This window comes from Erpetoichthys calabaricus, chromosome 15 (genome assembly GCF_900747795.2).
Source record: "Erpetoichthys calabaricus chromosome 15, fErpCal1.3, whole genome shotgun sequence".
NCBI classification, from domain to species: Eukaryota; Metazoa; Chordata; class Cladistia; order Polypteriformes; family Polypteridae; genus Erpetoichthys; species Erpetoichthys calabaricus.
Window position 1 is genome coordinate 46,141,288 of NC_041408.2, and position 72,089 is coordinate 46,213,376.

General features: G+C 39.0%; 1 long non-coding RNA gene across 1 annotated transcript; it reads left to right on the top strand.

Moving 5' to 3' along the window:
• The first annotated feature begins 12,441 nt into the window (after positions 1-12,441).
• On the top strand, positions 12,442-17,886 carry LOC127525984 (uncharacterized). The gene is made up of 2 exons (XR_007933606.1): positions 12,442-12,606; positions 17,686-17,886. It is a non-coding gene; the product is annotated as an uncharacterized LOC127525984 (long non-coding RNA).
• Positions 17,887-72,089: the final 54,203 nt, after the last annotated feature.

Consider the following 72,089-nt stretch of genomic DNA (forward strand, 5'->3'; position numbering starts at 1 on the left):
CCTGTGGCAAACAGGAAGCCACTGAAGAGAAGCTAAGACTGGGGTGATGTGAGTATGTTTTTGTGTGCCTGTTAGAAGCCTGGAAGCAGCATTCTGAATGAGCTGAAAACAAGCAAGGGATGAGTGGTTAACTCTAATGTATAATTAGTTACAATAGTCAAAGATGGAACCATCCATCCATCCATCCATCCTCTTCCGCTTATCCGAGGTCGGGTCGCGGGGGCAGCAGCTTGAGCAGAGATGCCCAGAATTCCCTCTCCCCGGCCACTTCTTCTAGCTCTTCTGGGAGAATCAAAAGGTGTTCCCAGGCCAGCCGAGAGACATAGTCCCTCCAGCGTGTCCTGGGTCTTCCCCGGGGCCTCCTCCCGGTTAGACGTGCCCGGAACACCTCACCAGGGAGGCGTCCAGGAGGCATCCTGATCAGATGCCTGAGCCACCTCATCTGACTCCTCTCAATGCGGAGGAGCAGCGGCTCTACTCTGAGCCCCTCCCGGATGACTGAGCTTCTCACCCTATCTTTAAGGGAGAGCCCAGACACCCTGCGGAGGAAACTCATTTCAACCGCTTGTATTCGCGATCTCGTTCTTTCGGTCACTACCCATAGCTCATGACCATAGGTGAGGGTAGGAACATAGATTGACTGGTAAATTGAGAGCTTCGCCTTGCGGCTCAGCTCCTTTTTCACCAAGACAGAACGATGCAGAGCCCGCATTACTGCAGATGCCGCACCGATCCGCCTGTCGATCTCATGCTCCATTCTTCCCTCACTCGTGAACAAGACCCCGAGATATTTGAACTCCTCCACTTGGGGCAGGATCTCGCTCCCATCCCTGAGAGGGCACTCCACCCTTTTCCGGCTGAGGACCATGGTCTCGGATTTGGAGGTGCTGATTCCCATCCCAGCCTCTTCACACTCAGCTGCGAACCGATTCAGAGAGAGCTGAAGATCACGGCCTGATGAAGCAAACAGGACAACATCATCTGCAAAAAGCAGTGACCCAATCCTGAGTCCACCAAACCGGACCCCCTCAACGCCCTGGCTGCACCTAGAAATTCTGTCCATAAAAGTTATGAACAGAATCGGTGACAAAGGGCAGCCCTGGCGGAGTCCAACTCTCACTGGAAACGATTTCGACTTACTGCTGGCAATGCGGACCAAGCTCTGGCACCAATCGTACAGGGACCGAACAGCCCTTATCAGGGGGTCCGGTACCCCATACTCTCGGAGTATCCCCCACAGGATTCCCCCGAGGGACACGGTCGAATGCCTTTTCCAAGTCCACAAAACACATGTAGACTGGTTGGGCAAACTCCCATGCACCCTCCAGGACCCTGCTAAGGGTGTAGAGCTGGTCCACTGTTTCCCGACCAGGACGAAAACCACACTGTTCCTCCTGAATCCGAGGCTCGACTATCCGACGGACCCTCCTCTCCAGGACCCCTGAATAGACTTTTCCAGGGAGGCTGAGAAGTGTGATCCCTCTGTAGTTGGAGCACACCCTCCGGTCCCCTTTCTTAAAGAGGGGGACCACCACCCGGTCTGCCAATCCAGAGGCACTGTCCCTGATGTCCATGCGATGTTGCAGAGGCATGTCAACCAAAACAGTCCTACAACATCCAGAGCCTTGAGGAACTCCGGGCGTATCTCATCCACCCCCGGGGCCCTGCCACCAAGGAGTTTTTTGACCACCTCGGTGACCTCAGTCCCAGAGATGGGGGAGCCCACCTCTGAGTCCCCAGGCTCTGCTTCCTCATTGGAAGGCATGTTAGTGGGATTGAGGAGGTCTTCGAAGTACTCCCCCCACCGACCCACAACGTCCCGAGTCGAGGTCAGCAGCGCACCATCCCCACCACATACAGTGTTGACACTGCACTGCTTCCCCCTCCTGAGATGCCGGATGGTGGACCAGAATCTCCTCGAAGCTGTCCGAAAGTCGTTCTCCATGGCCTCCCCAAACTCCTCCCACGCCCAAGTTTTTGCTTCAGCAACCACCAAAGCCGCATTCCGCTTGGCCTGCCGGTACCTATCAGCTGCCTCCAGAGTCCCACAGGACAAAAAGGTCCTGTAGGACTCCTTCTTCAGCTTGACGGCATCCCTCACCGCCGGTGTCTACCAACGGGTTCAGGGATTGCTGCCACGACAGGCACCGACCACCTTACGGCCACAGCTCTGGTCAGCTGCCTCAACAATAGAGGCACGGAACATGGCCCATTCGGACTCAATGTCCCCCACCTCCCTCGGGATGTGGTCGAAGTTCTGCCGGAGGTGGGAGTGGAAGCTACTTCTGACAGGGGGCTCTGCCAGACTTTCCCAGCAGACCCTCACAGCACGTTTGGGCCTACCAGGCCTGACCGGCATCCTCCCCCACCATCGAAGCCAACTCACCACCAGGTGGTGATCAGTTGACAGCTCCGCCCCTCTCTTCACCCGAGTGTCCAAGATATGTGGCCGCAAGTCCGATGACACGACCACAAAGTCGATCATCGAACTGAGGCCTAGGGTGTCCTGGTGCCAAGTGCACATATGAACACCCCTATGCTTGAACATGGTGTTCGTTATGGACAATCTGTGATGAGTACAGAAGTCCAATAACAAAACACCACTCGGGTTCAGATCGGGGGGGCCATTCCTCCCAATCACGCCCTTCCAGGTTTCACTGTCAATTGCCCATGTGAGCATTGAAGTCTCCCAGCAGTACGAGGGAGTCCCCAGAAGGTATGCCCTCTAGCACCCCCTCCAGGGACTCCAAAAAGGGTGGGTACTCCGAACTGCTGTTCAGTGCATACGCACAAACAACAGTTAGGACCCATCCCCCCACCCGAAGGCGGAGGGAGGCTACCCTCTCGTCTACCGGGGTAAACCCCAATGAACAGGCTCCAAGTCGGGTGGCAATAAGTATACCCACACCCGCTCAGCATCTCTCACCGGGGGAAACTCCAGAGTGGTAGAGAGTCCAGCCCCTCTCAAGGAGATTGGTTCCAGAGTCCAAGCTGTGCGTTAAGGTGAGTCCGACTATATCTAGCCGGAACCTCTCAACCTCGCGCACTAGCTCATGCTCCTTCCCCTTCAGAGAGGTGACATTCCATGTCCCAAGAGCCAGCTTCTGTAGCCGAGGATCGGACTGCCAAGGTCCCCGCCTTCGGCCACCACCCAACTCACACTGCACCCGACCTCCTTGGCCCCTCTCATAGGTGATGAGCCCATGGGAAGGGGGACCCACGTTGCCTCTTCGGGCTGTGCCCGGCCGAGCCTCATGGGTGCAGGCCCGGCCACCAGGCGCTCACCATCGATCCCCAACTCCAGGCCTGGCTCCAGAAGGGGGCCCCGGTGACCCGCATCCAGGCAAGGAAAAACGCTGTCCAAAGTTTTCATTCATCATAGGAGGTTTGAACCGCTCTTTGTCTCATCCCTCACCTAGGACCAGTTTGCCTTGGGTGACCCTACCAGGGGCATAAAGCCCCGGACAATAGAGCTCCTAGGATCATTGGGACATGGAAACCCCTCCACCACGATAAGGTGGTGGTTAAAGGAGGGAAAATGGAACCATTGTTAAGTATTTGTAATAATTTGTTGCAATCATCATTGCTGGGCAATGTTCTAATCCACTGCAGAGAGCCAACTAACCCAGGAAAGTTGAAATATGGTACTAGAATCCAGGTAGGCTGGATCAGTTATCCAGCAGCACTAATCACAAACCACTGTACTGCTTTGTCATCTGTGTATATTTAAAGGAGTTTTATAAGAGGAAGTGAAGTGCACTTTTTCAAATCCAGAATAAGCTTTTTTTTCCACTGTCTAATCAATCTATAAAATCTTCATAGTTTTAAAAATAAAGCAGCCTTGCTTTCCGAAACTGACAGACATCTCACTTAGTGATTCTTATGTTTTAAAATGCAAGAATTATGTATATATATATATATATATATATATATATATATATATATATACTGTATATATATATATATAGTGGAACCTCGGTTTGCAAGTAACTTGGTTTATGAGTGTTTTGGAAGACGAGCAAAAATTTTTAATAAATTTTGACTTGATAAACGAGCGAGGTCTTGCAGCACGAGTAGTATGTATACTCTTTGTCTGCTGAGCATCATGTGATCACAACTGAGCTGATGGTTCTTCTCTCTCTCGCTGCGGGATTGTGGGCAATCGTCTCCTATTCTCTGTCTGAGTCGGCGTGCCTCACTCATAGTAAACATCCGTACAAGCGTATACTGTTTACTACAGCATTATAGCATTGTGACTGTGTGTGCGCGCTTGCTTGTGTGTGTGTGTGTGCTCGCTCGCGCGTGTGAATGTGTGTGTGCTCGCTCGCGTGCACGTGTGTGTGTGTGTGTGTGTGTGTATGTGTGTGTGCTCGCACGCGCGTGTGTGCTGTGACATGCGAGTCCCCGTCTTGCACACTAAAACACAAAGCTGAGTCTCAGTACTTTAGCAACATCAGCTTTATTCAGCTTGAAACAGACACAGCAGTCAGGCAGGGCCCTGCACATTTATAATGTTCCTTGTTCCTTGTAGCACCCATCGACGGCAGGTGCTTATAGCATGTCCGCGATCTTTTCGGATTCACTTTTACGGCGAACTGCAACAGCGCTAGGAGACTGCGATTGCTTTGGGACGCTCTTCCGCGTGTCATCCCGTTGGGTGGAATCCCACAAGAGTTTAGAAACTCACTCACACCAGCCATGATTCTTTTCAAAGGTAAAGTGCAGGTTAATTTGTTTTATGTATTTCTACTTTATATTTTGTATTAATCATTTTTATATGAATAGTTTTGGGTTGTGGAAGAAATCATCTGAGTTTCCATTATTTCTTATTGGGAAATTCACTTTGATATACGAGTGCTTTGGACTACGAGCACGTTTCCGGAATGAATTATGCTTGCAAACCGAGGTTCCACTGTATATATATATATATATATATATATATATATATATATATATATATATATATATATAATTAATCAAAAATGCATCAAAAGTAATCATAGTTAGCTTTATCTTATCTTAGGTAAATAACATGACATATCCAATAAAATTAACAAGTACAGAGAAAAACAGTTTAGGATAAACAAAGTCATAGTTATTTGAGTTTAATCAAAGCTTTAGAACAGAATGCAAAAAAGATTTTCTATACATGATGCTTTATTAGTTAAATGGTGGCCAGTCTTCAGTATACAAGTTGTATAAGGCTGCAAAATGCACGATTCTCTGAAGCAATCTGTTTTATGTCTTTTACAGCTGTTTGTTTTACTCCTGACATCTTTTGTAAGACGTGAGGTTAGATCCATTTGCTCTGACATCTTTGTAACATCTGGCTCAGCAAGCAGAATGTATATATTTTTTCTTAAGCCAATCATATCAACAAAACAACAATGAACAATTTCACTGATTAAGCTTTCCTTTGCAGAGCACAAATGCCTGAAATTGTAGCATTTACAATTTTGGACCTATTATTCCATAAGGGCTGCACAACATTTAGATGGCCGCAATATTTATACTTGAAAGAATACATAGAATTTGTTTGCCTGCTAGAAACATTTTCTTTCTTCTTTTTGAATTTTCAAGAGATGTCAACTGATCCATTGTAAGTGAACATGACTTGCTCACAGATGCTGCATATTTACTGCAGCTAGCTTTATCACCTCAATGCACAGTCCTGTTGTGAAAGATTCTTTTGAAATAAGCTACATTACAATTTGTTAATTATGAATTGCAGTGAATAAACAGTTTTTCAACAGTTTCTAAAATGTTTTGAACAGTTTACATTTTATCACTTAAACACCTGAAAATATATTAAAGTTATATTTCTACCATTAACATTAAACATTACATATGTTTCCTGTGAGAATCATACATTTCAAAATAAATGCTTCAACATTTCTGAATTTGCATTTTAGCCTGGTCTGGTTTGAAACTAGTTTTTTTTTTATAATCCTTTCTGATTGTTAATAAGAAAAACCCGTATCTTATTGAATAGGCAAACTATGTGATAGTCATCCACTCTTCAGTTGCTTTCTATTAGAGCTGGTTGATGGGCTTATAAGTTTTTAGTCTTTTAATTTCAGTTAAAAAAATATTTTTTCCAGTCATTACTGTTCCATCAGCCAATCAACCAATCAACATTTTCTTAGTTTGTTCTTAAGTCATGGCTTTCTTGTGTATGCATTTGGCTCTTAATAAAAAAAATAAGCCAATCGTTAAGTTACTACTGAACATAAGGAAATTCCATTTACTAGAATTAATCTGCCCCTTTAACGTTTAACAAACTGTAACAAGACAAGAGTATTATAGTACTGTTTTACTGACCCTCAAAACTGTGTTTCAATCCCAGGCCATTCTGTGTGGATTCTGCATCTTCACTTGTCTACTTTATTTATTCTCCACTCTGGTACCCTCTCACACTCCAGGGCTGTGTGCATGCTAGATTAATTTGTGACACTGTATTGGCAGAGTGTCGGAAAGTGTGTGTACATGAATGTAAAGTGTATTGTTAGGGACTGATGTCACATATACTGTTGGTTCTTGTCTAACATCTTTTTGCTGCTAGAACAGGTTCTGGCCCCTGCAACACTGAATTAGATTAGGTTTGGAAATGGATGAAAGGATGTAGTATTATAACAACATGTCACAAACATCTTTGAACTTGCTTCTTTAAAATGAATGTTCTGCTTCCCATTTCCTCTTACTATGCACTGTGTTTTAAGTGTTCATAAAGGTTATGTCATATATGGTCCCTACTTGGCTTGCTTACTTGTGTACTATTGAAACACTTTTCTGCATATATTTTTATTTCACTTGGGTGGTTTGTTTCTGTGGGGATTTCACTTCCGACATTAGTTGTTTTGTTTTGTTTTTGTTTTAGAGGGTTCATTTCCACTGCAGTCTTGTTTTATTTATTTGATGCCATGTTGAACACACATTATCACATTCTTAGTCCTGTTGTTGCGGCGTACCCGTACATGACTAGATAGATAGATAGATAGATAGATAGATAGATAGATAGATAGATAGATAGATAGATAGATAGATAGATAGATAGATAGATAGATAGATAGATAGATAGATAGATAGATAGATAGATAGACTTTATTTGTCCCCAAGGGGAAGAGTATAGCATCAAGTCAATGAAACTTCTGGGATAATGAGCTGGTCAGTTAAGTAGCAGAGGGGGTTGTTAATCAGTTTCAGCTGTTTTGGTGTCAATGAAATTAACAACAGTTGCACTAGAGGGGCAACAATGAGATGATCTCAAAAACAGGAATGGTTTAACAGGTGGAGGCCATTGACATTTTTCCCTCCTCATCTTTTCGGACTGTTTTTTCACTAGATTTGCATTTGGCTACGGTCAGTGTCACTACTGGTAGCGTGAGGCAATACCTGGACCCAACAGAGGTTGCACAGGTAGTCCAACTTCTCCAGGATGGGACATCAATACATGCCATTGCCAGAAGGTGTGCTGTGTCTCCCAGCACAAGGGCATGTAGGTGATTCCAGGAGATAGGCAGTTACTCTAGGAGAGCTGGACAGGGCTGTAGAAGGTCCTTAACCTATCAGCAGGACCGGTATCTGCTCCTTTGGGCAAGGAAGAACAGGATGAGCACTGCCAGAGCCCTACAAAATGAACTCCAGCAGGCCACTGGTGTGAATGTCTCTGACCAAAAAATCAGAAACAGACTTCATGAGGGTGGCCTGAGGGCCCGACGTCCTCTAGTGGGCCCTGTGCTCACTGCCCGGCAACGTGAAGCTCGATTTGCATTTGCCACAGAATACCAGAATTGACAGGTCCACCACTGGTGCCCTGTGCTTTTCACAGATGAGAGCAGGTTCACCATGAGCACATCTGACAGACGTGAAAGGGTCTGGAGAAGCCGTGGAGAACGTTATGCTGCCTGTAACATCGTTCAGCATGACTGGTTTGGTGTTGGGTCAGTGATGGTCATGGAGGGATGCACAGACCTCTACAGGCTAGAGAATGGCACATTGACTGCCATTAGGTATTGGGATGAAATCTTTGGACCCATTGTCAGACCCTATGCTGGTGCAGTGGGTCCTGGGTTCCTCATGGTGCACGACAATGCCCAGCCTCATGTGGCGAGAGTATGCAGGCAGTTCCTAGAGGATGAAGGAATTGATACCATTGACTGGCCCCCACGCTCGCCTGACCTACATCAAATAGAATACCTTTGGGACATGTTTCGGTCCATCCAATGTCGGCAGGTTGCACTTCAGACTCTCCAGGAGCTCAGTGATACCCTGGTCCAGGTCTGAGAGGAGATCCCACAGAACACCATCCGTCGTCTCATTAGGAGCATGCCCTGATGTTGTCAGGCATGTATATAAGCATGTGGGGGCTTTGCAAACTACTGAGTACAATTTTGAGTTGTTGCAATGAAATTTTGAAAAAATGGACTAGCCTGCCTCATCATTTTTTTACTTTGATTTTTGGGGTGTCTTTGAATTCATCCCTCTGTAGATTTATAATTTTCATTTCCATCAAACAATGTGGTATCCTTTCGTTCCTAACACATTACCCAGTCCATATCAGTATAGATATCCAGCATGATGTTTTTCCCATTGAGATCTGATGTGTTTTCAAAGCGTTCCTTTAATTTTTTTGTGCAGTTTATATATATATATACAAGGCTGCAGACAAGAAAAAGGTTTGGGGATGGCCACCCCGTATACTGGAAAACTCATCCAAATAAAAGAAGCATGACTTTACAGATCGGAGTTACCAGTTGAACTGAACTAACAGGGTGAGTCTGTTTTATAAGTATGGTGGATAGGAGGAAGAGGCGGAGTCAGGATGGTTGAAACAGGAAACGATGTGGCAGGAAGGTGAATTCTGGGTACCGGAAGAGATGTCATCAAGGTTGGCCAGAAGTGATATTAGTGGGTGGACTAGTGGTGATGTCACTGAGAGGCAGGGCTGAATTGCTGAGGAACAAGAGGAGAGAGGATAAGGTCAGAGCGTCTGACTGATAAATAGAACTATTTGAGCATGTAAACTGTCCCCCATGAACACATGTGTGACAATATACGAGGGCCAGTCAAATTGTTCCTGGAACTGTGATATAGCGGGAGAGTGAGAGATCAGATTATGCACACATTGTTGTGGAGGGGAGCGCAGCATGTCTGTAAACCAGTTACAACAGGTCTGGATTGATTTTGGCATTTAGTATTGTTTTAATTACTGTTTGAGTTAGACATGTGCATAGTCATTTGACGCAATGTCGCAGTTCGAAGAACGTACTAATATCAAGTTCATGTGCACATTGGGGAAATCAGCTTCTGATATGCTAGCGGCATTGCAGTGCTAGAGTATGGGTCCCCAATTTGCACATAACTCTTTTCCTTTTGTTTGGAATTCTAGTGAATTAATTATTGCTTCATTTTGACCACATTTTGGCTAGTGTTATATTTTATTTCCCAGGTTCTTTACTTGCTGTCCTGTTAACTGATTTTAATTATTGTCACCTGTATTAAGCCTTGATTTTTTAGTTTCTTGACTTACTGGTTGCAATTTTGACTTGTCATGGTGACTATAACACATTTCCTAATTCTATTTTTCAATTTTGCTGCTTCATCCCCTGTGCAGTCAGTGCACCAAATTTCAACAAATTTGATTTCAACAAACCCTTAGTTAATACACTGCCTAGTTATCATTTTATAATAGGATTCAATATGTTGTTATCATTAGTGGGAACCAGGCATCAGAGCAGCACAGTGGAGCATGGACAAGATATACATCTAGTGGATGTTTGTTTTCCTTTTTCTTTCTCCTGTATTGCCCAGTTGTCACCACATAACACATAATAAAAGAGAAAAATATAAAATGGGTTCAGAAAAATTAAACCAAGCTATGAATATATGATATGAAATATCAGTTACCAACATCAATTCAGAATGAAAAAAATGTACATTGGATATACATTTTTCAGGCGGCACATATCCCAGAAAAAGTAGGCTATTTTATCTCACAGCCTAACGCGAGTCAAGAAAAAAATGGCACTCATATACAGTATTTGAAAACAGGCGTGTGAGGGGAAGATACCCAAAAGTTAGACAAAATTAGGGTTAGGTTTACCTTTAAAGCTGGTTTAATTTTTTAAAATAAACAACTTTGAAAGCAACAAAGCACATCAACATCATAAAACACGAGATTCTAATATGACAGGTACAAGGGCAGGCTGACACAAGGGCAGGTTTCTTGTTACAAAATTGTAAACTTTTTTTTTGGTCTAAATACATTTTTTTTACGGAGCAATTAAAGTTTTTTTGAAGATTGAACATCATATATGATAGTTTAATGGTTATTTCCATAAATAATTATCTCTGGAACAATTTTAAATTTTACTCAACTTACTATGTTGCCTTTTTGTTTTCCATGGGGTTGCATTTTGTGTTATTGTTTCCATAATGCAGCAGATTGCTGATGAAAGAGCTCTGTGTGTCTTTATAACCCAGGACTGTGTGCTATGTGGGGTCCAAAGTTGTGCCTTCTGTACTATATACTCCGTGTGTCATTATAGCTTTTTTGGGTGCTGACTTCTTGCACTATTCCTTTAGAAACCATTTTTTCCTGATTTCATTCATGACTGAGTATTATATTTTTATTATTCATCTCCTAGTTCTTTTTTAGCCTGTTAGAACTGGTAAGCTTTGTCTCACTGGTGGTACACTTAACTGTTTCAGCAAAGTGATTCAGTTTTGAAAAAAGGTTCAAAGTGTTAGGATTGGTATTTTTTCATTTATTTTTTATGAGATTATCTGAAGTACTGCATACAAAATATGCATCCATTTTGGGGTTTTATTACCTGAAGAATTAAATTCTGTCCAAATCTTTTATCTAGAACAGCACCTGAAAAAGTTAAGTAACTTTACAGATATGCCACAGTGCCATTTTATTAAATTACAGGAGCTGTCATTTTGAGAGGTTAGTGTCATCAGTTGCTTTGGCAATCTTCCCAGAATGCTCTAGAAATGTGCGAAAAGTGACATAATCAGAGCAACAGTATAAAGGTCAGTGTGTGCATTCCTGTGGTATCTGAGACTAGAATAGGAACAGTGTCACTGAGTGATTCTTGCAACAACAAACTTTTTGTTGGTAACAAACTCACTTTTAGTAGTAAGGTCTTTAATTTCTTTGATTAATGACTAATCGGTTTGACTTTTGGTAACGATATTGACTTAAATTTTCAGCTAAGTTTCATTTACTGATTCTATCCATTAAAATTTTCAATGTCTCTTTCTGAGTCAGTGCAGTGTGCAAAGGCTGGAACAGCCTAAGACTTCCAACAGCAACTCAGACAGTACCCTCCTAAGCTTTATGTTTATGTGTAACACAAATGCAGTAGGAAAGGCATATTGAGTGTCCATTGCTGTAATGATTTAGCACACACCCTTTTTGAAACAGTCACCAATGCCCAGCTTGATGTTGCAATTGGGACAGTAGAGGCAAATTTCTTTGCAAACTTTTCTTATAATATTTTATGTTGCTCAAGCATGAGAGGGTAGACAGTGCCAGATCCGTACGATCGAAGCGCCCCTTGCGTTCTTGTAGGCTACCATAGCACAAGGCTTAGTGACTTCCACATTTCCCCTGATATGAAATACCATTGTTGCATTGTGAACAGTGCTTAGGGGGCTTTTGCAATGAAGCTTCAAGCTACTGTATTCATTAGGCATATCACAATGGTTCAATCATATAACTCTGTATGCGTCGATTTCACTATCCATGTCAACGTCTGATGACCAATTCACATTGTCATCACTACTGCTTGATTCAACTAATGGTTCAGTTTCAGTTTGTTTTAGAACTGGTATTATAACTTGTTTGTACGCCATTGTCTTTTGGTTGAAGGCTCTGTCCCACTCATGAATATTGATGAGTCAACTTAGTGTGGCAAAACACATAGAAATATTTATATTTTTTTACAGAACAATATTATTTTATGCACTAGATGGCAGCATAATACTTTGCCAAGATTTATTTGGGCTTTACACTATAAAGAGGATCAATAAATGTCACCTGAGTCTGACTCAAGCTTAACTGTACTTACATAGAATTTCGAGGCCAAGTCACACTTAGGGCTAATGCCAAGGAAGTTAAATCACTCTGAGAGTAGTAACCCAGCAATCTCTCTTATTATTTAATTTAAAACATGTTTACTGTTCATAAAATCTATCTAACAGATGATATGAGTCCATTTATAGCACATTATGTCTTTATTTCTTTCCCCAACTCTGTAACCAGAAGTATTCTTAAAGTATTCTTAAAGACTGAAGAACAGTCGTAGACTACTAAGTACTGTTGTAAGTCGCTCTGGATAAGAGCGTCTGCTAAATGATGTAAATGTAAATGTAAATGTATTCTGGCTGTTGGGCCTGGCTTTCAATTGCAGACTCTTTTCAAGATTTAAAATATTGTGACGTGTCTTGCCATTGCATGGGCTGTAAGGAGTGGAAGCAGTATTGGGGTGGAGTCTTGGGGGAACACTTTTTGTAAGGGCTTGGGGCACCTCCCTAGAGAGAGAGAGAGTTGAGTGACAGGGATCCAGGTTAATTAACGGTGTGTGAAGAAAATGGGAGGTGGTGTCCAGAAGTGCTGCAGAAGACAGCACCAAGTGGTGATGGGAACGAACAGTTAAAGCGGTAGATAGGATGAAGGTGAATTATCTTTGTTATTTTGGAAGTATCCCCGTGACCCAGACAATGGGCGGCGGTAGGGCACCGTTTATATCGCAGCATATTCAATAATAAGCCAATCGGCATTTGGAAGACTCCCCCGGCAAGCGGCTCCTGAGTGTGTTTCTTCGACGGGATGTCACATTGGTGTCAGAAGTGGAATCTGGTTATTAGACAAATGTAGTCGCGACAGTGTGGAGATGAAATGAAGCAGAAGTCAAAGTACGGGTGAGAGTGTATTTAAAGAAGTATTCACGCCGCATATAAGTTCGCCTAGGCAGTTAGCATTCATGGAGGAGGGCAGGTTTTCAGCCCGCATAAAACATTTGCATTTATGAGGCCCAATGTTATGGAAGATGCTCAATTTAATGCGAGGCTGGACAGAGCGATAGGAATTTAAACAGCACTTCCTTTATTTAGCAAATACGTACGGATGGATGGAGGATTATGGAGCAGGGCAGTTGTTGACACACATAGATGGAGAGGCAATAAACGTGTTGGCTGAAGGATTGCGCGAAGGGCGCCGTGGCTACACAGAACTGTTATGCTGCTTGGAGAACACGTGGCTGAGGGTGGATAGGAAGGCGGTGCATGTGAGTGCTGGAATAAAGACACAACAGATGGGTGTGACTGTGTTAAAGATTGGCAGATTTGATGGAACTGGGTCTTGGGAAGCATACAACACCCATTTTCGCATGATTGCCAGGGCAAATGGCTGGAGTTTGGAGGACCAAGCTGTGCAGCTGGTTGCAGCATTGGATGTTGATGCATTGGTGACACTGATGGATGTGCCAGAAGATGAGCTGTTAAATGCCCATGCTTTGGAAATTGCATTGGAGCGACAATTTGGCCATGTAGAAGCTGTGACTGCAATAAGATAACAGCTGGAGCAGAAGGTTTGCAGGACAACTGAGGCCCTGGGGGCATTTGCAGCAGATGTACAGTCTCTAGTGTGACAGGGTTATCCCCATTTCGACAGAACAGTGCAGGCAGAGTTGACTAAGGAGGCATTTCTGCGGGGTTTGAGCCCACCATATCTCAGACAGCAAGTCCATTTCGCTAAGCCTGAGACCTTGGAACAAGCTTTGTCTGCAGCCCAGGAGGCAGAACAAATACTTAGAGAGGGTATCCAGCAAACTAAGGTCATAGATGTAGAACAAGACTATGAGGTGGTGGCTCCAGTGAATACCATACAGAAATTCAGGAATCCTTCAAGCCTAATGTGCCCACCCCGCTGCTTGTACTGTAGACAACATGGACACTTGCAGCATGACTGCCCCAGTAGGGCTAAACAAGAGGATTCCCAAGTAAGCACTGTACCAGAAAACAACAAGGGACAGGTGTAGGAGGGATGACGCTGACCCCAAGAACAGTCCCTGTTGGTCAGTTGGGTGAAGGAGATTACTGTCACCTTTCAGTTTTGATTGACAGCCATGTATGCAAGGCACTGGTGGATACAGGGTCAACTGCATCTATTATCCATCCTAACATGCTGGATGTGGCGGTCCTATGTACAGCCATTTCTACTATGTTGATGATGGCTACAGGTGAGATGACCCCCATGTTAGGCAGAGCACAAGTAGACATTTGTATTGCTGAGAAGCGGTGGGTGCACAATGTCTGGGTGGCTAATATTAACAACTCCTGTATCTTGGGACTTGATTTCTTACAAGCAGCTGGAGTGTGAACAGATCTTCAAATGGGGACTCTGTATCTTCAAGGCATTGGGACACTCCCCTTGTTAGGGCACCAGCAAGGCAGAAGGGAACCATCAGTGGAAGCTCCCCAAGAAGAACATGTGCCTATTCCCACTAACATCACTCAACCAGTACCAGCAATGAAGGTTGTCCGCACTGCTTGGAATGCCAACAAGAAAGGGTTAACACACAAGCAACAGCGCCAGCTCTGGCGGTTGTTACATGACTTTAGGGACCGTTTTGCTACCTCCGCAGATGATGTTGGCCAGACTCATCTTGTGCAGCATGACATCAATACTGGGAGTGCTTCCCCTATTAAACAGCACCCCCACCGTATACCACTGGCTAGGCAAACAGCAGCTGAGAACATTCTGCAGGAGATGAGACAGGCTGGGATTATCTAACCCTCTGAGTCTCCCTGGGTCTCTCCTGTGGTCCTTGTCCCCAAGAAGGATGGCAAGTGGCGTTTTAGTGTTGATTACCGGCGGGTAAATGCTGCAACCATCAAGGACTCCTATCTGTTGCCTCACATTGAAGAGCCAAGAGGATTTGGTGGCAGGATCAGCCTGGTTTTCATCACTAGACCTGCGCAGTGACTGCTGGCAGGTGCCACTAACACCTGAATCTCTACCTAAGACTGCATTCTCCACAGGAAAGGGACTCTGGAAGTTTCGAGTTATGCCTTATGGTCTTTGCAATGCTCCAGCTACATCTGAATGGTTAATGGATAAGGTATTGGCAGGTATGTCTGGTACTCAATGCCTTGTCTACTTGGATGATTTACTGGTTCATGGCATTCCAGGAGGCTCTGGAGTCCTTGAGGAAGGTTCTGCAGAAGGTTTGTGTGGCCAACCTTAAACTTCATCCTGATAAGTGCCATCTTCTCCGGAGAGAAGTGTCATTTCTGGGTCACCATGTGAGTCAAAGAGGTGTCACCACAGAGAAAGATAAGGTATCTATTGTGCAAGAGTGGCCAGAGCCACAGGATCGAAGGCAGATTCGAGAATTTCTTGGACTGGCCTCTTACTATATGCGATTTGTACCTGAATTTGCCACTATTGCTGCACCCTTGCACCATTTATTGAGCCCAGATGAAGCATTCCAGTGGGGGCGACCAACAAGCCGCCTTCTGTAAATTGAAAGGAGCCCTTTGCGGTGCACCGATCTTGACTCCACCCAATATTGACCTGCCGTTCCTCCTTGACACCGATGCCAGTGATGTGGGCTTAGGGGCTGTGCTGTCACAGCAGCACCCAGAGGGAGAGCGTGTGGTGGCTTACTATAGCCGTGCTCTCAGAAGAGCTGAGAGGAATTATTGCGTGACTCGGAGGGAGCTCCTTGCCCTGGTGGAATCTGTTTGTCACGTCAAGCACTACCTGTGTGGCCTCTGTTTTGTGGTCTGGTGGAATCTGTTTGTCACTTCAATCACTACCTGTGTGACCTCTGTTTTATAGTCCGCAGTGATCATGCAGCTCTCCTGTGGTTACTGTCTTTTCGAGAACCTGAGGGTCAGATTGCTCGCTGGTTGAAGGAGCTTCAGACTTACCACTTTCGAATAGAGCATCGACCTGGAGAGCAACACAAAAATGCATATGCTCTGTCTCGATGACCCTGCACAGATCAGGGGTGTGCCTATTGTAAGTGAAGGGAGCATCAAGATCAAAGCTGTGAGGATCCTGATAAGGTTCAGTGCCAAGCTCTTTCAGTGCCAGGTTGTGCCCAAGAGTGGCGAGTCAGTCAGGAATGTGACCCCGAGGTCAAGAAGGTCCTCCACTGGAAAGAGGAAAAGCATCGTCCCTGCTGGGAGGAAGTGGCATTTGAGTCACTTGCAATTAAGTGTCTTTGGTCCCAGTGGGACAGCTTGGTTGTGGAAGAGGGGGTATTGAAGTGACAGTGGAGGGACCCTGTGACTGGAGAAGGGAAGTGGCAGGTTGTTGTACCACAACAGCTGAGTGAAGAGATCCTGAGGAACATGCATGGAGCGCTCGGAGTTGGTCATTGTGGAGTCACCAAGACCTTAAGGCCCGTGAGGCAGGCGTTTTATTGGGGACAGTGCAGGCGCAGTGTTGAGGACTACTGCCGCAGGTGTGATTTATGCGCATCCAGGAAAGGGCCCCAAGGAAGGTCTACTGCCCCACTACAACAGTATCAGGTAGGGGCTCCAATGGAACAGGTGGCAATTGACATTCTTGGGCCATTTCCCTGCTCAGAGATGGGGAATCGGTTTGTTTTAGTCGTGATGGACTATTTTACCAAGTGCCCCCAGGCCTATGCACTGCCTAATCAAGAAGCTGAGACTGTTGCTGAAGCTCTAATTTCAGGATTCTTTAGCCGGTTTGGGATTCCTGTCAAACTGCATTCAGACCAAGGGAGAAACTTTGAAAGCCAGGTCTTTCAAAAAGTATGTGAGAGGCTTGGCATCCAGAAAACCCAAACCACCCCTCTGCACACCCAAAGTGATAGGCTAGCCGAGCGGTTTATCCAGACTCTGACCACACAGCTGGCTCTTACTACCTCTAAAGATCAAAAGGACTAGGACCAGCAGCTGGCTCTGGTTCTAATAGCCTGCCGATCAGCTGTGCAGGAATCCTGTGGATGCACCCCTGCCTTATTAATGCTGGGATGAGAGCTGCGTGTTTCCCTTGACACCCCAGCTGAACCTCCAGGCCCTGACTATGCTCACAAGTTGCAGGATCGATTGGAGGTGGCACATAACTTTGCAAGGGGCCGGATAAGAGTAGCAGCAGAGAAACAGAAGTGCCACTATGACATTCGGGTTCGGGGGCAGCCTTTTCAAGCTGTTGATCAAGTTTGGGTGTATGGGCCAAAAAGACAGAAGGTACGCTCTCCAAAGCTGGACAGTCCTTGGGTGAGACCCTGTCAGGTGTTGGAACAGGTGGGAGATGTTCTTTACTAGGTCCAGTTACCACCTCCGAGCAGGAGAGTGTTTTTGCATCAGGACCGTCTGGCCAGCTACAGAGGTTGTGCTCCTTCACAACCTGCACCCATGACTGCCACAACACCTTCCACAAATCCTGACTCAGATGTTACATGACTTGCCCTGCATGACTCCACTAACAGACGCCCATGCTAGTAAAGACTGCTGCATGATTATGTGCTTCCTTGGGGACGAGGAGCTGAGGAGGGGGCAGTGTGACGTGTCTTGCCATTGCATGGGCTGTAGGGAGTGGAAGCAGTGTTGGGGTGGAGTCTTGGGGGAACACTTTTTGTAACAGCTTGGGGCACTTCCCTAGAGAGAGAGAGTTGAGTGACAGGAATCCGGGAGGTGGTGGCCAGAAGTGGTAGTTGTTGCTGGAGCAAAAGGAAGACAGCACCAAATGGTGAAGGGAACGAACAGTTAAAGAGGTAGATAGGACGAAGGTGAATTATCTTTGTTATTTTGGAGGTGTCCCCGTGACCCAGACAACAGGCGGCGGTAGGGCACCGTTTATATCGTGGCATATTCTATAAAAAGCCGGTCAGCATTTGGAAGACTCCCCCGAACAAGTGGCTCCTGAGTGTGTTTATTTGACGGGACTGTAATAAAATCACATATATGTTAGTATAACTTATAAATATAAAAGCATCAATCATAGTGATGATCAAATTATATTTGTTGTACACGGCACTGAATATTTACACTTTTTTGTGTTTTGATTTATTCAAAGCAAAGCTTGGGGCAGACCACAACTGTACTCATTTTTTTATTTTTGGTTTAATAAATTTCTGAACTTACATATTGATTTTCTGCATGTTTCTACAACAAAAAAGCATTATTGTGTACTTTGAAGTAATCATAAATTAAAAATGTTTTTCTGAGGCTTTTTTTTTCATTAAGGTTGTAATCACATTTCTACAATTCTGATTATAACAACATCCAGTTCTGATGACTCATGATGAAACATACCACATTCAATAAAATCATTTTATGTATGTATGTATGTATATATGTATGTATGTATGTATTTATTTATTTTAATTGGTCTTAAAAGGAGTCCAAACTAAGTCTCTTGATGTAACTAAATCATTTTCCTTTATAGGAGGAGGTAGAAGTTTAAGAGGCTGATTGAATAAGTGTGTTGCTGGCTAATTTTAGAGCTTAAGGTAAACTTTCTTATCCTTTTTGCCAGACACACAGCAATCTGGAGAACAGATTTTGAAACAGATTTTCATCCCTTGTTTTCCCCTGACAGAGATAAACACCTTGTCATCTTGCTGCCACATTGAATCACTGCCTTCCCAGTTGGCCTTCGCCCTCACTAACAATGCTATACTGCTTACTTAGTTCAACTTTCTACATCCAAAGCTTACACACAGTATTATTGCCTTATTGAAAACGCTGTGTTTGCAAATGTATTTGCTTGATTTAACATGAAGAATCCTTTACTGTATATGAAATAAGTTACTTAGTGTAAGTACTTTTTTTGAGAATATTAATTGGCATGATGTTTTAATATCATTGTCAATGTGGCAGCAAATAAAATGTCCAAAAACAATTACTGAAAACTACTTTGTCTTTGAATGGGTTTTGACTTCAAAAGGTGATAAAAGTGCAGTTTTCTATTTTCTTCAATTTTCTACATAACTATATGATTAAAGCATGAAAAAAGGATGATTTTACTGCAGTACTGAGATTAAAGTGTTTGCTATGCACTTTTAAATAATTATCAGACTTACACTGCATCAGAAAATTTTGAAAGGAGACATACTGTATCAAATGAATTTCAATCCACATCAAAATGTTCTGTGGAAGCTAAAATAGAAAATGGATTAAGAAGAGAGAAACACATTGTAGAAAGCAATGTATTGGAAGGACATAGTGATGAAAGTTCAGCCAAATCATAGACTTGCTAATATTAGAATGATTAATGACAATACCATACAAAAAAAGCTAAATGAGGGTCTTATTTTACTTTCCTGATGCTAAGGGACATGGGAAATGCATCATAAAACAATTTATACAAACTGGAGATGTGACACAGCCTTTCTGCGTTCTCCCATAACTGCAACACTGCTGACACAGTCTAAAACAGTGCAAAAACAAAGAAAAAGAACTAACTTTTGCGAGGGAGGGGACTCCTATTTCCCCTTCTTCTCAGAAATTCTCACATTTCTTGAATCTTCTTGAGGCTTGTCAAAGTTATGGACTCTGTTCCCTTGTCATGTCAGCATCTACTGTTAACTGAAAAGCTTAGTTTAGCCACCAACCCACCCTGCCTATGAAGAGCTGTCTGTCATGTACCACATTTTATAAAGATTACAAGACAACCTAAGGTCAAATTTATAACTGCTTTTTGGTATGTTTCAAGGATGGAGAATTTGTTTACGATAATACTAAAACTAAATGCTTTTTTTAAAGTGGGCATAGTTTGATTAAATCCATTAAGTGATTTGTCTTTGTTTATTGACAGTGAATACCTCAGCATGAACAATTTAAATACAGATTTTTAAACTTTGTAGAATACTGTGCCTTGTTTGTAATTACTGTATATGATTGTTGACATGCCTGTGCCGATCATCAAAAGGATTCTATTTGCATGATGTTCATTTTGTTTAGAAAAAAAAATCTTCTTAATATAAAATATGGCAGCAATATAAAATGGGAATGCCTTGCGTGTTGCTTCCTCTGTCTTGTTAGTTTATCTTTTGTTTTGTATTTTAGACTCATCTCCTTATCTCACTGAAACTTCTCAACTGCTTTTCCTGGAAAGGGTCACAGTGGCAGTAGGCCAAGCAGGTCAGTCCAGACATTCCTGTCTCCAGCTATAGATTCCTGGAGAATTCTCAGGGATTCCTAACTCAGCCAGGAGATAAACACTCCAGCATATCCTTGGTCTGCCACAGGGTCTCCGCCCAATGAGATGTGCCCAGAGTAGCTCTGCTTGGCATCCTTACAACATGCCCAAACAACCTCAAATATCTCCTCTCAATCCAGAGGAGCAGAGACTACTCTGGTTCTCCTGTTTAGTTGCTGCCGCTCTCATTCACATGTCCAATTCACAATCACTTTTTCATTCATTCAAAAACAAGATCCAGAGATACAGTAATCCCTCGCTACTTCACGGTTCACTTTTCGCAGATTCATGACTTCGCGGATTTTATATGTAAGCATATCTAAATATATAACGCGGATTTTTCACTGCTTCGCGGGTTTCTGCGGACAATAGGTCTTTTTACTTCTGGTATTTGCTTCCTCAGTTGGTTTGCCCAGTTGATTTCATACAAGAGATGCTATTGGCGGATGGCTGAGAAGCTACCCAATTAGAGCACACAGTTAAGTTCCTGTGTGCTGCTGATTGGCTCAGCGACGGAGTGCTGCATTAACCAGGAAGTCTCATCTCACTCATTCAGCATTAACGTGCTCTTGCTACTGCATTCAGGGGATTATCACCTTCATCATCATCATTTTTACTGCGCAGCATATTCATCACCATCATCACGTCATATATAGCTACGTGTACTTCACTATACAGTAAGTGTAAACTTATCTACCGATTTCATATTGCTTAGCAGTTGTCCCTGTTATTAATAGAGTAAAGGGTGGGTTGTAAACAATACAGGGAGGGTTTAAAAACGTCCAAATACACGTTAAATAATTAAATAAATATGGTGTCCTTACTTCGCGGAAATTCAGTTATCACGGTTGGCCTTGGAACCTATCTCCCGCGATAAGTGAGGGATTACTGTACTTAAAGCCTTCTGCTAAAGGACATTGTTACTCTCTTACATGAAGGGAACAATCCACTCTTTTCCAAGAGAGAAACCATGACCTTAGACTTGGAGGGGCTGATTCCCATCGATGTTGCTACACTTTTGGCATATGAATCACTTGAGTGTATGCCAAAGGTCACAGTCAGATGAGGTAAAGAGGACCACATTATCTTCTGTGAGAGATTGTTGGCAGTTTATCCTGGCCAATACCCCCAAGCTGCCAGATGGAGCCCTCCCTGCAACATGGAGGTGCCCCGAATTCCTGCAGGGCATCATGGATATTGGAGTTTTCCCTTGCAGCCCTGCTGGATACCATGGGGGCCGCCAGCGGATGCTGCAGGGAGGCACAAGGGTTTATATTTTCATTATAGCCTGGAAGTACTACCTCGTTACGAGGATGGAAGAAATGAAGTACTTCCGGGCTGAAGAAAAAGAAGAGTTTTGATCTGACCCGGAAGTGCTAGGAAGTCACGTGGACTGAGGGACAGACGCACTTCCGGGTCAAGGACTTTAAAAGGACTGGGGGAGATCCCATCAGTGAGCCGATTTGGGAGGAATGTTGACTGAGCTGCTGGGAGTGGAGGATTGTGTATTGTATTATTGATTAGTGTTTGTGATTATTGAGTATTGTGGAGTGTAGGTTCTTTGTGCACATTACTATTATAATAAATAATAATATTTGGACTGTGGGAGTCCAAATATTATTATTTATTATAATAGTAATGTGCACAAAGCACCTACACTCCACAATACAATAGGTGGATTGGCGATTCTAAATTGGCCCTAGTGTGTGCTTGGTGTGTGGGTGTGTGTGTCCTGCGGTGGGTTGTCACCCTGCCCAGGATTGGTTCCTGCCTTGTGCCCTGTGTTGGCTGGGATTGGCTCCAGCAGACCCCCGTGACCCTGTGTTCGGATTCAGCGGGTTGGAAAATGGATGGATGGATGGATGGATAATATTTGAACTTTTACCTGGTATCAGAACGTATTGTCTGAGGGTTCAAGGGGCCGACAGCGCCCCTATCTGTCACACTGCATAAAGCAACCATGCTATCCCTGGCCTCCAAAACAAGACACCCTTACATCCTTGGCTGTACCTTCATATCCTTTCCATGAAAACCAAACACAGGACTGGTGACAAGATGGAGTCCAACTAAATCCTACTAAACGTCAAGTATCTGTACACTGCTCTGTTCATATAGGGAATGAATAGCACACAAGAGCAGCACTTCAGCCCCATATTCTTGAAGCACCTTCCGGATTGCCAGACAGAGAAGTGTGATTCATCACTCCAGATGGCATGTCTCTACTGCTGTAGAGTCCAGTGGCAGTGTGCTTTACGCCACTGCATCCGACACTTTGCATTGCACTTTGTGATGTAAGGCTTGGATGCAGCTACTTGACCATGGAAACCCATTCCATGAAGCTCTCTATGCACTGTTCTTGAGCTAATTTGGAGGCCACATGACGTTTGGAGGTCTGTAGCTATTGACTCTGTGGAAAGCTGGTGGCTTCTGCACATTGTGCGCCTTATGCTCTGTTCCCGCTCTGTGATTTTACACAGCCTACCACTTCATGGCTGAGTTGCTGTTGTTCCCAATTGCTTCCACTTTGTTATAATACCATTTACAGTTGACCGTTGAATATTTATTAGTGAGGAAATTTCATGAATGGACTTATTGCACAGGTGGCATCCTATCACGGTACTATGCTTGAATTCACTGAGCTCCTGAAAGCAACCCATTCTTTCACAAATGTTGGCAGAAGCAGCTGCCTAAATGGCTTGATTTTATACACCTATGGCCATGGAAGTGATTGGAACACAAGAATTCAATAATTTGGAGGGGAGTCCCAATAGTTTTGGCAATATAGTGTATATTTTAGACCCATTTTCAATTGCTAAAACATAGGCACAGTTTAGCAGTCAATAACTATAACATCCCTGACTTAAGCTTAAGATTGTGGAGAAAGCCTTGATCCAACTGATCATGCCTCCTTGCTCAGTTTAGCTGGAACCTTCTTGAAATACCTAGCTTGCTATGAGAATAGGATGACTGAGATGTACTATAATCAGATCTTATTAAAATTGTCTGTTTCTTTAGAGTCCTCATAGTTGCACATTGGGTGTTCAATGGATGCATCTAAATGGATCAAAAATGATTCACCTCAAAAGCCAAGTTGCTGTTCCTTCTTGTTGTAACTTGGGAAGGAGGGTGACACTGGACACACCTCCATCCTTACTGTAAATCACCTCTGCTGCAGCGTGTGTGTCTGACTCTGCCTCACTCTGTTGCTCTTCAGATCACATGCCTTTGGCAGCTGTCTTCAAAACTGGTTTTAGTTTCTCCAAAACCTTTAAATATGTGCAGAGATGCATTTAGAATCTGGTTAGAAAAACTGTCATATTTCAGCATGTTCTCCACACCAAGGTCTTACCTGGCAGTAACATTCTGTGTTGAAAGTCTGTGGAATAACCTAAATATTTTATTGGATTCTGCATGTGATCACTTATGGTGGTGTACTGTTGTTATTAAATTTTTTTATGTAAAGTTTGAGGGCATGTACAAGTTTTGGATGTCTTAGTTACATAACAGAAAATAAAGCAACTAACTTAATACGGGAACAGATTATGAGGTTCATATTAATGTTATTATTTAATTTTTATATTAGGAATTGCTACTTTAAAATGTGTGCTTTACATAGTTTATAGCACAAAACTGTCTAATGTAAATACTTTTTGGTGTGTTGCAAATTTACAACACTAATATAAAAAATAATTCAGATTTTTAGTGTCCATAGTAGTCTGTATTAGTTTCAGTTTGACAGTTTTGGCCATTTTTAGTTTAATTAATTTTACTTTTATTTAACAATTTTCCTAGACAACAGGCATAGAAAAGCATAAAACAGTTAAAAAATCAGAAAGTGTTTGACATTTATATACATTTGCATTCGTATTTGTTTATGTCCAGAGTAATTAATTAATAATTAAATCTATGAATAACATCTCTATACACCTCATGTAATGAATTATAAAAACAACATATATTTATGTATGCATTTACTTATTTCAAAAAACACTGTGCTATACAGCATTCAAATATAGAAAGAGATTTCAGTAAACTGTGGATACACAGCTATAATTTGTCAATGGATGTAACAAAATTACGATTCCTTACACAGTGATCCATAACAGCCTTGCTCCATTGTGGCTGTTTTTTTTTTTTTTTTTTTTTTTTTTGATGCAGAGGGTGTCACATCACTTTTGTTGTTTTTCATGCATGTATGAAAAGAAGATGTATTGCTATTGCAAATAAATGTAATATGAATCTAATGACCAGTAATGAGCAACTGTTTTGTCATTACTGAGGCAACCACTGAGATGCTAATAAACCTTCATTTATGCTCTTGGGAGAATGCACTGACCAGGATTTAGATTAAGGCCCTAATGTCTCAAAAGCCCGAGGCTAAATTGAAATGTAAAACCTTAAACTAAACATAATTTAGTCTTATCAGTTTCCTTGATGTTGCTCTCTGTACAGAAATAGAGGGCGTGAAGTTAGTGAACTGTAATTTGCTTTGTTCTTAAGGTGCAGAAGCTATATTGAGATATCTATGCATGGTTTAAAACCCAAGCCACTCTCCTTGGCTATTACTACAATGAAGGCAAAATAAAATCTGCCAGACATGAAGCAGATTTAACATGGAAGAAACACAACACTGTGAACCTCAAATTGATTTAACATAACATGTCATGTATTGATAGGAATTTTCCCTGTTGAATCTTACTCATCACAAGGCTTAGTACTGTATAGGCTTTGAAGTCATTTTCATATAAATTATTTTCTTTAATGCCTTTAACCCTTTAACCAACAGAACACATTATCATCAGCAGACTGGTGTGCGTGTGTGTGTGTGTGTGTGCGTGCGTTTGAGTGTGTTTGGTACTAAAGTCCAACGGCATTAATGTTTTATTGTAAACTAGCCCTCAAGGCTAGAATATTTTACACAAAAAGAACAAAGCAAATACTGACACAAGTGTGCTTATGATTATGATGCCTCACTTTGGATGTGGCTATTACCCAAAACTAGCCTTATAACTTCATTAGAGTCGTTTCAAAAATTTATTCTCCATCATTGAGTTAACACTAATTTTACTTTCTCAAGCCCTAGTACTTTGTATACCTGTGTTTTCACTGTTTATTAACATCTCAACCTTGTTTCTGTTCTTTGTTAATGTATTTTTGTGGAATCTATTTTTTGAAATATTATGACTTTATCTTATTTGTGTACGTGTATGCTGGGAGGCAACAGCACTTAAATAAGAATGGAATTTGGAGATGGATTGGGATTTTACCAGCAGACAAATGTCAATACCAGGAAGACAATACTGAAGAGGTGAAACCAAAATGATAAATAAAAGAATGTAGCAGAGGAATCAAAGACCAAAACAATATCACATAAAAAGAGCAAAAATGTAAGAAAAATTTGGAGTCAGTTAACAAAATAATTTGTTAAAGTGCAAATCTTTTCTTTGTTGGTGACCAGACTAAACAGAATGCACAAAATGGTGGCACGCCAATAACATAAACAAAATGACTAAATGAAAATAAATAAACCCATTGTGTCCCTTGGCATCCCAAAGCCTACTTATTTTAGGAGTGACTGCAAAAAATTTAAAACCAACTCAGATCATGACAACTTGACTGATTGTGTTTTTATGATTGTTCAGTTTATTTCCTTTAATGTATCTCTTAACAAAGCAGCCAGGCTATCCAATCATTTTCCTTGAAACACTCAATCTGAGAATATGAATGGATGTTTTGACCATACAGATAAAAAAATGGCATGTTTTGATCATTTGAGTGCACAGAACCATAAAAATATTGTCAGTTGGCAGTTTGTTTAATAGCAGGAAGGGTGTAGGCACCTGCCAACCAACATAATGGCAGTGGCTTGTGAATTCTTGCCTGTTATGAATTACGTTTGATAACAAGGGAGTGGCAAAATGAAATGGGCACCACATTTCCAGAGCTGTGCATAGGTATCAAGCTGAAAACTATGAGCAGCATGTGCACAAAATCCCAATGTCTGCCACCTCACAGGTGGCGCAGTGGTAGTGCTGCTGCTTTGCAGTAAGGAGACTGTGGAAGGTTGTGGGTTTGCTTCCCGGTTCCTCCCTGTGTGGATAGCGCTTTGAGTACTGAGAAAAGCACTATATAAATGTAATGAATTATTATTATTTAATAAATTATACTAGTACTGGTCCCTGTTTTTTAATATCACATTGAGCGCTCTTCTACATTCTTCTTGTGCCATTACCATCCCTGGTTACCGCTACCTTCTTCTATGTGCAGATGAACAGCATTTCTCCACAATCCCTTGTGCAGTTACTATATAGAATAAGTTCTCGATTAACTCAGAGAAGTGAGGAAGCAAGGAGATCACAAGTAGTCCAAAATCCAGGTTTAGGTAAAAGTAGTCAAAGCATTCTACCAAATAGATTTGATTTTAACGAACTTAGCTATTCAGTAAAAAATGATCTAATATTTAGGAAAATTTTAGGCTTTATTATAAATTCATCCTAAAGTGTAATAATGATACAAGCAATGCATATTAGCAACACAAAATATAAAGTACTGGTGTACAAGAGTTGCAGATGCATGTACATTTATTGGCTTTTTAAAAATATTTTTTGCTGCAACAAGTGCAATAAAATTCCACTTACAAAAGTACGAAGATTCAGTGTAAAAATATACACAAATGCACAAAAGACATAGAGAAAATTGGTTGGCAAAACAATGACGATGCCATAATCAGGCATAAAAAAAATAATTTTTCCATCTTTACCTTGGACTCTAAAAATTATTTGAGTATTATTTTTGGAGTTTCTAAGACCATGGAATCTAGTGGTTAAATTCATCTTTTGCTTCGTTGTGGACAACAACCTCACCCTCAACACAGACAAGACAAAGAAAATGATAGTGGACATAAGGAAGGAGAGGAGACCTCACCGGCCACTGTTCATCTGAGGGTTTGAAGTGGAGAGGGTGAGCAGCATTAAATACCTGGGCGTCTACATCAGTGAGGATCTCACTTGGACACTTAACACCGCACAGCTAGTCAAGAGGGCTCAATAGCAGCTGTACTTTCTGAGGAGGCTGAGGAAGTTTGCTATGTCGACTAAGATCCTCTGCAACCTTTACAGCTGCATTGTTGAGAGCATCTTGACCAGCTGCATCACCGTATGGTACAGCAACACTACTGCTATGGACCACAAACGCCTGCAGAGAGTGGTAAAGACTGCTGAGAAGATCACCAGGACCCCACTGCCCTCTCTGCAGAGCATCTACAACTGCAGAGTCTAAAGGAGAACTCCCTCGATCCTCAGGGACCCCACCCACCCCCAACACGAACTGTTCACACTTCTACCCTCAGGCAGGAGGTATAGAAATATGAAATGCAGGACTTCCAGGCTAAAGAACTCTTTCTTTCCCAAGGCTATTAGACTCCTAAATAACTGATTGGAGTTTATAACCATGGTTCACCTCATTCTATCTACCTGACACAACTTGGTCTGTCACACACCTACCTGCACTTTACACTACATTACACTTTATATTTCTATTCTGTTTTTATACTTTATGCTGCCTCTGTTACTTATTATCTATCTGCTACTTATTATTTATGTTTACCTTTATACGTTGGTTTTGTCATTTGGTGTGGACATCAAAGAAAGAATTTTATTGTACAGGGAAACATGTTTCCTTACTGTGTACATGACAATAAACTTTGAACTTGAACTTTCTAACATTTTTAAAAACGATTCACCTTTTCCTGCAGCACCATCTTGTTTTCCTTATAAACACCACTGTGTTGGAGACTGGTTGCCAGGGAAGTGGTTCCTGGTGTTTGTGTATCATGACATCAAGAGCATGACATTTTAAAAAGTTGACTTACCTAATTATCCAAGATTTGGATTCCTATAAGAAAAAACTTTTTTTTCATTGTTAGCTATTTAGTTTACTGGTTTCCATTTGTTTCTGTCTTTTTGATTAGGATTTACCTCTCATGTTTCTTGGTTCTGGTAACATGTATCCCTTTTTGATTTATGACTTACTGCTCTGTTCTTTGTTCATGATTCTGGCTGCATGTCCTAAGCTTTGTTTTGATTTTTATCTTCCTGGTTATGACCTCTGAGTGAATTCTGACTTCTACATGGCATCTCCTGATTCCATTTTCTCTCAAAACCGGCGTTGCATGCAAACAGATTTGATCTTAAATTCCATATATTTCATCTTGTATGAAAATCAATGTACAAGCTGGGGATTTAATAGCTGAAATAGACTTCAAACTAAAAGGTATGCATACAAACCTTTCTTTCTACATATACACCTTTTCATGAGAATCAAAAATTTGTACAAAAAGCAATAGTAAAACATACAAAAAAATATATTAAATCTGAACTCCTTAAAACCTAAATGAAAATGGATAACCAAAATAAGAATAATATTAACATATTGATATAGGCCAGCTGATGAATAAAAGACTGTTGAGAGCAAGAAATAGGACTTTTTTAATTTGATATCAGTAAAAAATATGTGCAATACTAGAATATGTTTGACACCCACTGCTCATCCAACTTACCTGGAAAGGGGTCTCTTTTTGAACTGCCTTTCCCAAGGTTTCTTCCATTTTTTCCCTACAAGGTTTTTTTGGGAGTTTTTTCTTGTCTTCTTAGAGAGTCAAGGCTGGGGGGCTGTCAAGAGGCAGGGCCTGTTAAAGCCCATTGTGGCATTTCTTGTGTGATTTTGGGCTATATAAAAATAAATTGTATTGTATGTGTTGTGTTGTTATGAACTATAAGAACAAACCACTCGTTATAGCTTTATTTCAAATATCACTTATTGAAACTGTGACATTTGCCTCACAAGTCTGACATCATTATTGACTAATTAGGGTAGTCTGCAAATTATATATATTGACGGAAATCTTTGGAGAGTAAGGCACCTTAGCTGCACTTGCTGTACTAGAAGGTATTGTCGATGATGACATATATCATAGAAAGCACGGCTTTTAGAGGTCAACTAGATTTATTCACTCTTTATGATGGGCTAACAACAGCCCTCTTTATTGACATTTGCCAGAAGCTGCCAAAAAAAAGTCTTTTAGAGGTACAGGCTACTTCTGGGACAATTCCTAGAATTATTTCTAATATCAGGAAGTCCCTTGAGATACCGATCCCAAGCCATGATTCAGAGCTAAAGAGCGAGTCAAATCTAGTAGCAACTTGACATCTGCCCCTTCATAACATGTAACAGGGCATATATGTTCCAGTCAGTCAGTCATTTCCCAACCCGCTATATCCTAACACAGGGTCACAGGGGTCTGCTGGAGCCAATCCCAGGCAGCACAGGGCGCAAGGCAGGAACAAAGCCCCAGGCAGGGCGCCAGCCCATCTCTGGACACACACACACACCCACTCACCAAATACACACTAGGGACAACTTAGGATCGCCAATGCACCTAACCTGCATGTCTTTGGACTGTGGGAGGAAACCAGAGTACCCACGCAGACACAGGGAGAACATGCAAACTCCCGCAAGGAGGACCCGGGAAGCGAACCGAGGTCTCCTAACTGCGAGGCAGCAGCACTACCCATTGTGCCACCCCATATACAGTATGTTTCAGCCTAGTGATATTTCTGACATTTTTCTCAGTCTCTACAAATGTTGTGGTTTGAATTTTTGTTTTAATATTTTGTGCCTTTTCAGAGATATTTTCAGAAAGAAAAGATGTATAGTTAGGGTTTACTTAACCCAAAGATTCTCAATATGAATGCAGTTTTCTTTCAGAAAGTGTTATTTAAAAGTTGTAATATTTTTACCATCTTTTTTATGTATCATTTTGTTTTCACAGAGGCCGCCATTTTTTGGAGTGGCTGTTGCTTCATTGTTATGGTCAGCTATGTCATTATTTATTTGGACAGCATTTCCTGTTTATCTGACTGTGTGGATAAATAACTAAAGATTAGTGTATTCGCTTAGGTGGTGCCCCTGGTAAATGACTTGTTCTATGAATTTTCTACTTCAATTTAGGATTTTGATTTTGGTTTGATGACAGTGTGAATTTCCCCTTGGGATTAATAAAGTATCTATCTATCTATCTATCTATCTATCTATCTATCTATCTATCTATCTATCTATCTATCTATCTATCTATCTATCTATCTATCTATCTATCTATCTATCTATCAGTGTTTAATTGATTTCCTGGTTATGAATCTTTGCTTATCTTTTGGCTTATGTCTCTTCTTCTGGTCCTTTATTTAAAAAATCTCTGTCACGTCATTGTTGTAAGAATAACATAATTTCTGAGCAGGGCACATTTTAAATTGTTATGACTTACTGCCATCTGGATATCCATAATGATGTTTTAAGGGGTTCTTCAATTACTTGTGTGGGTTCCTTTTTTGAAGCATGCACTCTACCATACATATTTCCTACTGTATATACTGATTTTGCTGATTATTGTTCTGGCAGTCCTTTGTCAGTTGGGCAATTTGTCTTAATACATTACTTATGCATTATTTTTAGCATTGTACATGGGTAGGCATGTAAAAAGCTACTTTTCTGAAAAAAAAGATGGCTCACTAAAAAAGTATGTATCTATGTGCATTTTGGTTTATTGTCAGAGTGAAGTCACAATGTATTTGACAGCAGATTCTACTATGGGTTTTCACTTCAAAGCAAATGACTTGCTTACTTACTGATGCACTGAAGCCTCCAAGAATAATTTTTATGTAGAAACATGAAAAATAAGAGCTTAACATCAACATTTATGAATAATGCTTTCTTACAAAACCGTTGGTTTTATAAAATATATGTGACCCTTACATCAAATGACATTGTTGGAACAGTGCAAAATCAAATTGTGCTCATATACTTTTGATTTACACTCTATATACACGGCATACTGTGTATATATATATATATATATATATATATATATATATATATATATATATATATATATATATATATATATATATATACTGTATATATATATATATATATATATATAATATATATACATATATATACATATATAAATATATATATAAAATTCTTTTCGCGTTTGAAACGGAAATTACATATGAGCTTTGAAACGGAAATTATGTATGACCACAGAAGAACAGGAAAAACATTCTTAATAAACCCAATTCTTGCCGAGAGAGCAAATGGTGACATAGCTTTGGCTGTAGCGTCATGGGGAATCACTTCTACATTATTAGATGGAGGCCGTACAGCACATTTGGCATTGCAATTACCATTAAACCTCGCTCACGACGGAAATCCAATTTCCAAAATACGCAAGGGCTCTGGAAAGGCAAAAGTCTTGCAACATTCAAAGATAATAGTTTCAGATGAGTGCACCATGGCACATAAAAGAGCTTATGAAGCCTTGAACCAAACAATGCAAGATCTCAGAGATCCTACCAAAATAATGGGAAGTACTGTCGTTTTACTCGCTGGAGATTTTCGTCAAACATTACCAGTTATTCCATGAGGGACACCAGCAGATGAACTCAACGCGTGTTTAAAATCCATGCTTCTCCCACGGTCAGTTATATGTCCCGTGTTCTCGGGTAAGTACACCAAAAAATTTATATACTGTATTTATGGGCAAACAAAAATGTAGTATACCCGAAAGCACTGCAGTAGTACTCAATGTATCTTTACTTCTTAAATGTTAATGTTTTACTGTTTAATAATTTATACGCTTCTTATATGTTGTTCAAATTCTTTTATCAAAATACCAGTAACGGCGCACTGCACGATAATGTGCACTGAATACACTTGACTTGAGCATTCATAGTATTCATCCTTTCGCTGTATGTTTAGCATTCGTTTGCTCAGAGGTTGATGTGCTTGCTGCTTCCTGAGCATCTCTTCTTTACTCCACCCTAGCGGCCTTCTGCTTCTCTTTCGTCGGCATCTTTTCACGTTAAAACTGATTAATTTAGTTTTTGTGTTGCAATTACTTAGTACGCTTTCTTTAATCTTTCACTTAATCTGGCCCTTAAGTCTTCAATCTGCCTCAAGAATGATTAGCAAAGGTGGTAGGGAATGAGAACGGCGCCCGTATGCATGCGCCTCACGAACGCCCTGCTGCGCGCTGCCGAGAGTTGATTCTACAATAAAATAAAGATAAAAAGAGTAATAAAATCTTCACCCCGAAAGCAGATAGTAGACATCATGTAGTATATGTGTACCAAATTTCAAGTCAATAGGTGAAATGGTTTGTGAGCTACAGGTGATTTAAAATCCTGGACAGACAAACGAACAACCACGGTAGCATATTATAGAAGACAGATTTTCCTGTTTAATAATTTTATATTTATATGCAATGTGCTTCTTATATATTTCTTAATATTCTAATATGATAATGATGTTAATAATGTTGTTTATATTGATTTCTATGTTATTGTAAGTGCTCTTTATTTGTTAAAAAATAAAATTGGCAATTAACAAATTTATTTTATAAATACATTTTATTTTTTTCCCTTGCACTCAGTGAGCGAAGCCACTGAGTAATCAGCTAGTATATATATATAAAAGAGAGGTTATAATGTTTTCTGTTTGTCAGACACCTTTTGCATTATATGCTATAGCTACAGAGCAACTATTCTCAACTCTCTAGACTTTTGTCTTCATGTTTCTTCAGAATACACTGTGGACCAGTTGTCCATCAGACCATAATTTTCTACAACTGCCAGATTGTTTTCCGCATGAACATCTTTAAGCCTGGGAATCAGAGTCCAGGGATTCTTCTTGTCATACATATAATGTTTGATCTCAGTAAATCTGTATAGTTTATCATTTTTTATTTATGTCAGCATAAGATAAATGTAGACATTTCACTTTAATACACAGTTACTTCTTCATTTTTTTTTTGTACTTTTAGTTTTACATAGATTTGTAGTAAAACCAAATAAAGAAACCAGTCCTTTTACAAGTATGTTTGAACAAAACATTTTTAAGGCTGTGTAAGAATAGAGTATCTTGTCTCATAATTGCAACAAGGTTATGGTTCCGCCCCATATTAGATGGGCCAAAAGTGCCACATGATGGTATAAAATGACATCAAAGAATCTTAAATATTATTTGTGTTGGCAATCAGCCAATAGAAACTTTCAGCATGTGTCATGTGAAATGGGTTCTCCTTGAAGAGATTTTCAAGAGGGTTATTGTGGTTTCCTGCTGTTGTCAAGCTGTTACTAGAATTCTGATCATGTGAATTTCCCCATTTAAAATAAAATGATGTCAAACACAAAAAATGTTTACTTGGGTGGTTACAGTCAGAGGTGAACAATGACCAATAATAATAATAATAATAATAATACAGTAATAATAATAATCATACATATGACCCTGTGCACTTTGAGTCTTGTAACAGGAGACGTTGTCAGCATGGAGACTGTGGTCAGGAAAATGTTATGGCTTAGGCATTAACATCATGAGGGAAATTCACCCTGGCAATGTCAACATAAGATGCTCAGTCCATTACTAAGAGAAACAGAGAGGTATGGAAGGGATTGACAATGACAGCACCATCTCAGAACCAACTGAAGGCACATAGTCCCAATGTGCTGCATAAAACCCTTCAATCCCTCTGAAAGGGCAGGAATCATGGGTGCTACCATAAAGATTTTGCCTTTTAAGGCATACAAAAGGCTCATGGGTGCAGGTAAACTAGAATATGCAGGAGGGATTTTTGCGATTAAAATTCTTTCTTAATACAGTCAAAATTAATCAGTACTTAACTGTGGAAAATATACATAAAAATGAAATCACTTGAATGTCATTCTGCAAGTCCTAGAGTACCAATGAGTCCTGAAGTACCAACATGAGCAACAGTTATGTCAACACATGGCACCATCTCAAGAGAGGCTGTCACATTAATTAACAATAGTGATTGGGGTGGTTTGGTCAAAGAGTATTGTTAGCAGGGAGCACCACCAAAACAATAGAGTGGAGTCAAGGGCAAACCAAAGGAAAAGTTCTCCCTCCTCATTGTGGAGTATAGCTGTAGAGCACATCATGAATGTAATTGCTACACATAGTAAAGCTATGTTGCATGTTATAAAGCCAATGCTGATTACAAAGAAGTAGTTTTTTATATTTTTATGGGTCATGTCATCTGATTGGCATCAGATTTTACATCATCTTTAACCGTGTGGATACACAGTTCACCTGGCAGCTCCATGTGGCTACTGTGGACTGAGCCCACCCATACTACATGGGTTATTTGGCCACCAGGAGCCTTCAATGAATACATTTTTATGTCTAGTTCTATGAATGGATGCTTGTATCATTGTGTGTGGTCTTGACTAATTTAACAGCATTAGAGATCATAGATACAGTAGACACAAGGACCTCTCCTACACAACATTTCCAAGAGTTGTATATAAATAAGGAACATTTTTATAAAGACAAAGTAAACCATAGTGTCAGTTGCCATTAAATAAACTATTTTCCTGGTTTGTAAGTTTTTTGTTATTGGAACACTAGCATGAATTTAGAATTAAACTTCCAACTATACTTACTCATGACTCTTTGCTGTGTGAAATTCTTCATTTTCATGCTTTTTTTAAGATTAGGCATTGCATGATTGTGTGGTCTACATTTATTTTATTCAGTCAAAGATGGTTAAAATTTGAATTTCACGCCAAGTTTATACTGTAATTGGAAAACTAATACTATGACTGTTTGAAATTTCAAGTAGACATGTGTTCAGAAAGCCTGTGTATATATGTTGTATGTATAAAAATACATTATATCTTATTACTTTGTGTTGATAGCACATTCTTTGCATATTTAAAAATAAATACCAAAACATGCATGCCCTTCTTTGTTTTCATAGCAATTTATATTCAGTTGGTTAAAAAATTAAATTTAAGCGGCTTATTTTTTCCCCATTTTAAATTATACACTCCCTACTTATATTATGTGCCAACTACTCCTGACAGCTACATTATTATGTCTAGTACTGAGGATCTCCCATACCTTCTTTAGGCATTCCAACAAACAGTGAAGATCCCTCTAGCACTCCATCATTGTTATGCCAGTTATGAAAATGTAAAAATGCCCAAAATATCTGCAAGTAAGATGGTCAACCACCTATTTCTTCCCAAACTAACCACCCCAGCAGCATGGGTTAGAGAGCAATGCTGTATTGTTCCAAGCAGTAAACCAGGAAATGCATATTTCCTTCAAATGTTTCACAAAATAAATATTTCTTGAGGACTAAAAACAAAATACAAGACAAAAAAAGAAATTGTGAGCATTGCAAATTGTTTTCAATATCCAATAATTTAACTATAATCATCGTTGGAAAAGAATTGCAAAGAGTTATTTACAAAAATGTCATTAAATAACCAGAGCCAAAACACAAAGACAAAAACCAAGTCAAGACAAAACAGTAGAGGTCGAAACAAAAATACTGAAATCTAGACCTTTTAATAGTACTTGTTCAAAGACTGAATTAATACGAGAAAGTGAAGGTACTCTGCCACAAGACTAAAAATTAAAAAATGCACCGTAATTATGAGATGAACTGTCGCAATAAAAACAATACGTGAAAGAGCTCTAATGTTTATGCACAAAAATCAAAATTTGGAAGTTTTCTGTCACTAGAAGGTATGCTTTTACCACTCAAAAATGCACTGACACTGGAAGGCAAGCTGTTTCCACTGTTGCCAGCATACAGAAATGGTGAGTCTATTACATTGAATTCTTTTAGTGTATTCTCAGGGAGAGGAAGGAGTTGTATATTTTTTCTCTAGTGTGGAGGAATAACTTCCGGCCTGAATGACTTCCAGCCTGTTGCTCTGACGTCAAATGTGATGAAGACCATGGAGCGACTGCTGCTTCACCACCTGAGGCCACAGGTCCGCCACGCCCTCGACCCTCTGCAGTTCGCATACCAGGAGAAGGTGGGAGCGGAGGATGCCATCATCTACAGTATATGCTACACCGATCACTCTCCCACTTGGACAGAGGCAGTGGTGCTGTAAGAATTATGTTTCTGGACTTCTCTACCGCCTTCAACACCATCCAACCTCTGCTCCTTAGGGTCAAGCTGACAGAGATGGGAGTAGATTCATACCTGGTAGCATGGATCGTGGACTATCTTAAAGACAGACCTCAGTATGTGCGTCTCGGAAACTGCAGGTCTGACATTGTGGTCAGCAACACAGGAGCACCACAGGGGACTGTACTTTCTCCTGTCCTGTTCAGCCTATATACATTGGACTTCCAATACAACTCGGAGTCCTGCCACGTGCAAAAGTTCGCTGATGACACTGCTATCTTGGGCTGCATCAGGAGTGGGCAGGAGGGGGAGTACAGGAACCTAATCAAGGACTTTGTGAAATGGTGCGACTCAAACCACCTACAACTGAACACCAGCAAAACCAAGGAGCTGGTGCTGGATTTTAGGAGGCCCAGGCCCTTCATGGACCCCGTGATCATCAGAGGTGACTGTGTACAGAGGCTGCAGACCTATAAATACCTGGGAGTGCAGCTGGATGATAAATTGGACTGGACTGCCAATACTGATGCTCTGTGTTAGAAAGGACAGAGCCGACTATACTTCCTTAGAAGGCTGGCGTCTTTCAACATCTGCAATAAGATGCTACAGATGTTCTACCAGACGGTTGTGGCGAGTGCCCTCTTCTACGCGGTGGTGTGCTGGGGAGGCAGCATAAAGAAGAGGGACGCCTCACGCCTGGACAAACTGGTGAGAAAGGCAGGCTCTATTGTAGGCATGGAGCTGGACAGTTTGACATCCGTGGCAGAGCGACGGGTGCTGAGCAGGCTCCTATCAATCAAGAAGAATCCACTACATCCACTAAACAGTGTCATCTCCAGACAGAGGAGCAGCTTCAGCAACAGACTGCTGTCAATGTCCTGCTCCACTGACAGACTGAGGAGATCGTTCCTCCCCCACACTATGCGACTCTTCAATTCCACCTGGGGGGGTAAACGTTAACATTATACAATAATATTGTCTGTCTGTATACCTGCATTGTTATCACTCTTTAATATTGTCTTTATCAGTATGCTGCTGCTGGAGTATGTGAATTTCCCCTTGGGATTAATAAAGTATCTATCTAACAGTGGCCAAAGGATGCTTGACATGACCTCCTTTTGCACCACCTCCTCTTCTGCTCATCTAGGATAACAGAAAAGACCGCCAAGCAGGAGCTGTCACCAGCAGGGAGAACCAAGCTGCCAATTTTGCTCTTATTTTTAATCGGTTTCCAAAGTACTCACATTAAATGGGATTCTCTTGGTTAGAGCACCAAATTTTTGTGTCTCCTATTGTTATTATATTCACACCACAAAATCCAAACTCAAAAATGCACTCTACTATGAAAGTGCCACCACAAAAATGCAAACTTGAAAACGTGTTTCTCTCTAAATGTATTTCGTTCAAGATTTTAAAATGTATTTTTTTGTAAATGTGTTTGTCTCTGAGGGCTCGTGCTGAAGAGTCCAATGTCTTGGTCCAAGTGGACTTGGACTTTAGCAAACATGACATGCATCTTAGCAACTCATTAATTGAATACTGAGGATAAAAGTTTAAATTGTGACCCACTTAAAAGTAAAATAAAAAAGAAATTAAAATCCTCCTCCGGAAAAAACATAAAAATGGAACATATACAGTGCATAAAAATAAAGCTCAACAACCTTGCTTATAAAATATTAAAACCTAATAAACTAGCAAAACTTGTCTAAAGCAAAATAAATTAAAAAAACCATGGACAAGCTAGTCCAAATCACAGCTGCCATTCTGGTTGATAACTGGGTATCGCTGTCTAATGATTTGTCTTCTCTCTCTCTTGCTTTATCCTGTTCTCACCTGAAAATGCAGCCTTTGGGTTCCAGTCCTTATCACTGAACAGGTCAATTCTCAGTACCAGTACAGTAGAATCTGAATGATGCACCATATATGTTTCAGTTATAATTCCTAGATATCACAGTTAGTTAACCTCCATCCCCTAATATTTTTGGCATAGGGACTCCTAGGCAGCAGAAATTCATCAGGAGGAAGCAATCAATGGTCAATCGTCATGGTAGTGGTTTGTGTTCCTGTCGCCTGGACATTCATTTCACTTCAATTTTTTTTTGTTTTTGTGTAGCATCCTACACTGAGTACAGGCTTATAGCACTATACGTTCACAGGTAAATGTAATTAAAAACTTAAAAAATTATTAATTACATAATGAGCACACATAAAGAAACAGATTTGTTAATGCCCATGGAGAAAAAGCATTTCCAAACTGAACAGCATAATTGGAACCTAACAATATCTGTCCATTAACATCATTGTTGAACTATGTCCAATTGACAAACAAAACCTCCAGTTAACAGAATTCCTTGGTGATCTAATATGATGACAGAATATTTCCATCCTTTGATACCAAGGCTCCCAGTATCACAGATATCTATCCGTGGGCAAAAAAAATACTAAAGAAGCATCACTGCAATTGCAGTCCATGCCAGGCTCCCTTCCTCACCCTGCTGTATATTTTTCATAGTTAACCAGTAACATTGTTCCAACTAAGAAATAAATATGTTTGCAAATTACACATGTATTCATTTTTCAAACTAATTAAAAGTTCCTGGATTGGGAAAGATTGGCATAGCAGTTTTAGGTGCAAAGCAGGAATCAACATTGGAAAGGGTGCTAGTACATCAAAGGGTACACTCACTCACAAAAAGCCAGTTTGTAGTTTCAAGTCTTCCCATTCTGCCCATCTCTGGTTCCTGAGAGGAAAACTGACTTTTGCAGCTCCAGACAAACACACAGAAAATGGAGAAGCACCAAACTGACAGTGATATTTCCTACAATTCAGAAAAAGCAAACATATCAGTTCACATTTTAAAGTATGCTTCTCATTAAGTTTTCCTAATGATAAGTTCATTTATAATTAAAAAAAATGTACATTTAAGTTTCAGTTTTATGTTATCTGAGAGCACCAGGGTTTTGGGTTCAGATCTTGGCTTAGGCACTGCCAACATGGAGTGTAAAACACGAGAAAACAGTGTTGGAGTCCGTGGAGGAGCCTAGTTTAATTCACAGTGCAAAATGAAACACAGAATCTATAAGGCTGAAATCACGGCTTCCTCTGCCTAAATTTTACTTCTTCTGGGACGTCAATCTGTTACCTTGAGGCAGTTTCAGGAATGAATGCCAACTTCCAGTTTGGCTTGCACTTACCGGAGAGGAAGGCTTCTGTTGCAGAAAGGGAAATGAGCTCCCTGGTCCTTCTGATTTTCTTCTTCTGATCTAAGGGTTATTGCTGCTTCCCTGGTATCAATCTCCCAATCTGATCAAGTTCTTCTCAAGGTGCTAAATATGTGCAGGTTAGATTAATTGACAACTATGAATGTGTGTGTGTGTGGGTGTGTGTGTGTGTGGAAGTCTGTCCTGGCACCAAGTCCATCGTTGGCTCTCATCCAGCACCAAATGCCACCAGGGTAAGCACTGGCTCCCTGTGCCCTGAAACTGGATTAGACAGGTTAGAAAATGGATGGACGGATGGTATTTCAAGTCTGGTTGAATACATGAAAAATATTTATTTTTTAACGTATGCTGTATAAAATTTGCTTTTATTCCCAAAGAGATAATGTATGCTTTCTTCTACCTCATGAATCAAACTGCATATTAGAAAAGATCGGAAAAATATGTAGAGCATAGAAATTAAAGGAAAACGTATGCCTGCTTCTTTCTGTATTAAGGAATGAAAAAGATTTTCAATTTTTAAATCACTTAAGCTCTATTGAACTGTGAAGTGGGAACCATATTATATGAGAGAGTCAATCAAAATCCATTTAGAATCTATTTTATTTTCTGACTAACACATTACAGATCTTAAAAACAAATCAGGGCATTTTAAAGTTGCATTGAACAGGTTTAAAAAACTAATATGGCAAGAAATTCTATCTTAGAAGCATAATAGAGGGACTGCAGGTTAAGGCTGGTTCAGCTCACAGCTTTTCCTTGTTTTATATCAGATAAAATAAGCCAATTGTCTTATATAAATGTGGGAGTCCATGACACTTTCATTATATTACTATAGTGACCTACCTGAGTGGTTCATATAATCGAGTCTTTCTGGAAAAATAACTTGGCACAAAAGGGCATTTGCTAAAATCTATTAGGGATAAAAAAAATCTCAGCTGTGAAAATCAAGATGCAAGACCTACTTTTGTAGTTTTAGTTTAATTTTTCTTTTTCAGTTTGGAATAAATTATAGAGCATTATACATAAAACTATATTTAAAGACATACAAATTTTAAAACAATTATAACTGAGCAATAAACTACAATGAATTCAAAGTAAACAGTTTTGGATTACTTTCACCTAAAGGAGTGCTCAAGAGCCTTGATTGATTATTGATGAGCCTGCTTGTCACATCCATTGTAACGCACAGATACAGTCGAATGTCCTCCGTACTCATCAGTGTTTAGAGAGAAAGTCTGATTTTAATTATACATGTAGAAGCTTTATGGGGATTCAACCTATAGTTTTAAATGTTTTATAACTGAAGGGCTCTATAGTAAAGTATAGTCTGTGAATTCAAAGGGTTTTTTTTCTTATTTTTTACATCTGTGAACAACATAAATGTGTCAGCTACTATAGATGCACATTCTGAACTTTATTCAAGTAGTGGAGAAAAACAAGATTGCCAGTTAATTAATGCTTCATTCACACTCAACAGAATGCACCACAATTCAAGGGAACATAACAATGGCACTAAAAAGATAGGTGTCTGCGGCAGCATTTGGATAATTAGGAGAAATGGTGTTACCTAATACAGTATTGCACAATTTTGACGTGTTACCCTTTGAACGGGAAACATTCATTTTTATCATTATTACTATTATTATCCAACATCTCTTATTAGTGAATGAGGTCTGATGTTTAATTCAATACCCTATATTCTTATTAGTGTTGATTGGCAAAATATGCCAATGTTTTTTTACTGTGAATATGCTATGTTCGCCTGAAGCTTTGTTCACTGAATATAATTCTTAGAATTACGCTGTTCAACTGGCTTAGACAAACTTTTTTCAAACTCATGCATACTGTAAAAGCATAGCCAATCAGCTTCATGCATTAGTGAAGTTACAATTGGATCAGTACTCCAGCCAAATTTTCACCTTGCAAGTATTTAAAAAAATTGCCATATTTTCGTGGGTAAATATGAAGTAAAACAGAAATCAGACGTCAAGAATGTTTATAACGACTAGTGTTGATCAGTAAAATTCACCAAAGCGTTTTTTTTTGCAGCGAATATGCTGTGTTCACCGGTGACCTTGTTTGTCAAATGTCTTCCTGGAAGTTCGCCATAATTTTTTTTGAGGTCCTGGGTCCAGTAAATATTACAGCAGCAGGCAAGTTACAAACATGGTGGAAGGTACCCTGGTCCTTTGGAGGCCTCAGCTGCTCTACCAATCAGAGACAGTCAGTCAGTCATTATCCAACCCACTATATCCTAACACAGGGTCATGGGGGTCTGCTGGAGCCAATCCCAGCCAACACAGGGCGCAAGACAGGAACAAACCCCGGGCAGGGTGCCAGCCCACCACAGGGTACACACACCCACACACCAAGCACACACTCAGGGACAATTTAAGATCGTCAATGCACCTAACCTGCATGTCTTTGGACAGTGGAAGGAAACCCATGCAGACACGGGGAGAACATGCAAACTCCATGCAGGGAGGACCCGGGAAGCGAACCCAGGTCTCCTTACTGCAAGGCAGCAGCGATACCACTGCACCACCATGCTGCCCATCAGAAAGAGTGTGCTATGTGCAATTCAGTATCAGAAATCTACTAAAAAAGTATCTGTCTAGATTTAATTCAATTATCTGATAAATATATTTTGAAACAGTGCAATCTGGTGATGCAGCATCAAAAGTTCACACAAGGGGGGGTAGGGGCAATTTTTGGCTGGAAAAATGGGATGGTGGTTATTTACTCATAGAACATGAAGGACTAAATGTATTTTCTTTTTCAGAAGTATTACTGACACACTTCTAGTCTTCAGTGTTAAAAGTTATGCACCCTCACTAATACCGATCAATCCAGAGATGCACAGGCAGAACATGCAACCATACAGCTGGCACTGTGAGGCAGGAATGACAGCTTTGCACTATCACTCTTCCTATATGTTAAAACTCTGTACTGAAATTACTCAACCTCAACTTTATTAAAACTAAATGTATGCCTATAACACCTACTCAGTTCTTGACACTTGATTGAAATCTATGTTGGTACTTAACCTCTCCCTCAATATCTGTCAATAGATGACCAAAACACACATGTGCACAATGATACCAGCACTTTATTTTCTTGGCTTCGATGAGCTGCTTCACCACTCAGTGACTTCCTGTAAATATGCTGCAAAAATGCTAAAAAAACTGCTGCATGTAAGGGTTTTTAAAACCACTCACTGCTAAAATGCTAAGATGTAAATATTGTAATTGAAAATGTCAAATAACTTTATAAGCAGTTTAGGATATTTCTGGTCTAGTGTTAACACACTAGAAAAACGCTTAGGTCTAAAAGGGCCATAAAGATTGTGTTGTAAATTTCCTTTTATCTTTGCTTGGATTCAACCCAAAAGACCTTTGTGTTCATTCTTTGTTGTTTTTGAATTCTTGGTTACACACCACTTCCTGACTATGATTCTTGAACCATGTCCTAAGAACTGTTTACCTATTAGATGTATTAGTTCTGACACTTGGCTTTGCATTTTTAACTTAGCAACATCTCCTGATTCCTGTTCTTCTCAAAGCTGCTGCCACCTCATGTAGTCAGTATAATATGATTTGCAACTGTGATCCAACCTGGCTACTTGAATATAAAGTACTAGCTGTACCCCGTGGCTACACCCACATAGTAATGAAACAGGACAAAGTTTAAAAATTAATAGACATTGGCTCTATATCTGATCATGTTCAGCTTTGATGGGAAAGCGTTCCCCATGTGGGGAGAAAAGCACATGGCCGTGATATCTCTGGCAATCAGCAGCTACCCTCTAAAAGACATGAGCTCTCTCTCAAAAACATTAAACGCTACTCCTTAACAATCTGTAGATGATAATGTCTGTTGAACAAATAGGTATCGCTAGCTAAGCGGAGGCAAGGTGCACTCCAACATATGGCGAGACTGAGGCTGGTGAGTGAATGAGGAAGGCCCTGCCCCCTTGGTCTCGGCCCACAGCCACTGTCTTGGAATTGCATAAATACATCGGTACCGCAAGCGAACTATGGTATTTAGCACAATGAGACAAGTCGCAAAATCAACCGGAAAGTTCAAGCAAATTATAGGAAACAACCAGATCTAAATCTGTTAAGTAATTCTCTCATGAAAAGATGACAGACATACAGACAGAACGTGCTTGGACCACAAAATTTTTAAAACCGTTTCTTAGTGAGCACCTATGGGACAAGGGTAACCTACATTCCAAATTTCAAGTCCCAAGTCCTCATGGTTCGGGAGATTTTTGTAATAATACATAATTTAAATTAAATTCAAGATTGCTTTCATAATCATTTACAAAAATAATGAGACTTTCATTATTTGTTGAATAGCCTAAATTCTGTTGCCAATGTAGTGATGACAACACAAAGACCATAAAATCTGAAATTTTGCATATATTACTTCATTATCCTTTGGCTTCATCATAATGACTATTTTAATTTCTTGCTGACCAAGAAATATGAGAGCTAGTTATTGTCATAAAGAACAATGGTCTTCAATGATTGTGTGAAAGAATTATGTTAAAAAAGACACTCTTATAAAATGCATTTTGCTTTTTAAAAAATATAGATAGAGCTATTTGCCTTAAGGTAATTTCAAAACAATACCATGAAAACAAATGAAAATGCACCATCCCTAAAAAGAGGAGCCTAATTAGCGAATATTCAGTCCCTTAAATGCATAATGATCTTGCCAACAGTGTTTATGAAATTAGATGGTATAAGACAACATACAATAAATAGAAGGATCTGGCTTCATATTCTGTACAATGAAGACACTTATCTTTTTAAAGATGTTAACTTGTTACAGACTTGACATGTTTTTTATGATAAGTTGTTTTTTTATATATACTTTAAATAGGACCTTCTGCAATATTTTTGCAAACAATATGTTAGTATGTTTAACATTAGGGCGCATAATATATTAATGTCTTTTTTAAGTTAAGTTTACCCAAATGTAATATATTACAACTTCTGCTTTAGTGCTCTTTCAAGCATTTATAGTTTTATTGACAGATTGATCTAATTGAAACCTTCACATGACGAAAATAGGAATCCAGGTGCAGATGTTTCGATGGGTAATTACTACTGTGATGATGTGATAAAAAAACCCACCAGTTGGTGTGAAAAACATTTCTTGGTGACGTTAACGGTATTTTACCACCTGTTTTATTAATTAAGGAAATAGTCACATTACAGTCATCAGAAAAAAAGCCTTTAATTTAGATGTTTGCAGTTTTCCTTTGAATATAAAACCTTGCAAGCAGTAAAGAAAACATATTTTTTAAATACAGAAATTAAAAAATATATAAATCTCCTCTTTAAGTTGACAGGCACAAATCCTATCAAATAACAGTATTATACAATACTGTTCAAAGGCCTTATGCACATAAGAAAAACTCCAGTAAAGCAAAAATGCATTTAATAATAATTAAATATTCTAAATATAAAAAACACAACTGTAAAGAGCAGTACAGACATGGACATAAGTTTTGAGAAGATACAAATATTGTTTTTCACAAAGTTTGCTGCTTCATTGTTTTTAGATCTTTTTGTCAGATGTTTCTATGGTATACTGAAGTATAATTACAAGCATTTCATAAGTTTCAAAGGCTTTTATTGACAATTACATTAAGTTTATGCAAAGAGTCAATATTTGCAGTGTTGGCCCTTCTTTTTGAAGACCACTGCAATTCGCCCTGGCATGCTATCAATCAACTTCTGGGCCAAATCCAAACTGAAAGCAGCCCATTCTTATATAATCAATACTTGGAGTTTGTAAGAATTTGTGTGTTTTTTTTGTTCACACGCCTGTTGAAGACTGACCACAAGTTCTCAATGGGATTAAGGTCTGGGGAGTTTCCTGGTCATGGACCCAAAATGTGGATATTTTGTTCCCCACACATGAATGGTCTCAGGATGCTTTACTGTTGGCACAGGACTGATGGTAACGTTCACCTTTTCTTCTCCTGACAGTCTTTTTTCCAGATGACCCAAACAATCGGAAAGGGGATTCATCAGAGACTTTACCCCAATCCTCAGCAGTCCAATCCCTGTACCTTTTGCAGAATATCAGTCTGTCTCTGATGTTTTTCTTGGAGAGAATTGACTTTTTTGCTGCCCTTCTTGACACCAGGCCATCCTCCAAAAGTCTTCACCTCTCTTTGCATGCAGAGGCACTCACACCTTCCTGCTGCCATTCCGGAGCAAGCTCTGCACTGGTGGTGCCCACAGCTGAATCAACTTTAGGAGACGGTCCTGGAGCTTGCTGGACTTTCTTGGTTTCCCTGAAGCCTTCTTCACAACAGCATAAAATAAAGTTCATTTTCATGGCAAAGAGGGACTTTGCAATTAATTGCAAACCATCTCATTACTCTTCATACAATTGGTTGTCTACTAAACCCAGGTCACTCATTGGAATGCCTCCAAAATACTTCCAGTGAAACTTGTGAGGCTTTTGCTGTATTTTTTAATCAGAAAATTAATGATATTAGAAATAATATAGTACATCTCCCCAATACTGATCCTCTTAAATCCTGGTACTCCATTATAAACAAATTAAATTCTTTCACCAGGATAGATTTACCTGATTTATATAAAATCATTTCTCAACTGAGACCCTCCACCTGCGTCCTTGACCCAATACCAAGAAGTTTTTTCAAATAAATATCAGGCGTGCTAATTGATAGTATTCTTGACATAGTAAACTCATCATTAGATACGGGGGTCTTCCCAGACTGCTGTAGTTAAGCCTCTGCTGAAGAAAAATAATCTGGACTCCTCTGCTTATGAAATTTTTAGACCTATTTCTAACCTGCCTTTCTTAAGTAAAATCCTAGAGAAGGCAGTCATTATGCAGCTAAATGACCACCTCAATAAACATGCTATTCTTGATAAGTTTCAGTCGGGTTTCAGAACAAATCACAGTACAGTAACTGACTTGCGGGTAAATACAGACAGAGGCCGTTTACCTGTTCTCATCCTCTGAGATTTGATACCATTGATCACAATATTCTTAGCAATCACCTTAGTCAATGGTGGGCCTCTCTGGCAGTGTCTTAAATTGGTTTGAATCCTACCTGGCAGGTAGAAAATTCTTTGTAAGTTGTGGTAATTATACTTCAAAGACACATGATATTCTATATGGTGTTCCACAAGGTTCTATCCTGGGTCTGCTGTTCTTTTCAATTTACATGCTTCCGTTAGGTCAGATTATCTCGGGGCATAATGTGAACTATCACAGTTATGCTGATGGCACACAACTATATTTATCAATAGCACCTGATGACCCCGACTCTCTTGATTCACTGATGCAATGTCTCACTTGTGTTTCTGAATGGACGAGTAGTAATTTTCTCAAACTAAATAAAGAGAAAACAGAAATTTTAGTGATTGGCAATAATGGATATAATGAGGTTATTAGAAATAAACTTGATGCATTAGGATTAAAAGTCAAGACGGAGGTAAAGAATGTAGGGGTAACTATTGACTCTGACCTGAATTTTAAATCACCTATTAATCAGATTACTAGGACAGCATTTTTTCACTTAAGAAATATAGCAAAAGTTAGACCTCTTATATCATTGAAAGATGCTGAGAAATTAGTCCACGCTTTTGTTTTCAGTCAACTAGATTACTGTAACGCACTCCTCTCAGGACTACCCAAAAAAGACATCAGTCGATTGCAACTAGTGCAGAATGCAGCTGCTAGAATCTTAACTAGGAAAAGAAAATCTGAGCACATTTCTCCAGTTTTGATGTCACTACACTGGTTACCTGTGTCATTTAGAATTGACTTTAAAATACTGCTTATGGTTTACAAAGCCTTAAATAATCTCGCTCCATCTTATATTTCGGAATGTCTTACACTTTACACTCCAAATCGTAACCTTACATCTTCAAATGACTGTCTGCTTAGAATTTCAAGAGCTAAACTTAAAGGAAGTGGTGAGGCAGCCTTCTGCCTGTTATGCACCTAAAATCTAGAATAGCTTGCCAATAGGAATTTGCCAGGCTAATACAGTGGAGCACTTTAACCCCTTAACCGCCCTCTGCCGGATATATCCGGCACCGTTGTTTTATTGCTAACGCCATACTGCCGGAATTATCCGGCACATTTGCCTGTGGTTATATGAATGCCTGGCAAGTAGTATAACTGACGGTTTGGCGTGGGTATTATTACTACGTTGTATTTCGACAAGTCTGTGGTTGTTTTGGCCGGTCATGTGACGTGATTCGCATGTAACAGCTGTGAATATGGCGAAACGTAAACTGACTTCAAGTGAGGCTTTGCAGGCGATTTTGGACAGTTCTGATCATGATTGTAGCAGTTCTGAAGAAGATTTTAGCGACAGTGATGAGCAGCAACGTGCGCTGCATGATACTGTGAATGAAGACGCATCGGATGACGGCGCTGAGTGGGTGTATCCCCAGCATCTCAGCTGGGCTGCTGCCCGTGGTGAACTACCTTTTCTGCATTCGTTTGAGGGAACGTGTGGCTTTATTGTTGATGTAAACAATTACACTGCTGAGCAGTTTTATGAGCTGTTTGTGTCACCTGATTTGATCAGACATTTTGTTCATCAGACAAATCTGTATGCAGCACAGTTTATTGAGAAAAATCCCAATTTACTTCCACATTCCCGTGTTCGTGCTTGGTTTGACACTGATGAAAACGAAATGAAAAAATTCATTGGGATTTTGATGTTGATGGGAATAATCAGAAAACCAGATATTGAGATGTACTGGTCTACAGATCCTATGTATGCAACACCTATTTTTGCAGCTGTCATGACACGTAACCGATTCTCTTTGCTGCTGAAATTCTTTCATTTGAATGACAACAGAAACGAGCCAGATAAGAAAGATCCAAACCGCGACCACTTGTTCAAGCTACGTCCTTTGATTGATCATTTATTTGAAGCATTTCAGTTGCCCTACATGCCAGGACCGTCAGTTGCAGTTGATGAAAGTTTATTGTCGTGGAAGGGCCGCTTACAGTTTCGACAGTATCTACCATTGAAAAGGGCACGGTTTGGTATCAAGATGTTTTGCTTAGCTGAGAATTCAGGTTACATTTATAGATTTCGTGTATACACTGGCAACTTGCACAACATTTAGTGGTCAATACTGCTTGAATAAATGTAAAAAATGTAAAAAAAATGTAAAAAAGTAAAAAAACGAAAATTGTTCAGATTTCGCCTGGCTTGGGGAATATTTAGGGAGTTGGCGGTTAAAGGGTTAAAACACTGCTGAAAACACATTACTTTAACATGGCTTTCTCATAGCTTAATTTTAGTTTAATCCTGATGCTCTGTATGTTCAATTATTTATCATTATTATTCATGGTGGCTCTAAAATCCGTACTAACTCCTACTTTCTCTTCTGTTCTTTTTCTGGTTTTCTGTGGAGGCTTTGAAACCCTTGCAGATTTTTTTTTTTCTCCAGCCATCTGGAGTTTTTTTTTTTTGTTGTTTTTTCTGTCCTCCCTGGCTATCGGACCTTACTTTTATTCTATGTTAATTACTGTTCCCTTATTTTAATTTTTATTTATTTTGTCTTTTTTTGTATTTGTATGAAAATGTGCTATATACATAAATGTTTTTCTTGTTGTTGGTGTACTGTATATGCAAATTGCCATCATAAAAACCGAGTCAGCAAACTTTGTGAAAATTAATATTTGCACCATTCTCAAAACTTTATGCCACGACATATGGTAAAAAACAAAATCAAATCAATCTTTAGTAAGAGAACTCTTTGGTTTTAAAACTGAATCAGTTCTCTTAGGTAAACTGTCATGTAGTTTTATTAGAAGACTTCTTTCTGTTTGTTTCTCAATATTTTGAAAGAATTGTGTCTGTCTTGCATGCTTCTGTCTGTTCAGCTAATCCTGGACAGCCTAAACAATGCTGAAATTATGGCTCTAAGGAGGCCATACCATTTGTTACAGAACTTATTTTTTTGTCCAAATAACAGAATGAAGATGGAACTTATCAGACACCTCTCTGATTGTATTGTGTGATGGATGAGAGTCTGCTTGTACTTCTTAGCACTGAGGGTTTCATTAGTTCTGACCAGATTACCAACTCCATTCGAAACCTGCATGGAACCTTTACTGTGCTTTACTGTAGGCTCCATGCAGCTCTTCTACAGATAAACTGCCTCAAACTTTGACTTGTCTCATCCAGAGCACTTGCCACTATAGTTCAGCACCCTTGTCCTTGTGTTTTTGTGCATAGATGAGTGTGTTGGCCTTGTTTTCATTTCAAAAGAGTGTTTTTTGGCAACAGCTCCTCCATGATTACCTCTTGTGATGAGACATCTCTGGACTGTAGATGGGTGTACTTAGGATCCAGTGATTTTTGTGAGTTCAGAGCTGACAGCAGTAATGAACTCCTTCCTGATTTTAAAGGGGTATTAACTTGATGTATCTCACATCTGCTGTAGCCAGTTTACATGCTTGAAAACTGCATTTCAGGTCTTCAGTTTTGCCCATTTTCTTGTGCTTCTTCAGAAGAGCTTGGATAGCACATCTTGAAACACCTGTCTAATGTTAAATTTCTGCTTCGGAGAAAACTTGCTAATGTAGGATGACCACTGTGTGTCTTGCTACTGTACTGAATTTTGTCAATGTGTATGAATTTCCTGAAGTGGAAAATCTTCAATTTTTGAACCACAGACTGATTAAATTATGTTTTAATTATTTTGTTCAAATGAACCAGGATGAACTGAATAACAGGCATTGCAAGCATCCTTTCATTGGTCCATGAGTTGAAAAACAATGCCTTAGGCAATTCAACACAACCCACTTGTGAACAAACAACAGTAGCTCGCAACCCACCAGCAATACGATCGTGTGGTTGAGAAACACTGCCTTACCCAGGCCCACTGTGCGGCCACTGACATGTGAAGATCAGTTTGTGCTACTTTGTACTGTCAGTTAAAGTATGCATACTGATGACCCACACCAGATCCACAGACGCTCAAACACAAAGACATCTGCACTTTGAGGTTGTCATATGGCCAATATGATATGCAGACAAATGGCTGGTCTTTGATGGAGCTGTAAGTTGGTGTATGAATGTATATCGTGCTTCCTTTATGCACAGTCAAGTAAACAATAATGTTTGACTAACCTTAGAGCATTCACTCAGTCAGCACTCTTCATACTTAAGAGATACAAGTGTGGAATAAAAGAAAGAAAAAATGAACATGAAATAGTTCAGTTACTGCCTTGTAGTTCCTTACAATAATCAATGTGTTAGAGCTTCCTATATCTTGAAAGGAGTCATCATTGTTTGGATTTCTAAGTGTTCGCCAAATAATTTTACCCACCTATATACAATATATATTTTCACATGTTGTGCACTACTTGTTAACATGGCATTGGCTTTTGAGTATACATTGTACAGTTTTGCCAGTTGTTCTTTATATATATTTCATTATTTTTTGTTTTAGAAACATCCCATGTGAAACATGTAGATAATTCTATCTGTGTAGTAATTAAAATATGTATACAGTATATGTATATTTTAATCTATTTAATGTATTGTGCAGATTCTGTTTTTAAAATTTTCTTTTTGTTTTGATTTATTTTCAGAAAGGGCGGCATGGTGGCGCAGTGGTAGCGCTGTTGCCTCGCAGTTAGGAGACCCGGGTTCGCTTCCCGGGTCCACCCTGCATGGAGTTTGCATGTTCTCCCCGTGTCTGCGTGGGTTTCCTCCGGGCGCTCCGGTTTCCTCCCACAGTCCAAAGACATGCAGGTTAGGTGGATTGGTGATTCTAAATTGGCCCTAGTGTGTGGTTGGTGTGTGGGTGTGTTTGTGTGTGTCCTGCGGTGGGTTGGCACCCTGCCCGGGATTGGTTCCCTGCCTTGTGCCCTGTGTTGGCTGGGATTGGCTCCAGCAGACCCCCGTGACCCTGTGTTCGGATTCAGCGGGTTGGAAAAAGGATGGATGGAAGTTTTATTTTTTATTTCCCATCTCATGTTGACACGTGACCACAATCAGCATGCTGGTTATGTCCCAGGATGTGAACGTCTAAATATGCCAGTCATTTCAACATGTCTTATTCCTCGGTTGGATAAATTCAACAAAAATAATTCAAGCATTAGTCAGCTTTCAGACAAGTAGGCCCTAGTGTCAGGTTTTGTTTCGGTTTATCAAACTCCTTTCTGCCTTTAAGGTTTCTTCTCATTTTGCACTCGTATTTTGTTTGCCAGATCATATTGCCTCTTTCAGTGCTGACCTGTTTACTCTTTTTAAATGTTTTTAAGCTCACATAATCATTTCCTGCTTATTTTCCATTTCTCACAATAATCATTGGATATGGAGACTTATTACAATCTGTAGCATCAGTTTACAAATTTGGAATAAGAACTAAACCCATCATAATGTCTTTGATTTGGCAGCTATCATTTTTTGTGGATGCATGTACTGTATATATATTTATATATATTCCACATTAACCCTTTCATGATGTTTTTATTGATAATTTTTATTGTGTATATAGTTGTATATTGTGTATTCTAGTTGGATCTGTATATTCTATACCGAAACCATTTCTCTGCTATCCAATACTGAAAAAGAAGGGTCTAAAAATGAACAACAAAGTGAAAGATGCGGAATTTTTATTTTAGGCTGCTTGATTTGTAATCTTGTATGAATTACTGATGATTAGGGAGGAATATTAAACTATTTGTCAAAAAAGGTATTTGAAATCATCTATGCTTAGTACCTCAATGTTCAGTACATTAGAATTACATTTTTCTGATAGAATTTATGAAATCAACCTGTTAAAAAGAAACAAAATGATCAAAAAAGAAATATCGTAAACATTACTCCAGGTATGGTTACATACCAAAAGGTGTGTTTGACAATAGCGTTTCCCCTTTAAAATATCACCTTCACTAATGCCAGATTTTTAGCAATTAGTGAACCACCTGAAATGCATTGTTTATGGTGAATTGTGGATATGTACGTCCAAAGTATAGTATGTAGGAAAAAGAAGTGCTTGACCTTCATTTTTTGCTGATCATTATAGAAATAGATTCTGTGTGTAAAGCTTCTTTCCAAAGACTCAAATCATGGAGACTTGATGTTTGGTGGTAAAAGTGAAAACTGGGCGATGCTAGACCTCCCTCTGCTTTAGCTTTCTGAAGAGGTATGCAGTTTTGCCACTGCATTTTCAGGTTACATCCATTAAAAAAAATTTAATTGGAAACAATAAGAGGTGTTCATTCTATTCACATGAGTTCCCCCAACTAACAGCAATTAGATACAAGACCAGCTTTTAAGATCTTGTTTGACACATTCATGATATTAAAGCTGAACTCAAACCAATACTGAAAACTGTTCTATCATAATAACACCTAAATAAATAAAATGATTTGAGATTATGAAAGGAGGATGTGCAAAATTAAATGCATATGCTAGGACATTTATGGGACATAATATACTTGCCCGGGTTAATTATAAACCAAGAAATCTTGTGATACAGTTGGAATGGTACTTTTTTATATGTCTTACAAATCTCCAAATGAATAGTTTCAACTTTGAAAGCAAATAGTGAAAGGCTCAAAAATAAGGATGAAAAGAATTGGACATACTGTAAATAGCATATTTGTTGGTTGCAATGATCTCTGCAGAAGAAATTATAGTTTACAGTATGTTGTTTGAGTAGATCAAGGCTTCAGGGTAAGCATATAATTATTTAAGTCATTTAGATATATTAGGGCCAAGCCCTAATTTATATAAAAAGGAAAATAAGTATTTCCATTTAACCCTGTCAAATGAATTTTCTGTATCTAATGAGAGCAGGACCTCAGGGAATTCAGATAAAGATGAAATGTATATTACATTAAAGACATCTTGTAAGTTTAAGAATGATTTTCTGCCTTTCATAAATCATGTTTGATTATGTGAGACAAAGGAGGGTACTTCTTTCTCAAGTCTGTTTGCCAAAGCCTTGGCCAGAACCATCATATCATCATCATTAACAGTCTGTTATATTCAAGGATATTTCTTTTTTATTAAAAGATGGATATTGATGCCTGGCTTGGTGTTTAGGAATGAATTCCTTCTCTTTTGCTTATAGGAAAACAGGTAGTCTTAAAGGTGACAAATTTGGAGTTAATCACTTTGTAATGCTTTTAGAACTTATTGAATTTTAAAAAGTGTCAGTGGTCGATGTGGTACATTAGTATTTAAGTTCTGGAGTTTTGATATATATAAATTATTAAGAAAGGTGTTTTATTTCACCTGCACTTGTAGTTAGAATTGTATACTGAATTGCCATCTTTATATATAATATGCTACTGTGGCTGTTCATTTGTCTGTCCAGGATTTTAAATCACCTGTTTAAATCACCGTTTGACCTATTGACCTGGAATTTGGTACACATATACTACGTGACATCTACTATCTGCTTTCAGGGTGATGATTGACCTCCAAGGTTATTCCTCTTTTTATTTTATTTCATTAAAACCATTCTCATTCCCTACCACCTTCGCCATAACTTCCTCTACCTCTTCATATCTTAAAGTGAAAAATTAAAGAAAACGTCCTAAGTAATTGCAACACAAACACTGACTTAATCAGTTTTAATGTGAAAAGATGCAGATGAAAAAAGAGAAGAAGCGGGCTGCTTGGGTGAAGAAAAGAAGAGCTGCTCAGGAAGCAGTAAGTGCATCAACCTCTGAGCAAACGAATGCTAAACGTACAGAGAAAGAGTCTGAAAACTAGGAATGTTCAAGTCGAATGTATTCACTGCTCATTATCATGTAGAGCACCGTTACTGGTAATTCTATAACTTATTGACTATTGCACCATTATCACCAGCTTGGAACAAGCAGAAGTATTCATTTGCACAATAGCACTTCAGAATTCTTTTTGCTTTTGTATTTGTTAAGTGAATAACTTATTTGCATTTGTTCTAGAGTAAAGCTGAATAACATGGTTTAAGTAATAGCTGTTCAATTTCTCTTGTGCTCAAGAGATAGAACTTTGCTTGGAAGGTAATCATGCTTAACCTGGTTTTGTGGAAGGCTATTGCATATATTCCACATAAAGTATCAAGATGAACCCTATCAATTCTGCTACCCTTCTTGTTTGTGTTTTCCTCTTATGTGAAAAACAACAAATATATGCAATGAGCCTAAGCGGTTGTAGCAGATAACTCCTAGGATAAGTCAGATTCAGTAAAAACGTAAACCTGCGATGATTCAAATTTCATAAAATCATCATCTGTCAGTGTATTAGAGTATTGGTTGCTCTGTAGATTAACAGGTTCCCTAGAGCTCCCTAATGCCATGTTTCAGCATGGCTTATGCTCATTTTCCATTTTTTGTACCTTTTTTATTTCCTGTAAAGTATTATATATATAAACTGCTCAAAAAAATTAAAGGAACACTTTGAAAACACACCAGATCTCAATGTGAAAAAAATCATGCTGGATATCTATACTGATATGGACTGGGTAATGTATTAGGAACAAAAGAATGCCACATCGTTTGATAGAAATGAAAATGATCAAAGGTACCATTGTCTACCCTGTAGAGGTCTGTGTATCCCTCCATGGATATGCCTCCCCAGACCATCACTGACCCACATCCAAACCGGTCATGCTGAACGATGTTACTGCATAACGTTCTCCATGGCTTCTCCAGACAAATTCACGTCTGTCACATGTGCTTAGAATGAACCTGCTCTCATCTGTGAAAAGCACAGGGTGCCAATGGTGGACCTGCCAATTCTGGTATTCTATAGCAAATGGCAATCGAGCTCTTCGGTGCCGGGCAGTGAGCACAAGCCCCCTAGAGGACGTCGGGCCCTCAGGCCACCCTCATAAAGTCTGTTTCTGATTGTTTGGTCAGAGACATTCATACCTGTTGCCTGTTGGAGGTCATTTTGTATGGCTCTGGCAGTGCTCATCCTGTTCCTCCTTGCTCAAAGGAGCAGATGGCTCAATCCTGCTCTCCTAGAGTAACTGCCTGTCTCTCTTGGAATCTCCTCCCTACCTTTGAGACTGTTTTTGGAGACACAGCAAACCTTCTGGCAATGGCACATATTGATGTGCCATCCTGGAGAAGTTTGACTACCTGTGCAACCTCTGTAGGGTCCAGGTATCGCCTTATGATACCAGTAGTAACACTGACCATAGCCAAATGCAAAACCAGTACAAAAAACAGTCAAAAAAGATGAGGAGGGAAAAATGTCAGTGACCTCCACCTGTTAAACCATTCATGTTTTGGGGGTCGTCTCATTGTTGCTCCTCTAGTGCACCTGCTGTTAATTTCCTTAACACCAAAGCAGCAAAAACTGATTAACAACCCACTCTTCTACTTAACTGACCAGATGAATATCCCAGAAGTTTCATTGACTTGATGCTATACTCTTTTTTAACAGTATATACAATATATATATATATATATATATATATATATATATATATATATATATATATATATATATATATATATATATATATATATATATATATATACAGTTACCCCTCACCTAACGTAGGGGTTACGTTCCAGAACCCCCCGCGATAGGTGAAAATCCGCAAAGTAAAAACCATATGCTTATATGTTTATTTTAACATTGTCACGCTTGGGTCACAGATTTGCACAGAAACACAGGAGGTTGTAGAGAGACAGGAACGTTATTCAAACACTGCAAACAAACATTTGTCTCTTTTTAAAAAGTTTAAACGTGCTCCATGACAAGACAGAGATGACAGTTCCGTCTCACAATTAAAAGAATGCAAACATATCTTCCTCTTCAAAAGAGTGCGCGTCAGGAGCAGAGAATGTCAGAGAGAGAGAGAGAGAGAGAGAGAGAAAAGCAAACAATCAAAAATCAATAGGGCTGTTCAGGCTTTTAAATATGAATGTCAGAGAGAGAGACAGAGAGAAAAGCAAACAATCAAAAACCGATAGGTGCTGTTTGAGCTTTTAAGTATGCGAAGTACCGTGCGGGAAGCATATCGCTTGACAAAGCAGCCGCAAGTAAGCCCAGCAAGGAAGACAGCAATGTGAAGGTAGTCTTTCAGCATTTTTTAGACGAGTGACCGTATCTTCTAGGGGTGCGAACAGCCCCTCTGCTCACACCCCCTCCGTCAGGAGCAGAGAATATCAGAGCAAGAGAGAGAGAGAGAAAAGCAAACAATCGAAAATCAATAGGTGCTGTTTGGGCTTTTAAGTATGCGAAGCACCTTGCGGGAAGCATATCGCGCAACAAAGCAGCCACAAGTAAGCCCAGCAAGGAAGGGAGCAATGTGAAGGTAGTCTTTCAGCGTTTTCTGAGGAACGTCCGTATCCTCTAGGGATGTGAAGAACCCCCCTGCTCACAATATATTTGAGGAGTTTTATTTAAAACGTAATACGTGCTCTGATTGGGTAGCTTCTCAGCCATCTGCCAATAGTGTCCCTTGTATGAAATCAAGTGGGCAAACCAACTGAGGAAGCATGTACCAGAAATTAAAAGACCCATTGTCCACTGAAACCCATGAACCAGCAAAAACTCTGCGATACAGTAAACCCTCCTCCATCGCGGGGGTTGCGTTCCAGAACCCCCCGCGAAAGGTGTAAATCCGCAAAGTAGAAACCATATGTTCATATGGTTATTTTTATATATTTTAAGCCCTTATAAACTCTCACACACTATTATAAACATTTCCCGCACAATTATACAGCATAAACCCTTTGTATTCTCTTAGATATTAGGTAAGATTCGTTGAAATGATGTATGTAAACACAGTTTATATACAGTAAAACCTAAATATTATTTTAAAGATATCGAGCGTCTCCGATATCACATATGTTACAGCCATTACGACAGACAGGCCACCAGCAATAAATAAGTACAATGCAAGAAAAATTGTATACAGTAAAATGTGTGTACAGTGACACTAAACTATGTACATGTAATAAGTACTGTACGTAGATAATTAATTATGGTTACTCACCAACAATGACACGACGACTTGTCCGATAACGATGAGTTTAATTTTACTGCACAACAAAGGATAGCGTTACAGCTCTTCTAAAGGAGTCTCTTCAGGCGACAGTGTAGCACCGCCGTTGTTCTTCTTCCAGCACTCTTCAATCCAAATCCCTAAAGCAGATTCCATCTAGACTACTGCCTTATCACGTCCACTTGCAACTCGTTTTGCGCCCTGGTTAAAGGACACTGCGACCGTAGATCTTATATGCTTTTCCTCCTTTTTAAATAAAAACAATCATGGACTCATTGGTGTCCTGCAGCGATGTAGCTGTTCCCTTCCTTCAACATATCCAAAACTTTTACCTTTTCTGCAATCATTTGCATCTTCTGTTGGCGCTTGGACACGGCCCCTGAAGCAGTAGCAGGAGCACGTTAATGTGGAATGAGTGAGATGAGACTTCCTGGTTAATGCAGCCCTCCGTCGTTAAGCCAATCAGCAGCACACAGGAACTTAATTGCATGCTCTGATTGGGTAGCTTCTCAGCCATCCGCCAATAGCATCTCTTGTATGAAATCAACAGGGCAAACCAACTGAGGAAGCAAGTACCAGAAGTAAAAAGACCCATTGTCCACAGAAACCCACGAAGCAGCGAAAAATCCGCGTTATATATTTAGATATGCTTACATATAAAATCCGCGATAGAGTGAGGCCGCGAAAGTCGAAGCGCAATATAGCGAGGGATTACTGTATATAGTATATTTAAATATACTTACATATAAAATCCGCGATAGAGTGAAGCCACGAAAGTATATAGTAAAGGGTATATATATATATATAATAGCAGATTGAGGCCCTTATCGTCCTCTTGAACCCTCTGACTCAACTCCAGACACCAGGTAAAAGTGCAAATATTACTTTTATTTGAACAATACAGCACCCTCCACTCCACAATACTCATAAATCAATAAACACTACAGTAATCAATCCTCCACACTCCCAGACACTTTGCCACCCTTCCTCCCAGCTCAGCTCAGTCTACTGGTTTCCCAGAGTCCTTTATATAGTCCATGACCCGGAAGTGTTTCTCCCTTCTGTCCATGTGATCATGAACACTTCCGGGTTGGAAAAAAAGCTCCTTTCTTCAACCCGGAAGCACGTCGTTTCCTCTTGTCATGTGATCATGACGCACCTCCGGGTTATAGGGCAAGTAAGAGTCCGGCAGCCTCCCCACAGCGACTCCTGGTGGTCCCCATGGTATCCAGCAGGGCTGTGCATATAAACTACAAAGTCCATGAGGCCCTGCTGGAATTCGGGGAACGTCCACGCTGTTGGGAGAGCTCCACCTGGCGGCCTGGGGGTGAGGGCCAGAATATTTAGCCGGCCACCCACCACAATATATATATATATATATATATATATATATATATATATATATATATATATATATATACTATATATACACACATACTAGGGGGCTTCTACCCCTTGCTCGCCAACCCCTCTACTGCTTGCATATGGGGAAGTGGATGTACAATTTAAACATTGTTATTTTCATCGAAATTGTTACATATGCATAATAGACCTATGTTTTTTACATTACAGTGAGTAATGAACCATAGTAAAAAATAGTAAAATGTAATAAATTGAAAGAAAATTGTTTCTTTGCGTTATACGTTTTCATTCTGTTTGGCTTTGAAATTAACACGCAAATACTTTTTAAAGTTACATTTTTACTGTAAAACTTCAGTAAAAACAACATTTTGAATTAACTGGAATTAAGATTTGTATAACTGCCTGTGAGTGAATATCATTTCTTTGTCTCTAATAAATAAACCGACTTTTTCAAATGTTTGTCCCAGTGATTTGTTAATTGTCATAGCAAAAGCTTTTCTAACGGGAAACTGTAAACGTTTTAATATGAATGGCATATCAAGATCTCCTTTGGTGTCTTTTCCGCAGAAGATGTACTACATTACCTTTCTTGTCTCCTGTTAAAATTTTACATGTCAGAATTGTTCGACCAATTTTGAATACAGCTAATCTTGATCTACTACATAGCCCATCACTCATACATAAATTATGCAGTAACATTACAATACATCCTTCTTTCAACAGTAAAAGACCGGATGGTGTTAATGGTCATAGATATTCTACGGGATATTGTAAGTTGATGCTTTTATCTTCCGTACAATCACCACCAACTGTTTCAGCATAGTCTATTGATACGCATTTAACCAATCTGACGTGCAACTGATCGTCAATTTTCACATAAATTCGTTTGACTTCATCATTTCTCAGTGCTAGGATTGCACTTGTACTAATTTCTTCTGTTGATAACCCTTCAGAATGAAATTCTTCAACAAGATTTGGACATAATAAGTCTTCTTTTATTGGGAACTTAAAGTGAGGAAAATATAAAAATTTATAAGAGCTGAGAGCACAGGTACTGTGTCTGACAAAAGCATTCACACAAATGAGAGGTGAGAGGACCGCGGGTGTGGGCCGTTAACTGTAAATATTTGAGAGGAGGGAGGGACTTGATAAAATTTCTTGGCAATAGTCTCATCTCGCAGGACTTGAAAAAATCTGTTGTCATGTCTCAAGATTTTTTTTTTATTATATATATATATATATATATATATATATATATATATATATATATATATATATATAGTATATATATATATATATACACACACACACACATATATATATATATATATTGAGGCTAAGGAGCAGATACTTTAGTGGTTCACTGATGTTCAAGGATTGCTTTTTCATTCTATTATTTCTTGTTCTGGATTTACTGCATATGTTTTTTGATTTATGGATTGTGTACTTGGATTTGATCACTCTGAGTTGCCTTTTTAGCCATAACGTTTTTGGTTGATATGTCTTTTTCAAGATCTCTCACCCTTTTATTTTTTTATACCCTCAGTCAAAACACCAAATAAGTGGAGTAGAACTGGACATTGTTATAGCACCAAAATTACAACATCTGAGTAAAGGCAGAAATATATTGTGAGTAAAGAAATAATCAATTTGTGAGCAGTTACAAGACACAATGGAGAGAACAACAATTGCCCATAGTATAGATGTAGAAACCTCCATAAATGTGGTATTTTATGATTATTTTAAAACATGTTTAATTGGTTAAAAGGTTGATGATAACAATTGTCACAGATCAAATGGTTCAGAGCACATGTTCTTCACATTTGAAGAGGGATTACTCTCCTCACTGATGTATCATTTAACTTCCACAAGTAGTAATGCTGATGACGCATGCCTCATAATGATAGCACTTATTTCAAAAGCATTTTTAAAATGTGTCCTTGTCTCTTTTCAAAATGGTTTATTGTCATCCTTAGGTTGAGAAGCACTGGTTTGCTTATTATTGAATACACCATTTTTATATTCGAAATAACCATATTGTCATATGTCTTTCTCAAGGATGTATTTTGATCACTAATATTTATACATTTTTGTGCTTGTTCTAGCATTTATTCAACACTATTATATATCTGTATGGGGTTTTAAAGTGCAGAGAATCCAAATCTGAATTCTGTTTTTGTGGTTTTTGCCTCCTGACCAAGTTAAATTTAAGTTTACATTTTCCTGTGATGGGTGCTGTTGTTCTAAGAATATTGTGAGGTCTGTTGCCATGGAAACCCATCTCGGAATTCTCCATGATGCAGTTGTCAGTGGCATGAAACAAGCAACAAGTAACAAGCTTTATACCAAGTTCAATCCCATTCAGGTATATCCAACCTTGATGGATAGTAACCCTTTACTACACGACAAATTAAACCTTTTCTTCTGAATTCCTGGGCTTGAATCTCTACATTTTGATTGAGTTTTGAGCTTTGACATAATGTTCTTTCTGATTCTTGGTACCTTGGTTCATATTTTGATTTTTGCATCTTCTGCTAATTTTAATTTTTTTGAACTCTGTCACTCTTTAGGCAGAACTGGTTGAAAGAATTCTAACTTTCCTTAATTAAAACATAAGATATATATGTATTTTCTTGAAAAATACTTTTTCATTTGTATTACCAATGCAATTAATCTTTCTTTCTTGCTTATGTGGTGAAGATATTGTTGCATAAAAAATATGAAATGTGTGTTTTTTTAAGTAAAATAGTACTTATATTTGTTGCATGTCATGGTAAACATCTTTTTACGTTGATATATACATCACTTCAATTAAATATTCATTCTTTGTTTTAACTTTGGTAAAGAGGGTGTCATCACTGCTAGATGTTAAAGCTATGTTTAGACCATTTGGATGTACAGTATGGTGCCATACACAGTAAACAGATTTCTGCAAAAATGGGTTAAATTAACAAAGTATTTTTCACAATAAAACAAAAGACTATAATAAAATTTACAGATAAAAATGTTTTTAAACAAATATATGCATGTATAAGTACATTTAAATTGTTTTGCAGCTGCCAATATTAATTAATTGTTTCAATGTACAAAAATATTTTATGGCTAAGTGTTTGTATTACCACAGACTCAAAATTATCCTGTATTAAAATACTGAATATTTATGTAAGTACTGCATATAGCATGAAATAGTAAAATGAACAGTAGAAGCCCTTGCTTTTGTCCATTTCTAATGGTTAAATGATTGGCAGCTCAGATTCCAGTCATTTAACTTTTAAATTATAGCAAAATTCTTGTATGGTATGTTTGCCTTCCATAACTAATTGGTTCTTGTGCTGGACAAAAAGCTAGCTGAAGTCATTTATGAGTCTGAATTAAATTGCACAATTTCAGACTTCCTCTTTAGGACAAAAGGAACACTTTTGGGGAAAAGCATGTATTCTTTGCTTCTTAACTGTAATAGTATTAAAGTGAGAAATGGGAATATAAGGCTGCCAGCTATCTTTGCCATCAGTCCACCAATAAGGCCAAGTTTAGATCCGTGTAGCCCCTGGATAAATTGTTTTTTTCCAAGAGTTAATTAAGTTGTCTTGAACAGCTGCATGAAGGGAAACAAACTGGCACTTACAGCATTTTCTGAAACCTGCTGTCGACATGACCAGTCCCCACTGCCTTTAGTTGTATCGATCCAAAGCCTGACCTGTGAAATCCTTGATGGCTGCTAACACTAGAAGCTTATTGGAGCTTAAGGAGAACTCCAGGCCAGTTATTATGCTTAGGTAAAATCACACACCCCTTTAGGAGGTCCAATTAGTTCAGGAAGAATGAAGACAGAACAAATTAGCCTATAATTTAAAAAGTCAATTTTTGACTATAAATGTTTCTTTTTTGATAGTTACATACATCGACGTATATACTGAAATATTGCTGTAAATATTACAAGTTAACTAGTGTTAATAAACACTTCTTAAGGTATTTTCTTGTCCTCTATGATGTCCAATTTTTATATATTATTAGTGTTTATGGTATATTTGTGTATTTGTGAATATAGCATCACTTCCATTAAGATTCACTCCAAGATTTTCTCTTCATTGCCGTTTGGTATTTTTCTTTCATATAATCATGATTTAGCCTTTACATTTACATTTAGACACCCATTCATGTATCTTATGACTTCCCAAGATTTTTCCATCTTTCAAAGGCTTGAACAAACAAGTGAACCCATTCAGATTATAAAAAAGTTGCTGTTCTTTTAGGGTAATGGCAGTTAAATTTATATATATATATATATATATATATATATATATATATATATATATATATATAGGTTTTGTATTAGATCTTATTTATAATTGATCTTCAAAAACGAAGATATGACATTATAGGCATTCCCAGTACGGTCCAAATAGTATTTGCATATTATTAAACTCTTTAGGATGTGGCTGGAAATCAATATACAAAAAAGGAAAAAGCTTTTGCAGTCACAGGAAGAATGTGTAAAATCATATCAAAAAGTAGCCATTCCAGAATTTGAACCCAGAATCATGGAGTTGTGGGGCATATTTGTTAACAAATGTGCTGCCCAAATTCATGAAAATTACATTACAAAACAATGAAGCAAAGAGACTAACATTAAAACTTTATGCATAATTTTATTTATATTTTATATCATGCTACAGAAACTGAATACACGCTGGTATAAGGATTCAGTATGTAGCAGTTATAAAAGGAAATCCAAAATTACTAGGAGTCATGAGGGTGACTGTGAATACAAACAATGAAATCTCCAAACATGCACCAAGAAAACTAATTACATGCTTCCACATATTGAGTGGCCTCAATCTGTGAAGAATTTGTGACAGTATAGCTGCCATTTTGCATGAGGCCAAGGTAGGTATGTAGACTTTATTATCCCTGAGGAATATTTGTTTACAGCAGGAAAGTACAAAATAAAACACAACAACAGACGACTAGAGTTATAAGTATATACACTCCAGATCAGTACAAAGAAGAATAATTACATTTAATAGTACACAAAATAACAATTCAGAATTTAGCAGCATCCCAACAAGTAGCAGAGTACAAAATGCTTTGGGGATAAACACGTTCATAAATCTGTTGCTTGTTACCCTTTGGGACCTAAATCTGCAGCCTGATGGCAACAGCTGAAATATAGGAAAGAAGAGGATGACTACTGTCTGACAGAATTGAGTTGGCCTTCTTTCTAACCCGTTTGTGATATAGCTCAGGAACAGAGGTCTGCTACAAACCCATAATTGTACAACAAATGTTTAAAATGTTTTTAACAGTTTATATTCTTAATGCTGAGGTTGCCAAACCAACAGATAAAATCAAATTTAACAATAGATTCAATAGAAGGCTTATAAAAAAGTGTCATTATGGTTTTGTCCATTTTAAAACAACTGAGTTTCCTAAGAAAGAAGAGCCATGTCTGCTCCTTCTTACAAATTTGTTCTGCGTTGAGATCAAAGTTTCCCTCTTATCAATGTTTGCCCCTAGATATTTGTATTGCTCCACCATGTCTACAGACTCACATGCTCCTATTCTATTACTTTTGAGAGAGTGGGAGAAGAACAGAACCCAAGATCTACAACCATTTCCTTTGTCTTAGGCCGGGTATATACTTCATGCGATGTGACACATGCTCCTGCGGACAATCCTCCTATGCAAGCAGTGTACTGTTTATACTTGCGTTCGTACTTTATGTAAATCTGGAGGATTCCACCAGGTGGCAGTGCGAGTTATCATGACAGTGAGAAAACAAAGTTCAGCTTTGCTGTGTTCTGAATTGCCCGAAACATCAATTAAATTCCCAGGGTACCTTGCCACAATATTTCTGAAAAGAATGGATGTTTAACGATTACATCCATCAATCTAGAGATGCAACCATTCCAGCAGGCATTAGGTGTGAGGCAGAAACAATCCCTGGGCAGGGCATCAGCTCATCGCAAGGTGAATACAAGCACACACATACACTAGCGCCAGTTTATCATCACCAAATCCCCAAACTTGCATGTCCTTGGAAGGAAATCAGAGCACACTGTGGAAAACCACCATGCAAACTCCAGGCAGGGAACACCTGGGAGACTGCTCCACCACCATGCCACCCCCACTTGTGTAATTATTAACAATATTAATTATTTAAACAAAGTTAATGATTTATCTATAAAATATAACATACATGCTTTAACACATTACATCATGAAAGTGATATCAAGTATAAATTTAAGGATTCTAAATGTGTACAGAGCTGAAATATCATAAATTTAATGCATTCTGTGTGGCATTAAAGTCCCAGAAGCACATATCAATTAACAATTGGGTCAGTTTTAAGATGATGTTTACAATGATCTATACTTTAATGACCAAATAAAGTATGAGATTAAAGTCGGAATTTCTACTTTAATAACAAAATAGACCTTTTTTCCTTCTCTGTGGTTCAAACATGCTTTCATGCATTCTGATGCTGTTGAAGGTACAAAAAAAAATGGTATGTGAGATCTTTAAAATGTATCACGCCATTATGGGTAATATGCAATGCTTGTATTGCATTTGTGAGAAACAGATGAAGAAAACTACCACAAATACATTAGTAATGGCAGCATTTAAGTTTGATGATTTGCTTCACCACATGAAACCATTTAACAAACATTGAAACATGCACATTAATCCTTTAGGATCTGCATAGCGGCTTGCTGTCAGCCATGATGTACATGCACACGCAATCTCAGCATGAAGTATAAACCGGCACCTGTTACTGATTCAGGATTGCAATGTGATTTAATGTTTCCTTCTCTTTGCAATTTTGGCTGCTCTGCCCACTTACTCAAGAGTCACTGTTTTCATTGTTCTTCTGGAACAAAGTGCTCTACATCAATTAATCAATAGGGAAGGTTTGTGTTTTGTTCCAGCATTAAATGAAGCTCAAACAATATTATGAACCTGAAGAGCCAAAAAGCAACTATTAGTTAAAGTCTGGAAGTGGTAGGTTGTTGAGTTTACCATAATGTCTATACTTTAACAGAGTAATCTGTGGGAGAATGGCAGACTGTCTGTCGGACAGCTAAAGAGGAAACCAGTCGTTATCATGACACAGAGCAATGGCCCAAACCTTATTAAAAAATTCTATGACAAAATAAAGCTGTCATAAAGCTGTTCTGTATGAAAGGACATGGAATCATCGATCAGCTATTATAGGAGATGTTTAACGTACATAATCACTGTGGAAGGTTTGCTACAGTTTACTGGTTAAAGGATACATTTTGTTGGTTTTAGTATATAGAAAGAAATTTCAAAGCATAATATGTTTCAAACAGTGTTAATAACATGCATTAATTTGTTAAAGTATATTATCTTTATTAAGAGTACTGTGTCTAAAAACCATAATGAAACACGTTGAACATATGGTGGCGCATAGCTTATTCTGGGAAATCTGGAACAAATGCAACAATTCTAAAAATAATTTTAAAAGGTCTGTAAGTGAGTGGAAGCAAAGACTCAGCTTGAAGAGTGACAACGTGGAGTGAGATTTGTTAGAAGAGTGGGAGATGGTTTTTGTTACTTTTGGAATTATATTGTGGACAACTGGCAAGTGAGCAAGTTGTTTCAAATGATTGATACAGACTTATTCCCGTATAGTTAGGGTCAGCAGTGGAAACAGAATTATGCTTGTATTAATTTTGTTATTTTTTCTTTGCCCCTTTGCTCATTCCACTTTTGAATCATTAAATGAACACTTTTGGTAAGAATTTGGATTTTTTGTATTTTTTACTCAAAATAGAGTTTCATTTAGAAGTGCCCCATTAGAATATACAAAGCTTCAGCCACAACTAAAAAGTTTTGAGTCAAAGCTTAAATTGGTTTTAAAGGCAACACAAACAACATGCTACAAATAAATGTAATTTAAATGAAGTGAATTGAAGTGCCTTAAATAAAATAAAAAAGGTATTAAAAATAAAAAAATGCATAGAAATAATTGTATTTCAGATTAAATAACATTGTTTTAGCTGGTGAAAAAACAAATGGCTTTATTATGAGTTTCATACTCAGTTACTAAAAGCCATGATGTCTGCAGGGCTTCGTTCAAAGCAGGTTTTAAATTAGAAGCTGGTTCTTACTGTTAATGGAACTCTTCACTTAATTAGTTTCCTTGACTCAGCTTTTTGTCAGCAGCCTCCAAAATTATTAATAGTGCAGATTTTACAAACATTCTTACTGCATTTACAGCATTTAACTTGCAGCTATTTTTAAACAGTTATACTTTCTGTCTTCATCTTAGTTTACTGCCTTAAGATACTGGACAGTTAATTACAATCTTTTTCTTAAAAAAATCTAAAAATGAGTATCAAATAACAAAAAGTAGAGCAGTGAACAGACTCATTTGCATCAACATATTCTCATCATAAGACATCTGCTGAACACGGTATTTAGGAAGAGAGCGAGAGAGAGCAAGAAAAGCTGAGCAATCAAGAGGACCTAATTCACTTCAGTTTACAAAACATTGGTGAATTTCTCAAGAAGGAAAATGCTGAACACACAGGTAGACATTTATGATGTGGTAACACGAGAACACAAGCAAAAAGTTTTTCCATCAAGAGTAAGAACTACATTGTTATTAAGTCGCTCATTCCAACAAAGTCCTGCAGCTTCCCACTAGGAAGTTTGAGATGGATGACATGTGCAAAAAACTTTACAGCCATCCATGTAACAACATCAATAAGGGATTAAGCATTATGTCACAGTGTGAATTTGTTTTATCTCACATGTACTCCTTTCAAGTAAAGCAAAGTGAAATGTGCATCTTTTACTTCCTTATGGGTGATGGAGTGGTGGCTTTGAGGCTAGGGATCTGCACCGGCAATTAGATGGTTGCTGGTTTGAAACCCGTAAGTGCCAGAAGTGATTCCACTATGTTGGGCCCCTCAGCAAGGCTTTTAACCTGAAATTGCTCCATCCTGGGTATGACGTTAACATGCAAGCAGGTCCTCCAAAAACTCGGGGGTTGGTGGCACTGTTCCACCCCATTAGATCTAGTTTTGGTGGAGGAGTAGCCCGTTGCATGGCCGTGCTCGGGTCCTAATTTGGGATCCTGAGGTGGTTCGTCAAGTGGTGGGTGCAGAAATGCACTATATCAGTGCATGCACCCAACCTCCACCTCCTTAGCATAAAATGTATGCTTTACATACACATATGGCATTTGAAAGAGGGTGTATTTCAGTGATACAGTATATAAAGATTTAAACTTAATCTGGATTTATCTGCAGAAGCATTGTGAAGGATTCGAAAATGAAACTATCAACATGTAACTGCCTTTCTAGTTTTCTTTCCCCAAAGACTTCATTCAGATATGAAAGAAAATATAAATAGCAAGTTCTTCTCTCACATGTGCACTAAAGAAAATATTGCGGAATTTTAGGCTTAAGATCCTAGAAACTAGGGTTGTCACAATACTGAAATTACCAGGTTCAATACAATACTTTGAAAGTATTGATATTCAAAACCATTTTCAAATCCGCAGCTTGACTGTATAAAGATAATAATTATAATTATCTAGTTATTATTATTGCTTTTTAATTGTGCACGCATTATATCTATATATTTCTTTGTTACATAATTACATTACATAATTTAACTATTGCTAATATGTGTACCAGTCTGGTTGAAGATAAAACTGTACACTTTCTGAAAAACCTTTTTAATAAAATATACTGTCAGGTTTCAAAGAAAAAGCACTGCCCCCCCCCCCCCCCCCCCCCAAAAAAAAATGAAAAACAAAAAACACATAACACAAATAAAAATCGAATTAAAACTCCAGAAGCAAACAGCAGAGGATACAGTTTCACATGAAGTTTATTGACAGAGTTGTCTCAAATGAGAATAAACGTCTGGAGATAACTTGTTAAAAAGTTTGTAGTGAATAGTGGAGAAATCCATCACTACGAAGGCTACACCCACAGGGCTTCTTTCTGAAACGCCTGCCCCCAATTCCTCCAGTTCATACATTTTTAAACCACTGGACTTGACACTGAGAGAAAATAAAAAGTTAAAATTGCTCTTATAATTTCAGGAGCTTTGTAGCACAAGGTAACTGAAGCTTAATGGTAAATTTGTATAATTGTAATAAGCACAGTGACAGAAGAGACAGGCACACATATACAGACCATTGCAGCTACTTGACTCCACACTTTTGAGACATCTTTCTTTCATTTGACTATTGCATCACTATATGGCAAAAAAAACCAGCACATAGATTTTAGAAATGAATTTTGGTCTATGGATATAATGTGTGTTAAAACACTGCAGCTATATTCTGGCCAGGCATGTTTGCAATTCCTTTTAGACAATAATGTTAACTTACTTGAGTTACTCATTTAGATGTGCAGTCAGAAGGTAGATGCCATGCAGCCTCGTCCATTCATCTACTGGTGTCATTAGGCAGATTTATTGAATCAGGGGTTTTGGTAACTGAAATCTGTCTCTCCTGCGGCTCTTAGTTATCAGCTCTCTTAATGGCAGTCCTTTTGATGTGGTGTGACACACTGTTTACTTTGAATGTACCTGAGACAATGTATCATTCACTTTTACTTCTAGTCCACTGATGTTTATGAATGCCAATGTATAATCTGATGTTACAGAAAGGTTTTTTCCTTGCAAAAGGTTATGTTTATTTTAAACGCATGCAAATGTACTCTCCACACATGCAGCACATAATCATATGTTTAATAGGGGTCTTTTTGGGAGACTTTTTAGCTGTACACAGTTTATTATAATAAAAAGCTTATTCTCTCTTTGTGGTTTAAAACCACCACTGCTACTATGAGAGCTGCCTTTCATTTGGACTTGAATTGGAAGTGCCTTGAGCATGAGAAAGACCCTATATAAATAAAATGTATTATTATTATTGGTTTAGAAATGTGACACAAGTGAGACTGTTCCCACCCAATATTAAGCAAAACTCACTCTTGATTGCCTCCACACGTGTATATTATTTGTCTGGCACAGCGAGACTATTGACAGACCATCCGATAAATCAAAAGGATTTACTGCTTGTCAGGAATCTGACTGTACCCAGAACAACTGCATGATTAGAAACTGCTTTCTTACTTTGAGTAGGATTTAACATTGATCAAAAGCTGTTCAGGGCTCAGCGACCAACGGTTGTCTTATTTAACTACTCACCAAAAATCCCAGACCAGCAATCAGTTTTCAGCAACTTATAAAAATAATATATTAACAATTCCTGAAACAAAAAACATAAACACTTTAAAATAAAAAAAAAAACATAATTACAGTGGAACCTCGGTTCACGAACGTCTCGGTACACGTACAACTCGGTTTACGACCAAAAAGTTCACCAAACTTTTGCCTTGGTTCACGACCACACACTCGGTATACGAACAAGCCAGTTTCCCTTTCGGTTTGTACATGTTCAGTCTCTCCCTGTGCATTTCCTGTGCAGCGAGCAAGAGAGAGAGAGCGAGAGAGCACGACACACACACACACACACACACACTCACACACACACAGGCAGCGCGAGAGAGACACAGACACACACACAGGCAGCGCGAGAGAGAGGGGGCTGAACGCATAAGGTAGGAAGGCAGTTAAAGAATGCACTGGGCTTGATTTTGTTTTCACTTCTGTTTACAGCGATTGGTTCGTAGCATGCATTGTTGCAATGTTACTTTTCTTGGGGGTTTATTAAATTACGGATTTTTTCAAATGTTCATTTTTTTCCCTGTGCTTAAAACTCATTAAAAAATGGGTTTTTAGCCAGCGGTTGGTAGCACTATAGCGCGAACTATTGCAGTGTTAGTTTTCTCTGTTGTTCAAGGTTTTCTCAGTGTTATTCAATGTTTTTACATTTAGTTTACTATTACGCTGTGCATTCTGTGGTATAATTAACTATATTTGTGCTTAAAAACTTAAAGAAAATATATATTTACATACAGTTCGTATGGTCTGGAACGGATTAATTGTATTTACATACAATCCTATGGGGGAAATTGCTTCGGTTCACGACCAAATCAGTTTACGACCAGAGTTTTGGAACGAATTATGATCGTGAACCGAGGTTCCACTGTACTTTTAAATAACCCAAACCCAAAAATAAAGCTCAAATTCAACAAATTCAATGATTAAATAGATTCAGATGTACACTTGAAAAACAACAGTCTGAATTTAAAGTCTACAATATAATAAACGTGTCCTGCGGTGGGTTGGGATTGGTTCCTGCCTTGTGCCCTATGTTGGCTGGGATTGGCTCCAGCAGACCCCCGTGACCCTGTGTTCGGATTCAGCGGGTTGGATAATGGATGGATGGATATAATAAACGTCTAACACTAGGAAACATGTAATACTAATTGATAAAAAAGGGACAGGTTTTCTCAAAAGAACAATATTTAAAGAACAAAAATTATGATAAAGAATTTTTATTACGATGAACTATGATGCTGAAAAATAAAAATAAATACACATGTATAAAACATAAACTATACATGACATACCTGTATTAGAAAAAAATAAACCTTTTTATCACAAGTCATAGACCTTTAAACAATACATATGATACATTTAATCACACAATATATCAAATGGACCTCATTGACAAATTCAGTAGCCCATTATGTAAACACTATTTAGCAGATACATTTCGAGAGTCATTCCCCCATTCTTTGTGGTTGATTTAAAGTCTTACAGTCCTGGAAGAGGATGGTGGTGGCAGGAATAAATATCCAGTAAGCCGCCATGAATATAATAAGAATAATTTCTGTTCAGAAATGCATTTCTCTTTTATATTAAGGTAAAAATTCCAACTCCCAGTAGGCGACTTTTAATTTTTTAATTAGATTTTTGCACTTGGGAGAAGGTTGGTAGGCTGAAATAATGTTTTTTCTCAGCCAGACCAGGGGTTAGCACTGTCATCTGACCCTCTCTCCTTTTGTCCCTCTGCAGACCAGCAGAAGAACTAGCCACACAGTAACGTCATCATCAACCCTCCCTCTGATGACGTCATTTCCGTTCTTACCTGATGACATCTTCCTTCTCAGAACCCACCTACCAAAGACATCACTTCCTCTTCTAGCCACCCTGGACTATCCCCTTCCTGTCTATGGCATCTAAATGCCTCTGTTATTCCCATCTGTATTCAGTTCTATTTTGAACTCGGTTGTAACAGTGTTTTTTCACTGCATTTTTCAGTATACAGGGTGGCCATCCCTAAATCTTTTTGAGTGTCCTGCTCTCCTTATTTGTGCCATGCATGTGTGTTGTTGATTCCTGG